Source organism: Mya arenaria, chromosome 10, assembly GCF_026914265.1.
Source record: "Mya arenaria isolate MELC-2E11 chromosome 10, ASM2691426v1".
Taxonomy (NCBI): domain Eukaryota; kingdom Metazoa; phylum Mollusca; class Bivalvia; order Myida; family Myidae; genus Mya; species Mya arenaria.
In genome coordinates this window covers 5,664,897-5,736,985 of record NC_069131.1, presented here as the reverse complement: position 1 = coordinate 5,736,985, position 72,089 = coordinate 5,664,897, and the positions used below count along the sequence as shown (strand labels likewise).

Here is a 72,089-nt window from a genome sequence, read left to right as displayed (position 1 = left end):
TAGGAATTCCACGGGCAGTGTTTAAGAGCAGCTAAGCTTCACAGGCTTACAAAATGGCCTAATTTCTTAGGTTCTTTACAATATTAACAAGCAAAGCCAACTATCTGTTTTCTTTTGGAACAATTTTTAAAGAGTCATGTTATCGTCAAATTCAATGACTTAGTTTACATTTGGACCTTATACAAACATAGTAATAAAAATACACCTGTAAGTATGTCTGTATGTATTTATCAACTGTAAGTACCAAGTACTATTAATTAACTACTGCGTACTTGACGGCAGTGTTTTAACAGTTGACAATACATGCAAACCTCATACGAGTTTCTGCCGTTTTAATTGGCTACTTAACTCGCCAAATACGGGATTAGAGGAATGGACCATTTTCAACTCGCCGTAATATTTTGAGGTGATTGAGATAAATGTTGTAGCAAAATGGTTATTACCAAGTTTTTAGGTCATATAATGTAACTTATTACCGTTGGTATATTCTTATATTCAACAGCGTATTTATTACTTTAATTGTTAACCTGTAATCTTAAACCAATACGGTGTAACGTATAAATATACATTTTTATCTTCACCCCATAACGAATCCTACAGTAAAACAATTTAGAATAACAACAGGAAACGTCGTCCATAAGACTTGCAAACATCAGTAGTCAAGTACAATGTAAACGAAACAACCGCCGTATAAGTGTTAAACTTTTGAAATATATAGTTTTTCATCTGATAAATAATATATTAAAAAGGTATGTTGAGATATAAATCATAATGGAGTTGCCATATGTAACCATTTCTTTACAAATTTAATACAAATACAAATTTAAATTGCCGAAACCTTTGTTTAAGCGAGACGTTTATATCGAAGAATTTTAAAACCTACAATTCAACAAACTATCACAACAATACGACCCTTTAACAAACTCATTTACTTAAGTAAATATACATAACAATCAGTTCAATTGGATTAATATTAAAGGGACTAGACACCATATGAAACCATTGCAAGGAAAAAATAGAATTGTCAAACACTTACATAAAATTGAAATCGTTGTATATTTGAGCCACGCAACAGCGTTCTGTCGGGATCTAGATGGTGGTAGGCTACATTGGGGCGTTGTTAATATGTTCATAATATTCGTCCGCATCTTATACAATACCGCGGTGGAAGCATGGGCAGGGGGACGATCAACTGTTATTTAAATGTTTTATTGGCGGTATTTCGACTGACAGCGACGAGACGGGTAGTCAGTACTAGTTGACGAGAGCGGTAATAGCGACGATTACAAGGGTAACAATACTGTAAAACAACGGCGATGGGGCATACATCAAAACTGACGAATTGAACAAATGACGCCGACTGGTGATATTGACGTCGACGACAGAAATGGCGTAGGGAGCAGAAATTTCGGCCACCAAACTGTACACAGAAGTTTGCATATATCAGGTAAAATTACATGTAATGACAACAGTGAATGTAGAAATAAAATCTGCTTTAATAACCACATTCGAAAATAAAGTACATACATTCAACTTTTGCTCTTAATATATGAAAACCTTATATCCTTTTGACAAATGAAATGTTTAGGCTTATATGATGCCATATGAGGCTATTGTCTTAATTGTTTCCTTATGCAAATAAGTTAATATAATTGTCAATTTTCCACCCAATGCAGTTGTGATGCAATAATTCAACCATACATTGAAAGTTGCAAGGGAGATAATGATACAAGTAAAATATCATCTACAAATGAGTTAACACCCATGGTTAAAAAGACCGAGCATCATAGGTTGCTATGGTCCAGTTGATAGACGGATATATACAGTTGACAAAATTCCACCTTGTATGACGAATTTAAAGATTGCGATGGCTTCTAATAAATCAATGCTGCCTAGTCTCATGCCTGTTCAATGCAGCATTGGCACACCTTTATTTTATCTGAAAGCCCTGTTATTGGTTTAAATTAAATAATGCTAATGAAAGGTTATATAAACCCTTTTTATTATTGAACTAAAATATGGCATCAAGGAGACAGGTCTATCGACACGCAGTTTGGTTTTAAATTTCGACTTGCTAAACATACCAATTATTTTTATATATATATAGTATTTATGCACTGTGCTGTATGTAGAGTTTTGTGCTGTTCTATGTTACTTGTTTGTAATTTTGTGTTCTATGTCTTTGGCATTTGCCCATTGCCACTAAACCGGGTTCATGTTTAAACTGTTTGCCACTGAGCATGTTTCTGTAGCTTTTTGCATAAATATTGCCTTTAAAGAGGAATTTGTAAACTGCCTTTCCAATTAGCAGTATACTTCTACTGTGCCAAAATGAAATTAAGTAGAGCAGATAACATACCCTCGCCGCCATTTATTTCATTTTAATTTGAAATTTGTTCTATTCTATGGTCATTTACCCACCTAAATGACTTGAACGAGCACTGTACCTGCTCAACATAGTAGTCCAGTCATAAAAATTCTTTATTTTGATCACAGTTATTAAAATATATGTCGAGATTTCCTCTGTAATTGAATTATGATTCGGCACAAACGCTTTCATAAAATAGCGTTGACAAATTTTGATTAGATTTTCATCTGATTATGATATCATTTTCACTGTCTCATTGCTAATAAGTTTCCTCCTTCTGCTTCTCAGAAGCTTCCAGAGCAAATTTTAATCAAGCTCAGCCGCAGAATGTAAGCCCTCACATACTTTTGATTTTATAATATCCTCGCTTTTTACTTGTGTTCGTCAACAGTCACGCTTGGCGTCTTTGTATGATGTATGCTGCTTAGTTCATGGGCGCCCTTCATCAGTCCACAGTCTTTGCCAGAATCGAGCCTTGCTGTGGGTGTCGCTTACATAACGGGGGCAGTTGGGTTGAGCATAATTATTGATTTGATATGTGGTAAGGAACATGCTGAATTTTGAGTTTTTTAGTTATTGCGGTACTGAGAACGTTAGGGGATCCATTGTTTTTATAGGGGTTGCTGAGGCCCCCGTTTATTGCTTCCGTAACTGTGACTATTTTTGACACGCTACATTGCTGTATTTAGATTGAGCTGGCCGACATACTACTTTTCCGCAATATAAAACCGGGAGTATTTAAATGTTTAACCCTCCAATGCGGTACATGAAAGTAAACCACTGCAGACCTTTGAAAATAAAAACCTTAAAGAATATCATATATATCATATATTAATTTTCAACGCATTATGTTGAACATTAGGACTTGTCGGTGTAATTTTGTAATATTAGATCAAATAGTAGATGCAAAAAACTCAATTTGTATTGTAAATGTCACTGAAGCGTACCGTTAACAAACCAGTATTTACGATCAATGAATTGCCACCCTCATCATAAATGATATTCTACGCTGTAGCGAGCTCCCTGGTTTGAATATAACATTGTGGACATGTGAATTATACAAAATGGGTTAAGTTCAAAGCTGAATAATGGAGATAAATGCTAAAAACGTTCTTTTGAAAATAGCATTATTCGTTTCCTTCGGATTTTATCTGTGCGGTGGTAAGCTGAATATTATATTGTACATCATTTGAAAATTGATTCAATTTGTCCATCGGTTTTGTACTTTAGAGATATGTTTATACTTTAATAGTACATTTTGTATGTTGAAATTTCACTTTAGGTAATCTTTAAATCAACTTATATATCACAGACAGTCATCTCTTCGACTTAGTTTGATACAGTGTAAACAGTAACTTACTTATCAATCGCTCTGCAGCCAATATAAAGATGCCCATGCTGTATAACTAAGTGTAATGATATATTGTCGCATTAGCTTATGCGGCGGTGACTCCTTATTTGTTTCGTTTATTTCATAATAAGAAGTATTTCGACGATATGTTTGCATGTTCCTATGATTCGTTTGAAGCTATTAGTTTTAGTCATAGTTCATGATAGCTCTTCTACAAATTCCCGTGTGTAAAGCGGTGTACATATATTGTGGTCATTGCGAAAATATGAGTTACTATTCTTTTAACCCTTTCTTGAAAAATCACTCCCATAAAAAAAACCGGCCCTTATTCTTCCTCGTTTCTTTCTACATATTCTTCTCTTTTTCTGCTAATAGCTTGGAAATAATGTAGAGTTTCACAGGAGGGATAAATAATTCACCCCGTCATTACTACTGATACTGTATGTATTAAGTTTCAGGAAGAAGATCTTGAACAAATTATTAAACATGATTTGATCAATTGGACACTTACTAATTGTTAAGGAAACTCAAGCAGTAAAGGTTGCCAAATACTAATTAAAAATAAGTAACAAACTAATATTTTAGACAAAAAATTTGACCTACATGGCAGATACATACAACTGACACATCAATGAATACAAAAGTAAATACAATTTTTTTAATATCATGTAAAAACATACCTCTTAATGATATTACGAATATTGAAAGACATTTACCAAATCTACATATTAAAAATACAATTATGAAAATCCCTATATGTACACCTATTTGAATTAGCGCACATGTGAGAATATTAATTGGAATTCTTGGTATTGTATAACACATAAATCAGTCGTTGACAACAAAGTAAATCAAATTAAAATAAAATAACTTAATTGTTTCGTTCCGACCGACTTAAATTTATTTTCTTGGATTATGAAAGAATTCCCTCTGTGTATCAGTTGTACTGGAGTAGAAGATTACGAAATAAACTTCATACCTTTCCCTACCTATCTGTTTTTTTAGAACTCTATTAATGTTGTGGTTTAAACAGAACTTTAAAACAAATTAAATATATTGTCAAGGGATATGAAATAGACCAAAAAAGCATACTGTATCAATAAGACATGATTTGTTTGTGAACTAATATCAGTTTATGTTAATATTTTATTTGTACTACGATCTAATTGTTCTTCAAAACATTATTTAAACAAAAATGTGTCCTATCGTCTTTTGATTGATTTTGTGTAATGTACTAAAGATACTTTTCATATTTAATATCTTGATTCGACATGTAAACTATGTGCATTCTTACTTTTTGTCTATGTGATTATTTTGAATGAATAAAAGGATTATCATGCTTGGCAATTCCAAACAGAAAAAATAAAAGCAATAAATGAAATAAAATAGTAGGTTAACCTTATTGGATTTTTATTTATTTTCCCCGAAGTATATCAGGTTGATATCGTTGAAACAATTAAACTGTTTAAATTGTTTGTTTCGACTTTTCTAAGTCATACATATATTTTATATTATCTTAAGGTACCCAATGCGATTTCAACTGCACTGACTGTGACACCAGTGAGTCCTCTGGACCATCCCTTAACTGCCAAGACGGCTTCTTTCTAATCAAGTATAATTGTCAACAGTGTGTTTATCCAAATTGCAAAACATGTTCTAATGCGTCAAACTGTGACTCCTGCAACGACGGTTTTTGGGGTGAAAAATGTGAGGCAAAATGTGCAGAAGGGTGTGTTGATAGAAAATGCAATACTTCTAACGGTTTGTGTTCTTGTCTAACGAATTATTACGGAAATAAATGCGATGGACAATGTTCAGACAATTGCGTTCCTTCCACTTGCTTCGGTGAAACTGGCAATTGTGTATGTAAACTAGGTTATTTTGGGGCATCGTGTCGGTCACAATGTGGCAATCATTGCGCCGACTGTATAAATATCACGTCATGCTCATTGTGTGAAACAGGAAAGTTCGGTAATACGTGTCAATCCTTTTACCAATGCGAAGGCAATGCAGAATGTGATATTGTAACAGGGGTGTGTCTCCCTTGTGTAACAGACTGTTTGTCTTGCAATAATAACGTGTGCACTTCATGTGCTACTGGCAAATATGGAAGTTATTGTGAATATACGTGCTCGTCTACTTGCTATAATGGGTGTGACATTCAAGGGAATTGTCAGTCGTGTATGTCAGGGTATTTTGGACATCGATGTGAATTTCAATGCAATTGTGAGTTCGGGTGCGATCAACTTCATGGCAAATGTTTGAATAAAGGTTGCCCAAGAAACTGTAATGGTACCTGTGATGATTCTTCAGAGACATGTAATGCATGTAATGATGGGTATCACGGCTCATATTGCAACTTAACGTGCCCTGGTAAATGTGCTGATTCACGGTGTTATACAAATGGCAGCTGTTTGTCCTGTGAATCGGGATACTACGGAAACAGTTGCAACATGGAATGTCAACAGATGTGTGAAGGTTATACATGTCGTCAGATTGATGGATTATGTGAGGTCTGCCATGCAAACTGTGTATCATGTGAGACCAAATCCACTTGTACCCTTTGCAAAGAATCAAAGTATGGACAAATCTGCCATTTATCTTGCAACGACGAGTGTACTGATAAAATGTGCAATATTAAAGGTGTATGTTTCAATTGTTCTTCGGTATCTGCTTTTGGTAGTTACTGTAATTTAACATGGAATCATGATTGTAATTTATCTACATGTGATAAAAATACAGGTGCTTGTAGTAGCTGTAAAAATAACTCAGTGTTTGGAATGTTTTGTAATGAAACATGTAGTCCGTTTTGTCTTGGTAACGAATGTAAATGAGAGAGTAGGGTGTGCTTAAACGGATGCAGTGATGGTTACTTTGGAACTATATGTGACCAGGAATGTTCTCAAGGATGCCGAAATAATTCAGGAACAATTTGTTATCTAGAAGGTACATGTCTTGGAGGATGCACAGAAGGATACCTTGGCAAAAGATGCACATCAGGTACAACGCTTAAAGTGTTTTATTTAATAATACGCTTGCAAAATATCGAAAATGAAGATATCAACAGTAAAATGTCCACTGAACTGAAAATAACACAGTGATAAAACATGGTATTTGATGTAAAAGCATAAAGGAAAATGTATTATATTGAATATTACATAAATTATGTTCGTATTCAAAGTGAACGTATTCGGAATGTTGCATGAGATCTTTAGAACACACTGTTTTGTATTTCACACGGATGTACCCAGTCTCCTGATTGTTTTAAAACGTATACGGGATCGATTCAAATCCCGTGTACGACTATGGTGAGGTATAAATAGGTCTTTAACGAAATATAAAACTAGAATAATAAGGATGTACTGTATTGGTGAACATATCAACATAGACACTATCTTTGGTAACATTATCACATATATTCGTTGCATGGAAGCTATCCGTCAATATAATTTTAGGCATAAGGTAATAACAAAAAAAATCAAAATACAAATTTTATTCACATGGCAATATATTGCGAATATAATTACGAATTGCACTTAAACGACGGTATAGGCGGTTTAAATTTGTAATTATAACCATAAAATGGTTGCAAATAACAACCCCGTAATTATTTATAGCTCAACAAAAGTATAAAGTGTAAATGCTATACAAATATCGACATTTTACTGGTCGAAAATCAGCGTTGTGCAGTAGACTGTGTCGAAGGAAGTGTTTCACTGTTACAGCCTGACTTCCTAGTTTATGTCTTTTTAAAGATTTTCAAGTTGCATTGAACAATTTAATTTTTCACACCTCATGTTTCTGTAATAATGTTCTAGTTTCTTTTTTTAAAAAGGTGAATTTCATTTATTAAAAGCGTTTGTTTCGTTTACATTGTACTTGACTACTGATTTGCAGGTCTTCTAGTAGACGTTGCTTTTCGAAACTGTAGTCCTGTATAATTCGTTGTTGAGTGAATATATCAATAGTATGTAAAAATATAGATCAAATCGGTTTAAGATGTCACAAATAACACAATCACTATTTTTCTGTTATAACACATATGATATTTATAAGCGTCAGACTTCTCTGTTTGCTACTTTACAATGACAACATAAGATAATCATCATATGTGAATCAAACAACAATCTCCTTCAAATACATCTTATTCACTTCCAAATACAAGAACAAGGCTTATCTTTTTCAAATCGTTACTCTACAACCCTAGAAATGGCGCGATGTTTACTTTGATATGTATAGTATAGATTTCTTGCTCTCGATGTGAATAAATTGCAATATTTAAAAACACTTTAAAAGCAAATCATTCAGGAGAATTTATCAAACACATGACATAAGTGTTCAAAGCTTAACCGATTTACAATGATCACGGTAATAAAAGCAATAGTAACCATTTTCTAACCGGGGCAATCAGAGCCCCTAGTCAACCATATATTGTTCCGTTCAGTAGATTTGTGTCTCACATATTACGTTTTAAAACTATATGTATAAGATAAAACGAAGAAAAAAAAGAAAAAAACACACCTTTTTAAAGAAATATATATTAAAGAGCAATTTGTTTAAGTTATTTTGAACCTTAGTCTAAATCATGTTCCTAGAGTTATATTTTGTCTTTTGATAACACTAAATTTAATTAACAATTACAAACATTTATATAGTTGATGTCGGGACTAGAAACAATTGAACCAGAGTCTATACTTGTATTACCTTAGTCATTACCAATAAAAAAGATGTTTAAGTAACATTCCTTCACGATAATCACTTCGTTTGTTTACATTAATCGTCAACGCACGTAAACTTCCGGTATTGATAAGTAGGCGTTAATGATGATCCTGGTAGCCCTTAAATTATGATCGGACACCCCAGAAACAGCGTGCGAGATTGTTTATTCGATTCTACTTTCTATATCCATCAATTTGTTAGGGAGCTGCTCCATGGTACTTTTTTAAACATCTTTTTTTGGCGTAACACTGCACGAGCACTTCTACGAATGCAAATAATCTAATGAAAGGGCGCATTTTAAAGGTTTCTCTCTACGTTTTGTTTTCTTTTTGCTAAAAGTAGTAACATATGTATTATTACTTTCTAATGGACCTTTTATACGTATAACATTTACTGAAATCTAAACATGCCATACTGATATAATATAAGAAAATTCCTTATTCCTTAATCAAAATGAATTATTTGTAAGCATGAAATGTAATAATGTGTATGTGTTTAAACAAGCATTTCCGCAACTTGTGGAATACCAAAATGTTCAAACATAGCAATTACAATAGAATAAGAAATAAAAAAACACAACAACTTATTTCTATCAGTTATTCATGTTTCAGATAAGAATATAAAGACATTAAAACTATATAAGGAATAATTTACAATAAACGTAAATCCTCTCTTATTTTTTAACACACAGATAGGCCATTTACTCAAAAGAATGAAAAAAGCAAAAGCCCAAAAAAAGGAATATGGAACGACTACTTTTTTTATTCAAACGCGAATATTGGACATAAACGATGAACATTGATGTTTTCAATGTCTTATTTCTTTAAGAGAGAATTACGCAAACTTGGGGTACACAAAAAGTTTGTTCAAAGGCATTGTCTATTCAAGCGTTGCTTAGTGCTTAAAGTGGTTAAAGACGCAGCAAACTCCGAATACGGAATAAGGATATGGTTATTCATTCCATATTCAATTCGCGAATTATGAATATAAACGGTGAACTTTCCTCTTTTTTTTTGACAATAATTATGCAGCATTAATCTTTACAGAACTGTTGCAAGAATGCAGTATCTATTTAAGCAATGCTTAGTGTTTAGAGTGCTTTAAAAATGCTTCGATATTTGGCGAAATGACAATGCAACATTAATCTACACCGACTGTCTGCACAAATATTAGTCCTTTAAAGCGTTTCTTGGGTCTTACCGTGCTATGAAACACATGAAACTTCAACCAAAGGAATACGGAACTCAATTCGATTTTCTTATTCAAATGCTAATAAAGAAAACATGCGATGATTTATTTCCGTGTTGACGAACTAATTATGTGACAATGGTCTTTACATGAAGTTAGCCAAGATGTATTATTTATTTAAGCGGTCAATTTCACGCAGCAGACTGCAATTGTCGTGCAATGTGGTATTCCAAAAGTCGCCTGTACGCGTGTTAAAATCCGAAAACCAATACTAAAATATGGTTTCATGGTCTATTGTTATAGAAACTTTCTATTCGTAATACAGAAATACTTCAAAAACGGAAACCTCTTATCACGTATTAGTCTTTGAGACTGGTGGGTGTAGAATACTTGTTAAGAACAAATATTCTTCTTCCCTTGCAGCAGCCGTCGATCACATTGTCGATTGCATTGTGCAGGAAACGTTAATACAACGTCTCATTATTCTAGATTATTAATGATTTCATCATGGGTTTTAGGCGGCCGTAACCAGCAAACTGAAGAAACTAACTCTGGTTCTGTGATCGGTGGAGCGGTTGGTGGTGTGCTTGGCGTGTGTGCTGTCGTAGCGCTAGTGGTGGTTGTCCTGGTATTGAAGAGAAATGGGATTATTTGGTAAATGTTTTCTCATAAAAAACATAACGTTAAAGCCATAAAGAATTACAATCTTTCATTTTTCTCATAATACTTAAAACTTCAGCGCTGTGTTTTTGATCTTTTTTATGTTACGATTATTATTATTAAGATCTTGTTTCTCTTAATTTTAAAAATATGTACGGCAGTAAAGAATCAATATATTTTATTATTTAAATCTACCGATGTGAAAAAATGAAATAGAAAAGAAAGGAAATCGTTAAACTCAGAACCTCTGGTTCTGGCGTCAATAACTGTATCAACTACACTTTTTGGGACTTATACGAGGTGGATATTAGATTACAAACACATGCCTTTACGGCTGCGGAAATTGTCAATTTACATTGTGTTGTTCAGGCAAATTTAATCTTCAGTACTTTAGAACAATGTTATCATGTTGTCGACGGTTTCTGTCATAAGCTGTTTGGTAATTTGAAGTGTTAAACAAGTCCATTTTACCCTTTTCTGAATTACATCGTTTTTAAATATCAAATGAGAGCGAAAACGCCGGAATACCCTTTCAATTGATAGTTTTACGTCTTCCTGCGCATTTTCAGGAAGGGGAGCAAAAAGACCTATGAGGATATATCTCAAGGAAAAAGCAAAGATGAACCGTACACATCATTGGTGGTTGCGAGCACGAGTATACACATTTTGTTACTTGTATTTTTGTTATACTGTCAGTGGACAGTTAATACATCATAGTAAGAATTTAGTGACAACATGTTATTCCTTATTATTTGAACTTTTATCAAAAGCAATGCTAACTTTGACTTCAGTTGAGTTTCCTGGTACATTTCAAAGCCTTGCCTTCGAATACCACAGGTATCAGAATATCATTTTATATAAAGTTTTCAGATACATTGGTTTTTTGAAGGTGCTTAGTTGGCGCCTGCATCTTTCAGTTTAAAATGGTACAGAGAGTATTCAAAATTGTTTTGGACAAGGAAATAGAGATTATATGCAAAACTAATAATTCCTTTATAAAACAATATTATCAAAATACGCGGAAGTACAAACTAATAATAAAATAAATATTAAACAAACTCAGAGAACTTTGCAAAAATGAATGAGATCGCAAGTTTTGTTGATACTTGCATTCTTCCACACTAAATTGTATTAGATTTTCGTTAATAAACAGAATCATTTCCGTTACAGCCGAGTACGAAATACACGATTCGGAGCCAAGGTCCGAGCTGGCCATCGAAGGTGAAGACAACAGGGTGTATTACAATGATGAGAGGGCCTACTACAAGAATGTCGGGGGAAATGTTCATAAAACATGAGAATGTACACAGTCAGATTGAGCATATTAAGTGTTTGTAGTATGTTTCCAGGAGTGTTACCTTTTACATCAGCGCTACCGTTGGTTAATTTTTAAGTACATTATGAAAGGTTCTCATGTAAACTGCATAGTCAAATTATAATTGTTTCGAGTCATCAAAATAATTGTGTAAGTCTATAAGAACGTCTCGTTTCGACATTTGTATAAAATACCTGATGTTATGTTTATAAAGTTTTTTGATACGAAAATAGTCTCATTCTTCTGTATGGAGCCTAGTTGTTGTAATGATGCAGTGTTAGCTGACCGGGGGAGATACGCTATGAATATCTTGTTTTCTATGTGTTGCGGAATGTTAGTCAGAATTCTAAGAATGAAAAATGATAGATTTGTTAAAAAATTTAAGATACACATTTGTACTATAATAATATTTATTTAAATCGTGGTGGTCAAACATAAAAAATAATTTGTATACGAATGGGTTTAAATATGGAGACGACAAGTGTTGGTAATCAAAAACTGTTTGCATATCAGTATGATTAACGGCTTATAGACAGGTTTATACAAACCCGGTTTAAAATGGTTCATAAATAGCAAACTGCTTCATTATGAAAATTTAAGAAATAATTATGAAGTCGAAAAATGCATATATATGTATTAAAGATATTTTTCCATGAATCCATTTGTTTACTTGTTTGTCAATTGTATTCAAGTTTACGGATTAAATATGTACCAAGCTTGAATTATAAATATCCAACTTTTCGATCATTTTACAATATGTTGTCATGTCAGAATTAATAAATTTGAAAACACAGCTTTTTATTTGTATATTATGCATTTAACTTGCGAATTTCTTATGTATCTGACAAAATTTATATTATATTAGAATTGCATTAGATATGTACTAGAGGAAATATATCAAAGTAACAATATTATATTATTTCCTTATGTATATTTATACTATGCTGTCGTACATAATTATGAGATTGTCGGACCTGCTTTACCTTTTATACCTTGTATACCTGTTTCAATGCTATATACTCTATATAAATGATTTAGCGGGTGGCCATATACATTTGTAAAATAATAATCATATAGTTGTTTACATAATTGAATAACAATGCATACCAACATTTAGCAAATGAATAAACCAAACAGACCAAACACATATAGATACAAAAATCAGCAGACAATAAACAAACGAAACACACACTGAACAAAACAAACACACACTGAACAAAACAAACACACACTGAACAGAACAGACACTGAACAAATTACGCACTCACTGGACATTCCCAATAATAACTGAAAAAACAAACATACACTGAAAGACAGACATTGAACAAACCACGCACTCCCTGGACATTCCCAATAATAACTGAATTAACAAACATACACGGAAAGACAGACACTGAACAAATCACGCACTCACTGGACATTCCCAATAATAACTGAATAAACAAACATACACTGAAAGACAGACACTGAACAAACCACGCACTCACTGGACATTCCCAATAATAACTGAATAAACAAACATACACTGAACAGAATAGATACTAAACAAACCACGCACTCACTGGACATTCCCAATAATAACTGAATAAACAAACATACACTGAAAGACAGACCCTAAACAAATCAAACGTACAATACACAAAAAAACAGAGACTGAACAATTCAAACATACACTGAATCAACCAAACATATACTAAACATACAAACAAACAATGAATTAACCATTCAAACACTGAACAAACAAAGCTGGTACTGAACAAACTCTACAGAAACTTATCAAATCATTATAAAACATTTCAAAACACGAGCGCACACCGAATAAACCAAACAAATACTGAACCAACCAAACAGACACTAAACAAAAACCAGACAGTTTATTAACAAATCAAACACTGCACAAAAAAACTGGTACTAAACGAATACTACCGTAACTGAACAAACCATACATACATGGAACATAACAAACAGACACTGAACAAAACAAAAACACACTGCATCAAACAAATAGTCGCTGATCAAACTAAGCATACACTAAATAAACCCAATAGACAGTTAATGAACCAAACAGACAATGAATCAACCAAAAAGACAATTAACAAATAATAGACGGTGTTATAACTAATCGGACATTGCACAAACAAACATGTACTGTAGGAACACTACAGTAACAACTGAACAACCCATACATACATTTTACAAAACAAACAGGCAATGAACAAACCTAACAGCACTTAACAAACCAAATAGACGGTTACGCTCACGTCTGTGCTATTTATAAGAAGTCTGACCCTCAAGATGTTGGGAATTATCGTCCTATTTCCCTATTAAGTGTTGTCAGTAAGGTACTTGAAAGAATTTTGCATAAGTATGTGTTCAATTTATTTACGTCAAAACGACTACCTAACACCATTTCAATCATTGTTCCTAAGGACTCCACTGTCAACTAGCTGGTATCGATTTATCTTTCTCTTTGTCTCGCTCAAGATGAAGGTAAAGAAGTAAGAGCAGTATTTTGTGATATTTCGAAAGCCTTTGATCGAGTATGGAATGACGGTCTAATCCATAAACTTCGTGAAAGTGGCATTACCGGTTCTTTTTGTTATGGCTATGTGATTTTCTCAGCGAACGTAAACAACGTGTTGTTCTTTCTGGTTATATGTCTGATACGGTTACAATATTAGCTGGAGTCCCTCAAGGCTCAATTCTTGGGCCTCTGCTCTTTCTTATCTTCATTAATGACATTGTTTGCGATATACAATCACATATACGACAAATCGCATATAATACAACCTTGTATTTAAATGTCGAAGACCCCGTGTTTGCCGCGAAGCAGCTTACTGATGACCTAGACAAAAATCGTATGTAAGATGACAGATGGCTTGTTACATTTAATCGAATGCGAAAACTAAATTGCTACTATTCACTATAAAGTCTAACATGCAAGTGCACCCCTACTCATGAATAATACCCAACTATCCGAAGTTACAACTCATAAACACTTGGGCGTCACTTTTTCTAGCACCTGCTCCTGGCATGATCATATTCAATCCGTCAAACAGAAGGCTTGGCAGCGAATTCACTTCATGCGATCATTCAAATACGTTCTTGATCGTAAATCGCTTGAGGTTCTGTATTTCACATTTATTAGGCCTTTGTTGGAATATGCCGATGTTGTCTGGAATAACCTGACGTTAGCTGATGAGGATGACTCAGAAAAAGTACAGCATGAGGCGGCCAGAGTTATATCGGGTGCAACTCGACTAGTATCTTTAACCAATCTTTATGTTGAAACTGGAATCGAACCACTCAAAGAAAGGCGACGTAAACATACATTTATCCTATCTTACAAGATGTTTCACTCTCTTGCACCAGCATATCTAACTTCACTGGTTCCAACAAGAGTTGGCGAAACTACTTCGTATAACTTTCGAACTGCAGATAACCTTCGGAACATTTTATCCAAATCACAGTTGTTGACGAGTTCATTTCTGCCATCAAATATATCCGCATGGAATGCACTGTCCATTATATAGCGTCCAAAGAAATAATCAGATTGGTCAGTTATCCTCCGTTGGTCAATTTTCTCCAACTATTACTCTTTGGATCGGGGGAAGCCTCATATCAAACGAACAGACTTATCTTTGACAGCGCTCAGAACTATATACGTCAATCTAAACGTTTTTGAGTACACATTCTAACAAACCTTATCCCGATCCCGGTATGACCAGTGCCTGTACCACCCCTGTCATTTCACCTTCCTTTTATTCTATCTTTATCCTTTCTTCCCTCTAACTGATAACAGACTAAAACAATTTGTTTTACATACCATAGTTTACACAATACGACTATAATATTATATTCATTCGAAGCACCGCAACTTGCGCACCAGCCCAAGCAGCGTGAATGACCTAAAGAAGCGAGACATAGTATAAGCCTTAAGGCTTTCTTCTCAAGCTTTCTTCTCAATTCTATTTGCACTATTGTTTTGTGCATAATTTACATGTTCTTTTTTTAAATGCATTACATATTTGGTCTTTGTCAACGTTGATTATGATCAAATTTGTTAAACTAAACTTATTGTAAATATGATATCGAAATAAATATTGTTTAAACCAAATGGACGGTGATCGAAACAATCTTACACTGAACAAACCGAATACACAGTTAACGAACCCAACTAACACTGCAACAAATCTAAAAAACACTGAATAAACAAAACAGACGCTGAACAGACGAGGATAGATACTGACCAAACAAACAGCATGCATACAGTAAACAAACAGAACAGAAGCTCATAAAATATACATCAAAACCAAACAAAAGAACAGGAGCTGAAATAGCCAAACCAACACAAAACACATCAAATATACATTAATTAAACCACACATATACTAAACAATCCATGCATACATTAATCAAAAGTACAGACACCACTGTCATTACAAACTGACATTAAACAAATCAAACATACACTGCAACAAACCAAACGGACAATTATCAATCCAAACAGACAATGAACAAACCAAACGGTTACAAAATACACCACATACAATACAAACAATAAACAAAGCAAACAGAAGCTAACAATCAAAAGACAATGACCCAAACATACAGTATATGTTAAAACTGACACCGAACACGTCAAAGAAAACACTGAACGAGTTGGATCAAGATACGTCAAACCTAACTATAGTTATTCAGTTTCTTAGGTGAGTTTGACGCCATCCGGCCGCTCGCCCGCCCGAACAACGACGTTCGTCATTCTAATAAACAGGTTTCACTATGTGAAAATCTGGTTAACAAATCAAACACATACGGAACACACTATATGCTGGACAAATAAAACATGCACTTAACACACCAAACCGACATTAAACCATAAAGAAACTCAACAATCATACACTGAACAAACCAATATTCACTTAACATACAAAGCTGGCTTTAAACAACAATCAAACAGATACTGACGAAACCAAATATCTACTCAGCAAACCGGATAGATACTCAACAAATCATACAACTATTGAACTTAAAATACAAAATAGACACTTAACAAAACATACGGACACTGAACGGAACACGAACGAAACAACAAACTCTAAACAAAACAAAACAAACTGTACAAAACAAGTAGTCAATGAATACATAGGAGTTCAACACCGATTAAAGCAGTGTTTAAGAGCAGCTAAGCATAACAGGCTTTAAAAAGCCCCAATTTCTTAGGTTCTTTACAGTATGTACAAGCAAAGCCATCGATCTGTGTGATTTTGGAACAATTTGTTCAGAGAGTTATGTGATCCTCAATTTCAAGTTCTATGTTTTACATTTGGACGTTATACAACCATATCAACTAAATGATACACCTGTAAGTACGTGTAAATATATCCACTGATGAGATCTAGTCATAAGCATGGTTATCTGACTATTGCTATCTATACTACTTAACACACAAGCATTTGGAATATTGCCTTATTCGAAGTAAATGTGTCTTCCTATGATCCCGTGTACCACTTATAGCCGTTGTTTTAATGCAACATTAGTTCAACTACGTTTTCCGCGTTTCTCGAGTAGTGTCAAATTGCACCTGATCGAAACGAAACAAAGTTCGGCATGGGGAAAAAGAGCACAAACATCATCAGCCAACTATTCAAGTTGTCAAAGGTCAGGAATATCGCAGAGCGGGGACAGTCCAATTACTTGTGAAGGAACACAAAAAAACACAATAATGTTTCTAAAAAATGAAATTATTGTTAGAATATTATATCATACAATAATGTATATATGTAATACAAATACAAAAGAAATGAAATGCAAGTCATTCAAAACAATAATTATGCTTTTTTCTTCAGTGTTGAGATGTGATTTCAGTCAGTTTTTTAGTATTTGATATGTTAATCCTGGTGTAGATATCAAGCAGCATACTATAGATTACTTACACTCCGACGTCAACAAACAAACCAACAACGATCACACAGCGTCCCATCCTCCGATGCTCACGGAAGCCCGACCGACCACAGAGACGATCACACAGCGTCACGAGCTCCGCAGTACACGTCCTCCGACGCCACTGATTCTACCGTGACAAAAAAACCTCCAACCTAAACGTTATGTCCTACGCTGACGTCCTGCTCACACAGACCGGAAGCACGAACTCCCACGAGAGTTTGTTTCACTAATTTACTAATAAAATGAAGTATTGAATTACTTTTGAAAATGATCTTTTTAAACATATTTACCTCACTCTGCAAATGATAACTAAACAAAGATAAATGTAATACAACATGGTTCTTACTCTGGTGTCTGGTGTTTTATAACATTTTAAATCATTACTTCCCAGCCCATTCCACAAAGACATGCGCTTTACAAGCCGCCCAACAACCTGTCCGTTCAACTGAAAGTGAAAATCAATCTGCAAAGCCATACGAGCCATACGAGCAGTTACTGAAGGAATTCCATGGAAACAGGCGATGCAATCCTATCTGAGGAATTACCGAGTAAAACCGCATGCAAGTTCAAAGCAGAACTTTTCTTTGGAAGACCAATGAAAACTAAACTATAGTCTTATAGCTTGTTGATTCTTCATTAATTAAAACCCTAAGATGTAACACTGTTGTTGTTTTTTCATTTGCTTGTTGTAAATCACCCCAAATCCCGAAAATCTTTAAAATTAACCTATCAATGTTTTAAATTATTTTCATTATTGCTGCACTCACACAGATTGAACGTTTTGACAAGTCTTTTTATTTATTTGCTTCGGAAATAGCCATTTTTTGCGAACATCGATGGAAACCAGTTATATAAGGCTGCTGACAAAAAAATAAATATACAAGTTTAAAAAATGATGTTTTATGCATATTTATTAAACCGTTCCAAGGCGGTACCTAACAATCCTTGATAAACATACCTAGTGTTTATATATAGTACTGTGCTGCTTATGGAGTTTTGTGCTGTTCTTCCATGTTTTTTGTTTGTGATTTTATTTTCTACGTCTATGGCGTTTACCCAGTGCCTTAAAACCGGGTTTATGTTTAAACGTTTTGCTACTGAGCTTGTTTTTGTAGCTTTTCGCATAAATATTAAGCCATAAAACATTACTTTTCTAACGGAAATATGAAAATCTACGATCTGAGTTTTTGTCAGCAATCTTATGTTATTGATTTGCAGATATTTACGCAAAAAAAATGCTCTTTCCAAGACAAAAAATAAAAAAGTTGTAAAAATGGTATATCTGTGAGAGTGCAGCTTTAATATCCCTCTTCTTACCTAAACGTGCAATAAAACATGTTTCTTTTAATGCTCTGACACGATGGTATCATTGCGTTTTTTATACATTTTTAAGAAATGTTTGTGAATGGCAACTCCAGTAATATTATAATTGCAACATAAGTTAAAATATACGTTTTATCAGATTCAATACTTTCTAACGTAATATATGGTCTCGCTCATGTTTTGGCCATTCAAAAAACACACACAATACACTAATAGTATACAAAAATCTGGTTTTATTAGGGTGCGGATCCACACCGACAGTGTGAATAAAAAATTAGACAACTGACAACAAAATCACACGCCAACAAGGACTCAAACGCAAACATAAGGATGATTTTACCTCTCAGCCGTTTGTTGAATGGTGTTACTAACGATATTAAAATTTACCAAAGACAATATTTGAGCATATTACAACAATTGTGGAAGGGTTTCAGCCGTCAGTATATTGGTTTTAACACTGCTTGTGATTTGCAACACTTTAAAAGTGAATTTTACAAAAAGAGCATGAGCCAGTCTCTCTAAACATGGATATCCTTCAAGGATTTCCTTATATAAGTGTAACGATTATAAACTCGCTTAAATTTATTTATGATTTGCAGTTGAACAGTGTAAAATAAACACTGCTTTAAAAGATCATACATTTTTATAGTCGAACCACTTTTAACTTGTTAAAGACTTTTGATAAGGAACATAATCGGACTTCATGTATGATTAACGATATTATTTTGTTTCAGTTATAAGATGTATCTCATTCGGATGGTTTATATTTTTATATTGTACCTAACTTTGGATGTTTGCAAGTCTAATGGTAAGAGTTTACGTTTCTTCTAAATCTAAATATTGTATAAACTGGTAACGAAATGAATAAACAATTATTATCATCTAAGCGTCAATTACATTGATTCAATAAAATCGACGATAACTGTTTTGCTATTAAGCATTTCACTAAATCTGTACTATGGTAATAGAAATTAAATACTATTTGCAAAGTGTCCATCAATATTTGCAACCTCTTATTTCGTCAATATATTAATCAAGTATTGAATATTGCTTACTTACATTCAACAGTATTGTCAATATCCTATGTCAATTTCATTGTTCGTGGATGAGCTGCTCGATGCTTTAAAGATTGGACTTAATACGACGGATATAAAACACTTGACAATTTACATAATCAATTCAGCGGAGAAAAACGATGAAATTGTTCACTCATAATTGATTCATTCCAATAATATCCAGTTACATTATATAGAAGAAGGCCGGTATAACACACGTGCATTCGCGATACTATATAATTGTATTTTAGGAAATCGCAAAAAAACCGTGCCCGATAGTAATCATCTTGTCTGTCCTCTGTCTGTACCATCCTTATTTATATGTGTTTTTACCTTCATTCATTTATTTCAATATATCCTCCGCATAGGAGATTAGAACACAATGTAATATATATAAGCATGTTTAAATATGTCAGTAGAAAAAGTTATTTCATGCATGAAGTAGCATGAGAGTAATACATACATGTATACAATGGGTTCAAGTCAAACACAATATTTATGACAGACTAACAGCAATTGTATGATCATACAATATAGACATAATCATCTTACGCAATATATGCACGAATGCCACTGTTTCAGTATTATTTAAACACTATCGAAAGTATTGTATACATTGAACGCATCTTGTACAAAACGAAAACTGAGCTTGCTTAACAGCAATTGATTATAGTCTTCAGTTTGTATGTACTTGCTCCCTAAAACAAAATCTCTGAAAATTGTCGAATCTTTTTTTAGCTAAGTCGGATCCGCCCTTTTGGCACCGTTCTTCAATACGTGTTGTAGACCGCATCCCATACTTAGAGTTAACTAGTATCCCTAAATGAGTGGATGATTCGACGTAACTAAGCGATTGTCCGGCAAATGTTACTATTAGTGGAACTGACAAGGGTTTAGTGGAAAACGACATGCAACAAGATTTTGTAGTATTGATTTCAAATTTGTGAAGAACTGCATAGTCTTGTACGATATCAAGCATATGCTGAAGACCGGAGGGCGTTAAAGCAACGAGTGTAATGTCATTTGCGAGAGTAGGATCCCTGCAGCAATAGTACCAACTTTGGCGCCATATCCGGATGTTTCTAATCGATTCAGCAGGTCGTTAATGTGCACTAAATAATAAAAACCTGATAATACGCCACCTTGGCGGACAGATCTACGTACATTTATATAGTCAGACGTTGAACCAGACCACCTCACGTATGTTGTAAGGTTTTGGTAACCATTAAGTAGAGTTTTCCATAGCTTCCCTTGAATGTCAATACCGTTCAATTTCAAAAATAGCGAGTCGTGCCAGACAACATCAAAGGCGCCTTTCATATCTAACTGAGCTACATATACATTACTTCCACTATCGATATTATGCGTAATTACTTCCTGTAGATTAAAGGCTGCAGTTATACAAGTCAGTCCTTTTTGGAATCCTTGTTGTTGTTTATTCGGAAATTTGGAAAATGACATTTTATCAAATCTATTTACGATGACACGCTCGAAAATTTTGCAAAACGTAGAAATAAGTGAAATCGGTCTGTAGCTACTAGGGCTTGACCGTGGCTTGCCATTTCCTTTGTAAATAGGGATGATGGAACTACGTTTCCTTGACGCTGGATACTCTTCGTAGCGTACTATATCATTAAACAGAACCTTAAGGGCCATAATAACTGGTTGCCCTCCGTATAAAACGTGTTCATTTAAAACCGAGTCTGGACCGTGCGCTTTATTACGTTATAATCTTTTAATCGCGATCCCAATTTCATGTTCTGAGATTTCTTTAAATGCAGTGTTATCTGGTTAAGATTCGCGAAACTTTTCATTAATTCTGTCTTTAACTTCACGCTCAAATTCTGAAAGCGGCACATTATAGCTAACATCAAATACGGATCGGTAAAAACTAGCAAAACCATCCTTTATCATCTCACCCACTTTACGCCATCAACCTCAAGTTTTGAAACACTGTTAGGGTTTTTATTTTTTAACTTTCTAAGAAGGCGCCAGAATAACTTGTCATCTGTTCCTGTCGCGTTATCGATTTTATCGAAAACATTATGCACATATCTTTCGGCAAGCCTCCGCTGTGTAGCTCTAAAAAGGGATTTTGCTCGCTTAAATCTTTAAGATGAATCATCGCTTGGATTGCGCGGACGCCCATTTTGCATCCATTGTAATCGTTCTTGTTTAGCAGTTAGATATTATTGTTTTATTTCATAATTCCAGTAAGTCTTTGGTTTGTGTATCGGGTTGTGTGTTGGTAGATATTTGTCACACGTTGATACTAGTACTGATACAATGGTCTCCTTTAATGTATTAACGTCTGGGAGTATGGATAACTCCTCGTTTATAAACGCTGTATCTAACATTGTTTGATACATGCAAATGTCGTCGGGTGTAAGTCTATCCCAAGCGACATGAGTTCGCCTTAAATTTGTATCGTTAACGGCATTTCGACTTTAAGTATCTGCCGTAAGGGTCATGACAAATGGCAAGTGATCAGACGTAAGTATTTTACTTTCGTTAATGACTTCAAACGATGTGACACGTATGTATAAATCGGAGGATACCAACATATGATCTATCATTGTTCGGTTAGTTACGTAGCTATAGTCGTGTGAGTTGCTATATGGGCGATGGTTAACAGGTATAAGGTTATAACTTTTTACGATTCTTGTTAATGCCACAGATTTTGGGCTATAGTCGTATAATTTAGCATTAAAATCACCAGCAACTATTACATGGCCCTGGGTACAGTGAAAGGAAATAAGCGCTTCTAATTCGCCAATAACTTCACAATAAAATGTTCTGTCGTTTTCAGCCGGTAAATATACACCGATAATGTACGTTGGTATATCTAGAACATTGCATACCTCGATACCAATTACTCTGTTATTGAGGCACGCATGCACTTGCGAGATATTAACAAGCAGTCTCTTACAAAACATGAAAGCGATGCCAGCTCTTCCGCAAGATACTGCATTAGTTTCGCAAGATGTATCATTATGTTCCATAGACAGATAACTAAAATCCGCATGAATACTGTCTAAGAACAGCTTGTTACCAGGCTTTAGCTTGTGCTCAGATATTATAGCGATGTCAACATTGTGCTCGTCAAGCATGCATGAGAGCGAGAAAGCTGACGACATTATACCGCGGACGTTCCATGAGAAAATATTAAGCTGTGAGCCATAAACAAAGCTGAGTAAAGACATAGAATACTAAGAAGTGAAGGTTTTTTGTTATAATCCATATTTGATTAGTAACGATCGTCATGCCTGTCGTGTTCGTGGCGATATATATCGGCATCATTTTGTCTATCGTAACGATTGTAGCAATCGTCGGAGTATTCATTCTCACCATATTCATCGTACCTCTCGTCACGACTGTCGTGAGTGTAATTGTATCGAGTCATGCCTTTTGACTGGGATGCTTCAAAATTGTATGAGCGTTGCTTAACACGCCTATTAGTTCTACGTTTTACATTATTCTTAATCCTAGATTGTCTTTCTTACTCCCAATCTGACCTGGTCCTCCAACGTCTAAACACCATGTCTGGTGGCCAAAAATCATCGTTTTCTACTCTTCAGAACTATCCGAAGGCAAATTAAACCTTATAGATACTGATTCGCTGCCATAAAACATTTTAATGTTTGTCGCTTGAAGCTTTTTTGATTTCATAAAATCAACAACATCCCCGTATGTAACTGAGGAGTCGAAATTGCCCAAATAGTAGGCTATTTTACGGCGCTTACGCTGCGCTATGAATCCTGAACTGTCTTTTTCGACGTTGTTTATCACAGAAAATGATCGCTGCGCTTTGTGTACATTAGTATCGGCGGTGTCGTGATCAATGTTCGAAGTCGCATTACACCTAGATTTAGTTTTATCGGCATACGTTGCAATATTGGAAGTATCATGCCTCGATTGGTTTATACCAGAGAGGCTTTTCGTTGGCGGTTTTATTAACTGCGTTTCGTCTCGATCTACGCTAGAGATTGATTTCTCATGTGAAACGTGAACCGTGCTAGCACCATTTGCCGTTAACGGGATGTATTGTTCATGCACGTATGAGCTTACAACAGACTGGTCGTTATGACTTCCGTCATAAGACATACTTGTATGAACATCATTGGCAAAGTCAATAGTGTTTTGCTTTTCAGCAACATATGTGTTATCCAAACGTACGATTGGGCTGTTACTTAGCGTATCTAATACATTGGCATTTTGGCTAATCAATTGTGATTTAACATCAATAACATTTGCATAAATAACTCGGCATGATTCCTGAATACCGACAGAAGTTTTCTGTAATTCAACTATTTTGTTGGCTTACATCCTGCGTAGGAAGAGCGCGTATTCTATTAATTGAGCTTATTAGAATGTCCTGAAAGGAAAACACTTTCGTAATTCTCTGTTTCACATCGGAGAATAAGTCTGTAGACTTCTTTTGCTGAAACTTCAAGTCATTAACGTCAGCCTGGAGCTTGAGCAGTTTGGCTAGGACATCCGGTTCTTTAAGGCAGCCGGAAGCGGTGTGACCGTCATCGGTGTCGACATCTCGTGTGACTGACAATGAGTCATTTAGTAACACGTTTGACGATACAATGTCGTGAATCTCTGAAGTGGGTTCGCCGTCGATAAAGTGTTGTAACACGTAACAGTCAGATGCACCTTTGCGACATTCGAGCTCTTATTTGTCGATTTTTTGGACTTCAGGCGACCGGACTGGCACCCAGAAGATCCCCTAACGCGGTCCCATAGGTATTGGCGGTATTGGCTGAGCTGCTGAGGGTCCCTTTTGCAGCGCGCCTCTAGCGTTTTTACATAGTCCTCTCGCGGTAAAGCATAGCGTTCGTCATTAGTTTCTTGAAAGAACTGCTGCCCAGGCGGTATCTGTGACAGCTGAAGTTCATCATCGTCGTCGTTGTCAGACAGTTGACTCTCGGACTTGAGTTTAAGCAGTTTTTCGTTAATAATCTGTCTTTCCATCACTGCTTTATGGACGTTTTGGCTAGGCATAGCTCAATCACATAAGTGATGCCCAACGCACCATACTATGTACCGTTATTACCGTTAATTGGATTGAGCGTGAACAGTTTTTAACCGAGCGCCGGATTCAACGGGTCGGTGATTTCATTAATCACCAAAGAATAATGCAATTATCAAATGTAACCTCACAACTATCCAAATCACAAGTATATCCATACGAAAAACACACAATTCAATTCTGCACTTCAAATGCAACACGTCCATATAAACATTGTAATATTCCGTTCACAAAATATCAAGATAATTTAGCTTATAAGTGCGAGCAGAAACGCTTGCTTCTGTCCGCCGCCATATTTCATCACAGTATCAACAGGCTCTGTTATGACAAGTTACCTAGCTGTTAAATGATAATTGTCCTATTTATGACCCTTTGTTAAGCTAATAATAGACATTATATAAATTCATATTTTTTAATCAGCTAGATAACAAGTTCATTATTTTCCACATATACAATATCATTACCTAATCATCATATGTGTTTTTGCTTCGCTGCTATCTTGTAGGACGATTGGCTTATATACTACTATGTAGTAAAGTGACACCATGGCATTACCAATATCGTTTATTTTGTAATGCAAAATCAACCAGCCTTATATTTTTGTACAGTTCGAAAAAAAAATCTAAAACATATATTACTGTTTGGGGAAGGCATTTCATGGGCACATGATGCATGTTGTCATTCTAAAATGCCATCCAGCATTTCTAATGGTGTTTATCTTGGACCAGCTGAAAACCAAATAATAGGGGTTGAAAAGTCTTTGGTTAAGGAGTTAAAAAGTCTTTAATATGGTTATTAAAATAATTCAACAAGAGGTTGAAAGGTCTTTGATATAGGAGTTAAAATGTCCAAACAGGTAGGGGTTGAAACGTCTTTGAAATACCGGGGTAGGGGTTTTAACGTCTAAGGGTTGAAAACTGAAAAGTGTTCTTTTTTTAGAAGGGTTGAAAAGCCTCTTGGGGTTGAAACGTCCTGCTCCCCTGCAGAACAGTGTGTATGAAATAAACTATTATCTTAGGTAAAACATTTCATATGGCTTTCCATCTATTAATTACATTTTCATTATAAATCAAGACAATGGTACCTTTTTTGTGCGTAAAACTGAGTATAGCTTTGGTCCCAAAATGAATAAATTCTTAGTCGTTTGTAACCACATATTAATCGATTAAAAATGGCGTCCGAGGAGAAGAAACTTGTGTAAAGATATTTAAAAAATGGAATTTGTGTCACTGGTTGAGTTAAATACTTCAGGTAATTTTTGATATGATTTATTGCATTCAAATTCATTAAAAGATGCTTAAATCGTATCGCTAAGATATCGGCACAGAAGTGTTAGCTTGGAATTGCATGGATAAAATGTCAGGACACAGGTAAACAATAAATAAATAAATAAATAAATAAATAAATAAATAAATAAATAAATAAATAAATAAATAAATAAAAAAATAAAAAAATAAATAAATAAATAAATAAATAAATAAATAAATAAATAAATAAATAAATAAATAAATAAATAATAAATAAATAAATAATAAACAAACAAACAAACAAACAAACAAACAAACAAACAAACAAATAAATAAAGGTATTCTTTTAAGAGATTTAGGAAAGTTGAAATGTTTTCCCATTAAAATTTATTGCCAGAACCTCCAATTGGATTAAGCCCATTGCCAATGTAACCAATTGGAAGATTTCAATGGGACAATGTTCCAATTGGAGTTTTCCAATTTCCTGATTTTCCCCATATTGAATCGTGGGAAATATCCAATTGGAAAAATTGGTCGACGGGATTTTTCTTTACAAAAAATGATTAAAAGTACTATAAACGCACTTTTTCTAGATAACATTTTAACCAATAATGATAATGATTGTTATTTATCACTAATTTCTTTTTTGAAAATGTGGGAGAATTTTCCAACAGAAAAATGTTGGGCTGATTTTCCAATTGGAAAAACCATTTTCCAATGGGAAGGCCATTTTCCAATGGGAATCCCATTTGAAAACTTTCCTTTAAATGCAGAAAAAAACATATTTCTAAATTAAATTTCAGGAAACAAAAAATATCTCTTATAAGTATTACCTAACACATTTTAAAAATACAAAAATAAAAAACATTGGGTGAAAAACAAAGAAAATAAGTTTGCACAAATTCCGGATTTGCAAACTTAATCCGGATGCTGTTTTTAATCACAACTTAAGCACCATTGAAAGGAAGTGATCGAAACTTGTTGCATCAAGTACGTGTTATATAAGAACCATAATCCTGTGACAAAATTTTACATAAAAGCCTACATTGAAATGAAAAACATAATGTTCATGCTTTATTACTAAATAAAGGAATGAAAATTCCAAGGTAGATCAATAGCTTTAATAATAGGTTGCAATGATATGTTGCAATAAGGCACATTTCTAGAACCATAATTCTGTGGCCCATTTTCCCTAAATTTCATCTCTTGTCATAAAGTGTTTTAATAAACCAGTTTACTTTCAACGAAATAAATGTAAGTGTATTCAACATGATGAAGTAACTGATGGCGAATGCCTTCCTATAAATGTTTAGAATTATAAGTGTAAAGTGTGATCCGCTGTCCAACATGCCTCCCGTAACAAATAAACATGTTTGAAAGGTTTATTAGGCACAATTTATAACTGACTTATGATAATATAAACAGTTACCCAGAGGAGGATCTATTTGTTTGATTTCCACGAGTTGTTCTGTCACAAGGGAATTTACTTTTTATCTTCAACCAAAATAAAAACAAAAAATCTGTATTAATCTTTACCTACCATAAAAACATGACGTCGTAGTATGGGCACTTTATTATAAAAGCATAAAAGAACAGTTAACGCTCCATTACTTTTGAAACGTAGTACAGGAATAAACATCTTTAAGATCAGTGAAGACACATTATTTTTCACTGAAAAGCATATGTTTTTATTATATTGACTTTAAATAATAACTATCGTATGCAGATTTCGCCCATTTTGATTTTTATATATTGGCGTTGAAAACAAACACAACTATGATAAAAATGACTATTTTATATCTCATATAAAGGTACGCACTGTCCTGACTCTTGCGAAGCATGTAGTGAGACCGGTTCCAATTTCGTGTGTAACTGCAGTAAAGGAGCGTATTATATTAACGGCGGCTGTGCTCCATGTCGTACTTTTGGGGTTAACTGCGAACGCTGTAGCAATGTGTCACAATGTGAAGAATGCTTCCCTGGAAAATGGGGACCACAGTGTATCAACGAATGTGGGACGGGTTGTAAAGATGGTAAATGTAATTTCAAGGACGGGTCATGTGCATGCATTCAAGAATATTATGGATCTGACTGCAAAAATCAATGTTCTCAAAACTGCCTTAGCAGCACATGCTTAGACAATGGTCACTGCAATTGCACACAAGGGCATTATTTACAAACGTGCAGTGCACCATGTTTATCAGCATGTGAAGAATGTACTAACAGTTCATCGTGCACTGTATGCCCGTTTGGGAAATTTGGAAACTCTTGTCAAAATGAATGTCAATGCAGTAACAAGACTAGCTGCAACATAATAACGGGTGACTGTATTGCTCGGACGTGTCCCCAAACGTGCACATCATGTGTTGACAGTGAACACTGCACTGGGTGCACTGTTGGTTGGTTTGGACGTACATGTAGCTACGCGTGTTCTAGTAATTGTTTCGGGGGATGTGTTCAGTCGTCTGGTTTTTGTAATTCATGTTCACATCGATACTTCGGTTCAAGCTGTGACCGAGAATGTAGTTATTGTGGTGACAGTAATTGTACACAAACTGGTGAATGTTACAAGTGCTACCAAGGTTTCTATGGTACATTTTGTAACTCAACATGTCCATCTACTTGTTCTGCAAAATGCAATCAGAAAGACGGATCCTGTGCCTTTACTTGTCCTGCAAACTGCCTTAACTGTTCAGACAGTTTAACATGCACTAAATGCAAAGACTTTTTCTACGGATATATATGTAATGAAAAATGTAGCTCTATGTGTAAACAAGGAATCTGTGACATGAAGTCAGGACATTGTATTGAATGCAATTCGTCTTTGTACTACGGTGACTTCTGCAACACCACCTGTAGCTCCGCATGTTCAGCAAATGGATGCGTAAGGCAAACTGGTCGTTGTAATGGGTGCATGGGTAAGACGGGTTATGGACCGTCTTGTAACATCACATGTAATACTAATTGCAAGTATCAAATGTGTTCTCAAGAAAAAGGTCACTGCACCGATGGATGTTTACCAAACTATTATGGGTCAACGTGTGACAATGTATGCTCTGAGAATTGTGTTAGTTCCATAACAGAATCAAACTGCGACACAAAGGGAAAGTGCCTTAGTGGATGTATTGACGGATTCATCGGCGATATGTGTACAACGGGTACCGTTTTAATTTTTTATGCATGATAAGTAAATGCTATTTTAATTATAACCATAGTTTAGAATTATTTTTTTTTGATCTGGATTATGCATTTGCTTCTGGGATTGTCCCTCTAGAGTCCATCATGATATGAATATTATAAGAGGTCCAAAGAAAAGAACGAATGTGTGCTTTATTACTTTTTCAGGAAGTGATACGGAGAACGGGCAAAGGGAGGCATATGCTATAGGAGGAGGTGTGGGAGGGGTTGGGTTATTAACTTTGGTCGTCGTTCTTGTTGTTGTTGTTCTAAAAAGGAGGTGAGATATTCTTGTGATATATCTTATGTTTATCTTCTAAAACCTGTTAACCTCAATGAAATTAATAGCATTTGAGAGCTCATGAGGAATTTAATCTATAATCAATCGATATTTTGTTCCAATAAAATATTAATAACTATCTTATTTATATTGACTCTGTGTCAATTATTGATCAATGATTTGAATTTAGAAGAGAAAGCAAGCCCTATAAGGATCGGAGTGAAGAAACTGATCATGAATACCACACAATTGAGCGATTGCATGGAGGTAAAATGTATATTGTTTACAATTTGCCAAGGTCATTTAAATGATTATCCTTGATTATTCCATCCACGTTTTGAGATTTTTAAATCAAGGTGCAAAACTGATGTCTTTAGATCAAATTTCAATGTCACATTTCATGGCCATTGGTCAAAATTTCTTGTAGCATTGCTTACCCAGGGTGTAACTTCGATATATAGCATTGAAATTTGAAACGACTTGGTACACATGTTCACAATGACAATATGCTATGATGCGTTCAAGACCCATGTCACTAGCTCACTAGGTTATTTAATTAAAAAACAATCTTGTGATTTGGCTTGTCCTGATTCGTACTTTGCCATGCATACAGGATTGAAATAACTTTATTCGAATGAGAGCTCCCCATGAATTTAGGGTGTCAATGCATTCGGGAAATATAACTTAACTCATCACAAATATTAATCATGAGACGTGTCACATTCCAGAACAAGTGCAATATGCTAAAATTGCATTTTGAATATGGTTTGGAATTTTAATTTCCGTATTCATAAAACAAACACTTTGATATTATTTAATAATAAAACAACGTCTCATAGAACTGATTAATTATTTCTATTCAGCAACGGTCTTGACAGTGATAGCTTTTGCTGACAAAGCTCAATGAATGGCACATAAAAAAATAACTGTTTCCATCTGCATGCTTGTCTATCACTCGTTAAGTTTGCACACTTTCTGATTGAGAAATTGAAACCCTGATTTCTGTTGTGTATCGGCTTGTCTACTTACACTTTGATACTATCGGTACAAGCCACGACTATTAGAAACAATACGTTTCAATCGCTTAACTAGTAATATATAGCGTCGGAAGTATGATTTATTTATTATTTTAGCACTCCATAGGACCTGATTTCTATGTTTTGGTATACCGATTTTCTAGTCAAGCAAGGTTCCATAAAAGCACCAACAGCACGTTCGTTATCAACAATAAACCCTAGTTACAACCAAGCAGCTTCCGACATAATGATGCTCGACGGTGGCTTAGAAACACCAACGGACGATGATGATCTTGAAATTGGTCAGTAAAAAACTGTTTTAAAAAATTATTAGAATTACTGAAAAATGTCATAATGGGTCAAAAAATGTTTATAAGGCTGAAAATTCGAAATAAATATATGTATACACCGTTTCGAAATAATAACGCTTTGTGTTCGACGACGCCTATGTATGTCAATGGTCGTTGTACTTATTTAAACTGTCACAGGTTCATCTTTCTTAAGCTTTATTATCTGCGGTAGACTATCAGTACATTCCTTTTTTAGGTAATTGAAAGTGATTATACTTCTATACTATACGACTAGTGCATACCGTGTCTAACTACTCCGCATAATTCAGTGATTCAGCTGAATTTATAACGGATAAAACGGATCAAAGTTGGACTTTCTTCAAAAATATATTAAACTTTTTTTACATTTCACTTCTTATTGTCCCCTTGATTAACATTCTAATTGCATTGTAATGAATCGTACTGATATTCACATTTCGAGAACAATACGGCAGTATCGAGGATGGATCAATGATAAATGAAGCTAGAAATACCCGTGTAAAATTACATTTGTGACAGTTTAAATGAATTAGATACCACATTGCAATATCAAACCATACGTCAACAGATTTAGACGAAGAGAGAAGGTCTCAGAAAAGGAAACTGGCCAAGAAGGTTGAGGAGAACGTTTACTACATCGGTATTCAGGATATAGAGAAACGGAAAGTGAAAGTGGATGAACTGGCGGCTTTTGTGGCTGGAAAGACTCTGGATTACTATGAGGAGGAATTTGATGTACTTATCATTTACATAAGCATCACGAATGTTTTTACTTCTTGTTTGTATATATCAAATAAGTACCGCTAGTAAAACAAATTCAAAAAACTAAAAATAACTTTAATGCAAATTCATACCATTTGTACTGTGATACCAATTACTTTTAGTATTTGCCTCTTTTTCATGCAGAAATTCTCTGATGGCCTCGCAAGGAGCTGTGACGCTGCCAAATTACCTCATAACAGGGCGAAGAACAGATACAAGGGATTATATGCATGTAACAATACCATTGAAGTTTATTATTAATATACACCGATCCATGGGCATTAATTACTAATTAACATAGAGTACATAGAAGTTCATTTCTAAAATCGTTTTGAAGTTATTTTTTAAATGGAATCAGGAACACACAGTTGCTGTTTTAAGCTTAACCTTGATATTCTAGTAATTTGATGTTAACTGTGTTTCCAGATGATGCTACAAGGGTGAAAGTGGCTGGTTTTGAAACTGATTACATCAATGCTAACTACATCGATGTATGTACAATGTAATTCGCATATTCGATGACGACAATATTTCATTTTGATTTTGAAGTCGAAGTGAAAACTTTAAATGAAATAAATCACAAACGTACCAAGTACATTAATAACAATAATTATACTTATAGTGCTATTCTATTTGCAGGGTTTCAAAGAGAGAAATGCGTATATTGCTTCGCTTGGTAAGAACATGAGTCATATATACATATTTTAGATGTGAACATGTTCATGTAACCTTCATTGTGTCGTTCTATCTTTGATCCTCCAGTTATTTGGTTTAACAAGAGTGAGACAGACTAAGTTAGTACACTTAACACGATGCATTGCATATTAGACACTTATGTAATATTTCTTAGAGTAAGACAGACTAATAACTTATAACACTTATTCGTCGAAGAGACAGAAACAAAAACAACACAAATGATATACATGTATGAACAAAGAGACACAGCATGTGGAAGACGATTGCTACGGTTTGTATGGTTATCTATTCCTAGGTCCAATGTCGAAACAGATGGGCGACTTTGCTATGTTCTGGAATATGATTTGGCAACAGAAGGTGGAGAAGATTGTCATGGTTACGAACTTGATGGAGGAAGGGGTCTGAAGACATCTTTATTGCTATGATAAATATGTATTGATTGACCAAACTTAACCGCGCGTTAAACTCTTATTTATAACATTCAAGTACATCAATACTTATAAAAAGTATCAACCTATTTAAATGGTTTCATTCACTAAATAATTGCCTATTGAATGTTTGCTACTTTAACCTATAACATATATGCATTTTTAACATTTGAATATGACATACAAGAATGTGATCAGTCAAATTTAATTACTGCACTCTCTGGTGCGATGGATGACAATAACCCACGGCAACATAACAAGATAACTAAATTGAAATCAAATTATATAATTGGCCTTTTCTTTTCATTCAGAAGGAAAAATGCGAGCAGTACTGGCCCAATGTTGGGATCACTATAAACTACAGCGGGGTGATGGTCACCTGTCAGAACGAGAATGAGTATGCAGATTTCACGAGGAGGTTGCTGCTCTTAAATGACGTAAACATATTTCAATGTTGTTTTAACATATTGGGACATAGACAATCTTTATTTATTGCAATCATAATTTTCATCCGTATCTAAATATCACATTGTTTTGAACACGTGAATGAAGGGAAATTTAAGAAATTATTTAATATGAGTTAAAGTTGTTTTCAATGTATACATCTCTCATTTCAATTTAAATGTCAACAACAATTATTATTATATACATGACCACAAATCAGTGAGACGGATGTGTGTACTTAATAATTTAAACACTTGAACGTTACAAATAGTTTCCATAACTTAGCGAAAATTAAATTAAATACACGGAAGATTAAATAGTACTCAAATTTAATGCAAAGCTTCCGTAAATACTGATGATTCACTTCACACTTAACGAACACAAAAGGATTGCCATTGTATGGAAGATTGCTTATTTGACATATTTCCGTTTAAAGTCCTTTGCTAAATTACATGAATTACTCGATGTCAACATAAACTTACAAGGAAATATAATACAAATTTAAGTGTTTGAAGCTTTCTTTTGAGTCTTGGTCGGTGCCCAAATTATAAATATTAGTGCAAACTGACATATGAACTCGATCTTATTAGATTTTGGTATTGTTTTCTTCAGCACGCAACCTTAAATGTAGGTGACACTCCAAATGTATCAGAGTTTAAAAGCAATAACTCAATATCTTTTCTTAATACACTATATAGGTTAATAATGAAACAAAACACACATTAACAATAATTGAAATATTAAGATCAACTACAGCGGGGTCTAGATCACCTGTTAGAGCGAGGAAGTGTAATTTAAAAGTGACGTTGTTGAATAGAATATTGTTTAGTGTTTGCACTTATTTGTGGACACACGTAAAGGCACATTCGGGTTGCGCCCTAACTTCGAGATTCCATTTTCTGTAGCGGGTTAAAATATACTTTATGTATTTTCCATATTAACCAGTGTGCGTAGAAGACCAAATTAAAATTTAAGAAACATGTTCGTAGTCATCAAATTAATGTATTATTCGGATACTTCCACTTTAAAATTTGAACACTTGAACGTCTAAACCATTCACTTGGTAGTTTGACAAGGTTTAAAGAAAATATAGACAAAATACACGGAAGTTTAAATAGTACGCAAAACAAAATTTAAAGGCCCCGTAAAAGCTGATGATTGTTTTGATTGCACGCTTCCGAAATAAATACGACAGATTTACGGAGCGATAGACACGTTAATGAAGATTGTTTTTAAAACTTCCGTGTTCAATGAGATTGAAGTAATACGTATTTCTTTACTATTTATGTATTATATTACGTTTTAAAATATATGCGTCCTAGTGATTCTGCTGAAAGTGCTTTGTTGAATTAGATAAAGCACTTGACATTTATATCAATATATTACCAGGAAAGATAACCAGGTTTTACTCGTTATAAGCTTCATGATGAGTTACTGTTTAAAATATCACACAATAAATACAAACCAATTAAATAATGATACTGTTATGGAAAGATCAAAAGCAGTGAGTTAGTTTAAGCATTAAATACATAATGCATAACAAAACACCATTCCACAAAAACGTTTTATTTGTAAAAGGATCAATGCTGTTAAAAACGAAGTTGCGTTATATATTATACCTAGAGTACACTGACATTTAAATATTGTAAAAATGCACTTCTTTTATGGCGTTTTATAAAATAGAGTAAGGTAATTAGGTCGGCCAGGATACATGTGTTCAATAATTATAAACACATTTAAGAACTACATCAAATGAAACTTGGCAGCAGTATGCTTTCCCCTGGACTACGGCATCATGGCTGTATGGAATCAACAAAAGGACCACACTAACAACGATCAATTGTTTCAATTACAGTCGAACCCCGTTACCTCGAACTGATGTTAACGGGCCGATTTCATTATACTGAAGGAAAACATTACCGCTTGGCTCGAATATTTCGAGGCTCGAGATATTTTCGCCGGTCCCTTGGAGTTCGAGCCAACGGGATTCGACTATATATACAATGAATAACTATGTACCACCTATGACAAACTGTACACAGTCTTGTCAGTGTACAGGCAACTGCACAAAGTCCTGTCGGTGCGCAGGAACCTGTCTCAATAATGTCAGTGTGCAGGCAACAGTATCAAGTCCTGTCAGTGACTATTCAAGCAATATGTATTATCATTTTGCATGCAAGAAGTTTTGTAATCGTTCTGACAACGCAAGAATGCAAGCAAGAAGTCCTGTCAGTAGATAGGCAAGAAGTTCTGTCAGGGTGCCGGCAAAATGTAATTTCTGAATACAGTCAAGAAGTCCTGTCAGAGTGTATGCGGGAAGTCCTGTCAGGGTACAAGCAAAACGTATGCAGTCGAATACAAAGAGACATTACAAGACTGTGATTGTAATATTGATTTGCAGTATAATGCAAGAACATGCATCATTGTTAGATAACACGACTTGTGCTGTTTTGACCATAGATGATAACAGTCAATAGTTATGATCATTGTGCAATTTATTTTTCAAATTATACTGTACAGACTTTATAAATAATAGATGAAGATCATATGCATGCAAACCCTTTTTAGATTTATTAATAAATATATATTCGTCGTAAAACATTTACACTAAGACACACCTTATCGGATTTAAAAATATTTCTGAATGTTCCAATCTTCCACACTTGCTCAACCCGTGTCAATTGGTAAAGTCAACACGTAAAACAGCACAAATACTACAACATTTGACAATACTTATTCATTATCCATAGTTTAAGTTTAAAGTTGCATTGCCATTAATCAGCAGGCCCAGAAAAGGTTGGGGTGAAATAAAGAGGGAGAAATAGTGAGAGAGAAAAAGGTGTATGGGGGAGGGGGTCTGTAAAGTTTTAAAACTATGCCAATATGGAGTCAGCAAACAAAAGGCAATTCAACAAATAGGTAGGTATAACTTGATAAAAAGTACAACACTTAAGTATGTTTTTATAGTTATATTCGGGACATAGACCATCAGCTAAAAAACATAATACAAATTATTTCAGGGCAAATCTGAGAGGCAGCTGCACCACCTCCACTTCACGGCCTGGCCTGATAGGGGAATCCCAGAGGACGTAACAGCGCTGATTGAGTTCCGACATAGAGTGCTCCATTCTCCTGCCCATCTCGGCGGTCCAACGCTGGTCCATTGCAGGTGAAGATTGTTTATTGTTCATTTATTTAGACCTCTGCTTAGTTTTAAAAGAACCATTCGAGAGCGTCGCTGAGCGGTCCAAGTATATAGGTATGTTGTAACATTGTACAGTTAATGATGGTAAAAGAGCGGAACGTTAATGCACTGACTAAATTGAAACAGATAGTACTTTTTCCTCCTGCTTATCTTGGAGGCCAGTTACAGTCGAGCCCCGTTGGCTCGAACTCCCAGGGTCCGGCGAAATACCTCGAGCCTCGGACAATTCGAGCTAAGCGAGACTGCATACATTCAGTATAAATACTGTCTTTATATCAAGTTCGTGCCAACGAGGAATTCTACCAAGCGTGTCACGGTGCTGATTAAGTTAAGAAAGATCGTTCTTATTGCTGATTGCCCTTGTACATGTTGATGTCCCAAAGCTGGTCTATCATAGGCATATATGTCTTCTCTTATAATGAGTTTATAATGAGTTTGTCCTGAACGGAATGTCTTACAACACGGGTAACGTTATTACGGACCATTTAAAAGAAACACATTATTAAGGGGCCTGAAATCTCTCTCAAGTTCATGAGCATTAAGTCAAACAAAGATTAATATATCACAAATGCCCTGAGTGTATTCTTTGTACGCGTTGAAACAGAACCAGCGATAAACACGTCTTAAGCTATATAATTGTGTGTCCCTTTAAAAAAGCTCATGCAAAAGGTTTTAAGTGTTCTAGTGGTATTGGTGTCCACCTCTCACTCAAAAGGTCGTGTGTTCGTTTGCCATCAGTGGAACCATTTCTTGGCCTCTAAAATATGACATAGTATGGGTACCGAACGGACTCAAATGATTTGTATTAACTGTCAGCACTCTTTACAATGGTGCTGAAAATATTTTGTATAAATAAATGAAGTACCTCATTTTACCATATGTTACAATTGATATCTTCATATCTGGCTCTACCTTTTAGTGCGGGAATCGGTCGAACAGGGACATATATTGCGTTAGATATTCTAACAAAGGAAGGTAATTCGAACAAGGCCATTGAGATTCCAGGATGCATCATCAATATGAGACAGAACAGGCCAAACATGGTCCAGACTGCGGTAGGTTGACGTTTGAAATCCATGAACCATATAGAACATAATATTAATGACAAGGTAATAGAGAAATGCATATATAACTGTAGGAATGTACAGGAAATATCGATACAAACTGAATTCTTGCTTTATATCGTGCCTTAGATATTGAGTGCTATATTTTAGTTACTCAGTCATGAACGTCTTGAAGATATGCCTATTGTATAAGTACTGTACTCATTATGTTCTTTGCAGCCTCAATGGCTTATTAGTTGTATATTTTCTCGAAAGAGTTTGTTTGTCTACGTTTACATGTCATATTTGAAGTACACACTGTTTATGCTTGATTTCTGATATGCGTTTCTATAGAACCAATGAACACAGTAACGGACCATGAGTATAGTATCTATTCGTTTCCTGATTTCAGGAACAGTACGAGTTTCTACACCTTGCCCTGGTTCACACTCTGACCTTAAACAGTGAGCAGATACCACGAAAACAGTTCCAGAACTACATGATCGAGACCAACAAGGGCGATCTTAACACGCAGTTTAAGGTAACGGAACTAAATTTTTCCTTAATGTAAGTAAAAGTATGAAATAATCTTCAGTCTATAAGTAGTGTTATACTTAAAATTATATGTCGCTGTTAACTTGGTATTTAAAGTGTATTTGTCCAGATACAAACACTCAAATGAAAGTGATGTGCACAAAACTCTAATCAGGCAGTTAAATTCTGAATGTATTTACTTCCTGTTTCTGGGAAACATATGCATATGTATATATGCTTAGAACGCATATGTCTATGCTTAGAACGCAAACGCAATGGTACAAAATACTGCTCCTTTGCAGAAAATAACGGACACTCCCCACGTTCACACTGACGATGAAATCGTTGCTATAGAACGAAACAAGTCTGAGAAAGGAAGGAACAGAAGTGGAGCAGATATTCCAGGTACATTTATGTAAAGTATATCGCGCACATTCTTTGCTAAGTTTCCCATTGTTTTCTTTAGTATCATTTTGTTTTCATTTATTACACCTCAATTTTGGGTTGAGCATTACATCATGGACAATGCATTGTTTAATATACACTAGCGAGTATTAAAAATGACTGAATTGACACATCGCATGTTGAACAAATGCAATTAATACAATGGACAATAAATGAAAGATGCACCACAGATCATCATGTAATAAAAAGCTGCAATTAATGCAATTATTGCATTTCGGGAAGTCCGGATCTGCAACAAATTACTCGAGACGAATATTAAATCCACGATCAGAATGGAGTAACAATAACCTACTTTATGATATACCAATCATATATATACAAGCCATACGTATCGGAAAATACGCTCCATCTCTAGTGACCTCATGCCATAACAAGTATTATTGCGCGATGTAAAACTGACGTCAGGCAATGAAATCGTGTCCTATCAAAATTTAAAATAATGTTAAACAACGCGACTTAAAAAAGATTTAATTTAAAATGTATATAATAAAAGGTTTATTATCTTCAGGCGATGAAAACCGCCCTCGACTTTACCTGGGCATAAGACATGGAGCTTCAGACTATGTCAACGCTGTCTTTGTTCATGTAAGGGTAGATAATATTTTATATAATATATTATACTCTCAAAGAATATAATAATTTTCAAACAGGCTTTGCTCATATAAATCGCAGTTTTTCCAAACTTATAAAGCCAGTTAAAGCTGATGACTATTAACGTAATGAGAACATTTGTTTGAAAATCACGTTCTGTTTACTTGTATAAAAATGTCATACCGGCACCTTTATCTCCAGTAATATATTCGTGTATCTATCGCCGTACATTCAATTTGATTTGCAGGCGTTTCAGGCGAATCGGAAATACATTCTCGCCCAGTCTCCGATGCCAAATACTGTACAGGACTTCCTTACTTTGGCATACCAAGAAAATTGCTCCTGCATTGTCAGCTTTGAACAAAGTGACGGCACAAAGGTACGATAAAGAAAATTAATCGTCATTGCCTCATCGTCAAAAGTCTGTAATAAGTCGAATCGATGAAATAACATGATATGAACTGTTCTCTCTTGCTGCCATTTTATACCCAGACAGAAGAGCATGATAATTTTCATTAATCTCCCACTGTAGAAGATATCCTCAAAGTCTTAATAAAATACCTCTTATGTTCTCCTTACTTATGGAATTTCATTGAAAAAAAACATTAACATTAATTTCAACAGGATATGGGTGAATATTATCCAGCGGACAATCAAGTGCTCAAGAAAGGTCAACTGTCTGTTGCATGTGGTAGGGATAAGGTCGCGAATGAGTATAGTATCCAGAAAGGACTAACTATTGAGTTCACGGGAAGCACACAGGTTAGTTTCATATCGTTTAAATATAGCTAAATTGACATAATTTGAAAGAAGATGACCTTTTTGAAAACAAGAAGGTAATTTCGACGTAAAAATGTATAGGGATGCAATCAAGAACAGATAGTAATTTTAATACTTGCTTTGCTTTGATAAAAAAATAAAATGGTATACGAATAGAAGAGCATATGCCCAATTAGGGACTGTTTTTACATTTTCAATACTCGGAACAGTTTTGAAACTACGACTCTTCAAAATAAACCACTGACATCAATTTTGAGACGTATGTCATATTTTTGCGTTCCAGATACATTTTCATCAATTCTTCGTTTACCGCTATGAAATTTCAACCTCAAGTGCGTCTTGTGAAAACGTTTTCGCACATATATCTTTCTCTTGTTTTACGTTTATTATTTTAAATTCGTCTATAACGTCATTTTTCGCGGGAAAAACCGCGTCGTGTTTCGCTGAAAAAAGTGCGTCTTTCTGAAATTTTGAAAAAAACTGCTCGTTTAATTTTTGTTTTTTTTAAATACATGTATTCAATGTTTTGTTACAAATCGCCTGATATCAAGAAAAGGGTACCTTACCGACTTCGTTTTTGCGCAGTACCAAATAAAAACAAACCAAAAACAATAATCGACAAAAATCTGCATTGTAATAAGCACATAAGCACAAAGGGATCCAGGCAGTAGAGGGGTGCAAACGCCCCCCCCCCCTCCTCTTAAAATCAAGTTTACTTCTGTATGTCACTATCGGAGAAAAATATAATAATATACAGATCTATAAAATACGCGACTATAGAGTTCAGTGTTTTGAATCAAAGTTTGATGTAGCCATTCGGTTATTATTGACTAAGTTTGGTAGTGAATATAACTTTTGAACAACTTTAAATGAGAGCCATTTGTTACGCAACGGTTGGGGGAGGGGTGGGGGGTGGTCAGTTCTTGGCGTTAAAAAATGATCGGTCATTCTTTGAACAGAAAGAAAATGACTCATGTTGTCAATATCGAGGGGTAAATGCGAAAAGGTTCTTAGTGACATTAAATAAAGAATCAGATAGAATTTTTTCGCTTTCACCCGTCGATACATATATAACGGGGTCAGAATTGAATGTAACATCGGCGTTAATTTAAAACACACTAAAATTATAAAGTGAAACTCTTATACAAAATCAATATTTCACATGTATAACAAACATCAATTTTGACTGATAAACCCTTACTTCTTACTAAATAATAAATTCATGCAAAATATTATTCACTGATTACAAGATTGTATCTGTTTATTCAATATTAGAAAGCGCAAAAATGATTCAATTTTTGGTGAATGCTAAAGGATTTACTATGGTCTCATAAGGTAAAAATATCGTGTTTTATGCACATTTCTTTCAAATTAAACTCGGTATACTTCATAAGAACCATTGTTTTCGATATTGTTTCATCCTTAAAGGCATATTAAAACAATAGTATTAGTTGTGGTAAATCGTATTTGTGTTTAATACTTGCGTTTGCACTGATTATAAATGATCACATAGAATTGTTTCTATTATCTCATTTTATTAAGGGTTGTTATAGTTCACACAAATGCACTCACATGCACGCACGTATACGCCCACATCCTCGTACATGCACACACGCCCATACACACTCACACGCACGCGCGCGCTCACACACACACACAAAACCACACGCACGCACACACACGCACACACACACACACACACACACACATATATATATATATATATACTACGATAAAATATATGTTCCAAATGGCTTAAATGATGATCTTAAAGTGAATGTTTTTAGTGCAGTCAATGTTTAATTTTGTTTATCAACGCATTGTTTGTTTTAATCCATAACGAGTTATTCTGTTTTCTTCACTTTATCACGCAATCAAAGCTTCTTTTGCTTACAAGCAACTTCATGAAACAACTTTCGGCGATGCATTCAATGCCCATGATACAGAAGCCAACATAGCTACCTTATCCCGCAGTCAAGGTATCTGCCGTGCGTACAATGGCTGTGCATGTGTGTGTGCGTGCGTGTGTGTGTGTGCTCGTGCGCGCGAGCGCGTGCGCATACATACATGCGTGTGCACGCGTACTTGAGTGTGAGATGGTGTGTGGGGTGCGTTTTTACGCGTGCTTGCATGCGTGACTTTATTGTACGTTTTGTGTGTGTGTTTGTATGTAAGCTATAACCACCCTTAACAAAATGAGATTATAATAACTATTTAAAGATGCACTCTTACTCCCCCAACTCAACTCAACTCAATAACCTTTTCCAATTGGCTGTAGATATTCATAATATATACAAACATTGATAGACATAGAACATAAATAATATTATATATATACGTATATGCAAGAATAGTACAGTTTAAAATTATAGCATATTGGTGTCAAAATATTTATACAAATATTGTACGATATAGCTTCATATCTAAGTATAAATAAAAAACTTATATTCTACATGCAAATAAAATTAGTCTATTTGACTTCCATGATGGTAAGGTCGTATGAGATCCGCCGCTTGGATGCAGAAAACAATGGTTCTTATGGAGAATACCGAGTTGATTTGAAAGAAATGAGCATAAAACATGGTCTTTTTACGTTATCAGATTAGAGTAGACCACAGTAAATATTTTAGCATTCACCAATCATTTAATATTTTTGCGCTTTATGTTATAAAACACGCGGTTAAAATCTTGTAATCAGTAATTAATAGTTTCCATCAATGCATAATTGAGTAAGAAGTTAAAGTTTTATAAGACGAGATTGATCTTGTTTATGTATTGATTTTGAATAAGCGTGTCACTTTTACTATATAGTTCATTTATCAGTGCTATAATGATTTAATAATGTTTACTATTAACGTAAATAATAGTTCGATTAACATCATGCTAAACGTTTTAATACAATACGTATTGAAAAAGAAAAGGTATAGGGGTTAGAGTATTTGATACTGCACAAAAAAGAAGTCGGTAAGGTACCCTTTTCTTGATATCAGGCGATTGGTAATAAAACATTGAATACATGTATTTAAAAAATCAAAAATTAAACGAGCAGTTTTTTCAAGAATTAAAGAAAGACGCACTTTTTTCAGCGAAACATGACGCGTTTTTTCCCGCGTAAAATGACGTTATAGACGAATTTAGAATAAAAAACTTAAAACAAGCAAAATAAAAATATATGCGTGAACGTTTTCACAAGACGCACTTGAGGTTGAAATTTCATAGCGGTAAACGAAGAATTGATGAAAATATCGGTTATTGTATCTGGAACGCAAAAATATGACAGATGTCTCAAAATTGACATCAGTGGTATATTTTGAAGAGTCGTAGTTTCAAAACTGTTCCGAGTATATGCTCTTCTATTTGTATACCAATTTTCAGACAGTAACTAGAAAATTCGTTCATAGTCGCGTTCCACCTTAAGTTTTACTATGACATTAATGAAAGTGTACGTTTAAATATAATTGTAGCATTGGTTTTCGTTACAGAATGAAGGTGGCAAGAGTACATTGCGACACTTTGAGTTTACAGACTGGAACCAGACTGGAAATGTTCCATGCAGCCCTGCTAAATATGTTGCATTTCTGAAAGATGTCAAAATTGCATCGTCCAATGGGCCTGTTCTTGTCCACTGCAGGTAGTACAAAAACGAGCTATGGAATCCATGCGTTATCATTGGATGTTATTCCCGAACTCATTTTACATCTCTGGATTACGATAATAATGAACTTTATAAATACTCTTATTTTTAAATTTTAATTATTTGTCTTGTTTTAGTTTATCTGGTATAAGGGGATTTGGGACCAAGTATGTTTTTGTTAACTTACATTCATTTTAACCAATCTCATATACTATATCTTATAGGGATGGGGGTAGTAAGAGCGGGATGTTCTGTGTTATGGCATTCCTCGTGGAGAAGATGGTAGTAGAGCACGAGGTCAGTGTGGTAAATGCCGTCAGGAAGGTCAAGGCCAGGAGACCCAACGCCGTTCCCAATCAGGTACGCTAACCATTCTAATTGGTTTCGATTCTGAAATCCCAAATATATGTACTTAATTCAATTGGGCATTTAGCCTATAAACGAAATATTCAAAATACATAAATCCAATATATGTTTAATTTATAACGGTAATGGCTTATACGCAAACTATGTATGCGTAATACGGGATAAATAATGTTTGGTTTTTCTTTGAAACCGTTTTTTTTCTCTTTTGTAAATAATAAGCGTAATTTAAGCTAAGTATTTGCAGGGAATAAGGATGACAACCCCAATCTTTCCAAGTAGTGTGCGATATAATATCTTCAACTTAATATCCTTTAGAAATAATGGAAATAACTGTGAATCATAACTTAAAGTAATGCGTGTAACCTAAGTGTCTTGATATTCTCTATTTGTAGGCACAGTTCGACTTCTGCCATGATTGTGTTCTGGAGTTCGTCCGTTCGTTCAAAACATACTCCAATATCGGTGGAAATATATAATGTGCATTTGAAATAACTACCTTGACTCCTATGATTTCAAATAGTTTACATAGGTAATCAATAAGAAGATTAGCTAATATATGTCGCTTTTAATTTTAACAATGTTTTCTTCATTTTTTCCCAGTTTTAGAACAATGATGCTTTTTATTATAAAACTCTATGATCACACAGTTTTAAACCTTTTAATTTCTAAAGCAGACTGTGTGTGATGATCATAGTTTCAAACAATGTCTGCATCGTAGTTTGAAAAACACTGCATTAGGTACTCTGAATTGTATTCCTCGGTTTCAGAAAGAGTTGGGATCTCTAAACTTTGAAGTACTTGGGGTTTACCGATTAGTTTATTATTATTTGTTTAATTATTAAATTTCCTCAAGTTAATGCATATTTTGATAAGATTTACCTTTTCCGTTCTTTTTCCTTATTCAGAATTGTTGGGATATGAGTGGGGTATGTGCACGTAAACTGGTTTAAGCTCCCAGTAAATTTACATTTCACTGACCTTTCTAATGCGGTACATAACAATCCTTGATATACACCCCTAGTGTTTTTAAATATATATATATATATATATATATATATATATATATATATATATATATATATATATATATATATATATATATATATATATATATATATGCACTGTGGTGTTTGTGGAGTTTTGTGCTGTTGATCCATGTTTCTTATTTGTGCTTTTTCTGTTTTTGTGTTCTATGTCTTTGGCGTTTATCATGTGCCATTAAACGGGGGTTAGGTTTAATCTTTTGGCTACTGAGCTTGTTTCTGTGGTTAGTCCTAATCATGTCGTCACTTTGATATATATTTTTGTTTATCTGATATTGCATACTATTATGTTCAGTAGTTGGCACTTGAAGTTAAGCGGTTCCCACGACAACATATTACCTAAAGTTCAATCAGTCAACACACTTATTAGGGCGTTCTTTAGAATATACAATTACAACAGTTATTTGGGGCTACCGATCTCAGCCGCCACTTATTCCCGAACTCAAATAATTTTAATCAACTCTGTACAAACGGGGACAGCTGAAATAGTATCTACACAAAATACTCATGTGAACAGACGTTTTGCATATCTAGTTATATCTACACGTATATAACTATGATGTATTTATGTAAAATCAAACAAATTGCTTCGTTTGTATATTATATTACTGTTTCGTGTTTGGAATTTGTTAAGTTGTAGTTATGCTTCTACCAGTACAACTTTATATGTTACTTCTTCCACAGATGAGATATATTCATAAAAACTTTCCTGCATTCATCAGCCTTATGCTAATTCTATAAAACTGATCGTGTTTTCTTTCTGCGTAAACTTAATAGAATGTTTAAGGACTACTGCAACGTGTTTATAGGTTTATTCGTATATTGGAATAACATGTTCATATCTACCCATGACGTACACAGTTTCGACTACGTCAAAGACTGGTTCCGCACATGGGAATAATAATAAGTAATGTAAAATCTGAATGTCCATAAACTGCTGCTTTTTTCTCTTTTTCCTAAATATAACATGTGCGTTTGTGGTAAAAATTCTTTGAATGAGTGTTGTATTAAATGGAAAGCTGAATATGTTTCGTTATATTTTTAAATACATCATCATGCGGACACTTGTGATGGAGTGTATAAAACCTAAAAGGAGTTATAAAATGAGTCGGTCAAACCGACCAACATAATATTCCCTTTATATTGGAAGTTTATAACAGGCAAAATATATAGGAAATAACTCGGCACCAAACGTAAACAATTTAAACACTTTCATCAGATGAATAATAAGATGATATAAGCAACTATGATTAATAACAAATACATTTTATTGCTTGTTAAAACAGTGTTTGCGATAAGGAATGTTATAAGTAATACCCTTTGTAATGTTAAAGGAATAACATTTCGATCGTATTAGTGCGCCATTCTAACATGCAAATGAGTCGTGTCCCTTTCACGATATAGGGCTTTAAGACATACACATGCTTTTCTTGTTTTAAAAATTATTTATCGTAATATTTTGGAAAGACCTCTAAAATTATGATGATACCGAACAAGAATTCACAAGATATTTAAACAACCAAAGAACATCACTTTGACATTGTATTTATGATTAACTAAATAAACGTATTCAGTTTTGTTTACCTATGTCCAAAAATAATACTCTAAAGGAATAGTTTAAGTAAATATTGTTTATGCAACGATATCAATTATGAAGACCGCTTTAAATTATCTGATTTTCACCATATACCAGTAGCAATACCATTAAAAGCACCGCAGTATTTTAAAATTTGCATGTGTTTAATATAGTGGTCAATACACATATCTATGTACACATGCACTAGAACAATGGCTCTTATGTCAACTATTTAAATAAGAATATTTGAATTATTAAACAGTTTTAAATGTATATAAACGTTTTTAGCTTACCTTTACACTGTAAACACTAATGCTACTTTTGAACAGAAACCATTGACCAATTAATACAATTACAAATGTATATCCAAAAAAGTACAATTCGTTGCTAATTGAGCATTGCAATAATCGTTATATGATAAATTGATCATTGCAATAATCGTTATATGATAAATTGAGCATTGCAATAACCCTTATATGATAAATTGATCATTGCAATAATCGTTATATGATAAATTGAGCATTGCAATAATTGTTATATGATACATTGAGCATTGCAATAACCCTTATATGATAAATTCATTATTGCAATAATCGTTATATGATAAATTGATCATGGCAATAATCGTTATATGATACATTGAGCATTGCAATAATCGTTATATGATAAATTGATCATGGCAATAATCGTTATATAATACATTGACCATTGCAATAATCGTTCTATGATACATTGAGCATTGCAATACTCGTTATAATGATAAATTGAGCATTGCAATAATCGTTATATGATACATTGAGCATTGTAATAATCGTTATATGATAAATTGAGCATTGCAATAATCGTTATATGATACATTGAGCATTGCAATAATCGTTATATGATAAATTGAGCATTGCAATAATCGTTATATGATACATTGAGCATTGCAATAATCGTTGTATGATAAATTGAGCATTGCAATAATCGTTATAGTGATAAATTGAGCATTGAAATAATCGTTATATGATACATTAAGCATTGCAATAATCGTTATATGATAAATTGAGCATTGCAATAATCGTTATATGATACATTGAGCATTGCAATAATCGTTATATGATACATTGAGCATTGCAATAATCGTTATATGATAAATGAGCATTGCAATAATCGTTATATGATACATTGAGCATTGCAATAATCGTTATATGATAAATTGATCATTGCAATAATCGTTATATGATAAATTGACCATTGCAATAACCGATATATGATAAATTGAGCATTGCAATAATCGTTATATGATACATTGAGCATTGCATTAATCCTTATATGATAAATTGATCATTGCAATAATCGTTATATGATACATTGAGCATTGCAATAATCGTTATATGATACATTGAGCAATGCAATAATCGTTATATGATAAATTGAGCATTGCAATAATCGTAATAGTGATAAATTGAGTATTTAAATAATCGTTTTATGATAAATTAAGCATTGCAATACTCGTTATATGATAAATTAAACATTGAAATAATCGTTATATGATACATTGAGCATGGCAATAATCGTTATATGATACATTGACCATTGCAATAACCGTTATATGATACATTGAGCATTGCAATAATCTTTATAATGATACATTGAGCATTGCAATAACCGTTATATGATACATTGAGCATTGCAATAATCTTTATAATGATACATTGAGCATTGCAAAAATCGTTAAATGATACATTGAGCATTGCAATAATCGTTATATGATACATTGAGCATTGCAATACTCGTTATATGATACATTGAGCATTGCAATAATCTTTATATGATAAATTGAGCATTGCAATAATCTTTATATGATAAATTGATCATTGCAATAATCGTTATATGATAAATTGACCATTGCAATACTCGTTATAATGATAAATTTTGCATTGCAATAATCGTTATATGATAAATTGACCATTGCAATACTCGTTATAATGATAAATTTTGCATTGCAATAATCGTTTCATGATATATTGAGCATTGCAATAATCTTTATATGATAAATTGATCATTGCAATAATCGTTATATGATAAATTGACCATTGCAATACTCGTTATAATGATAAATTGAGCATTGCAATAATCGTTATATGATATATTGAGCATATGCAATAATCGTTATATGATAAATTGAGAATTGCAATAATCGTTATATGATAAATTGAGCATATGCAATAATCGTTATATGATAAATTGAGCATTGCAATAATCGTTATATGATAAATTGAGAATTGCAATAATCGTTATATGATATATTGAGCATATGCAATAATCGTTATATGATAAATTGAGCATTGAAATAGACGTTATATATTACATTGAGCATTTATTTCTTCAAGCGCAAAACATACTCGATTACGGAGTCGACAGCGCCACCACTACTCGACAGCGCCACCACTAGGGCAACAGCGCCAACACTTTTATAAATATGTGCATTTTGACCTTTTAAGAAGTGCTTATCAGTTTTGTTGTGTTCCGGCATAGGTACTATACATAACAGTTATGTTGCGTTAGAATGTTCTTACGGGGTGTGAAAGCACCGAAATGCACTTGCTATGCAGTCAGATCTCAACATATGCACAAGTCCGATTCGGGAGAAAAGCTCCTGGCACCACACTTTGCGCACTATTGAAACGAAATAGTAACCAGCCTGCAGTAGAAGTGTTCTTACACGGTACCACATTCTCCGATTTTCGAAATATGTCCGTAAAATGAAATTATCAAATAAAATATAAATCATATTCACGTTTGTTCATGTTAACATAGGGCACAGCTCCACCACGGAAGTGTCGACAGCTCTTTTTCTTTGCACCACCGTAAAGTGGTGGAGCTGGCGTTTAGAGGCCGTGTATAAGCGTATTGAAAAAGTTGAATGATTTTGAGAACTATTTTTGAGGCGATTTAAACATGGTCACCTAGTATGCTGACGTCACCAGGGAAAAACAAATGTCCCCTTTATTTTCAAAGATACATAATAATTTTAAGGTATTTAATAGTGTTTGAATAACACAGTAACAGGATAAATAGAATACTAGGTTAGTGCCGTGGATGGAGGAAGTTTATCTGACAAGGCGAAGGAATTTATCGGGTGAGCCGAGTATTCTCTATATAAAGTGAACAGAAAATGCAAATGGACAACACAAAAAACATTGAAGTAAATGCAATACAACATTGGACATAGTTCTGTCTACAGATAATGTTCCAAACAGGTAAATAGATCATTGAATATAGTTTCGAAAATATTACCAGACTTGTGTTTAAAGAGACACTCCTATTCAAAATCAATACATACACATGTTTAACAATTATTAATTTTGAATGATAAACCTTTAACTACTTACTAAATAATGCATTTATGGAAAATATTAATTACTGATAAGATTGTAACCTTGTATTTAATTGCAGAAAGCGCAAAAAATAAATAATAATTGGTGAATGTTAAAAGATTTACTGTGGTCTACTATAGTCTCCTAAGGTGGAAATAGCGTGTTTTATACTCATTTCTTTCAAATTAAACTTGGCATCCTCAATAAAAACCATTGTTTTCGACATTTATTCATCCTTTTTTGAACATTTAAACAAAATTATTAATTTGGTAAATCTTATCTGGGAGTAAGAGTGTATCTTTAAGTAATTAAGTACGTGATTTAGTTTTCAATATACTTGTATTTTGTATGCATCTTATGAATTGAACTTTTGAGTTATATAATCTTATATTATGAATACAATCCATGTCTGAACAAAGGGAAATGTGTAGTGGTCTCTGATATGCTCTGCATGATCTGATAAGCTCCGCCTACCAGCTAATGGTCAGCGAATAGCATTCACTGCATAATATTCATGTATTTCAAGAATCATAGTAAGTTGTTGTTAAACCGTTGTACAGAATAAACCTATTATACAAATCCCGTTTCGGGTCTGACTTACTTCTTTACATACACAAGAATCAGTAACTTAATTACTTAATATTCTGATTATACATAACACAGAACATTAATGTGAATGCATATCCAAATGACTTCTCTTAACCTTTTTGACATATATTTTAAATTTAGCAAGGAAAAAGTAAAGACCAAATTTGTATATCGTATGACTTTCTTAAAATCCCAGTGTGTTTTAGTTGTGCCGATTTATCAACGAGTATTTATACAGAAACGACTACTCTGTATCCTCTCAATATAATTTCACCCACAGGATCATTAAAGAAATGCATTTATCTCAATTACAATTAATGTTTAACAAGCCGAAAGCATTTTAGACATTAAGTGCCTAAACAGTATATAGCGAATGAGAAGTCGAGTCAGTGGTACTGTTGGAAACTTTAATATATTCCTGTTTAATAAAGCATTGTATGGACAACAGGGTTTTCATCAGACTTTCATAGTTTATACACACTCAATTTATAAAGCCTAAAACATTTTGGGTCTTAAAGTAAGAACCTGATTTCCTATGAAATAAGAATAAGGACAAATATCACAACTTGCAGCTGAGCTTAGTATGCACTATTTTATACTTGTACATGCATTTTAGGTTTAAAATCTGTAAGTTGCTATTCTATTGTTGACTGTACATGCAAACAGAGCAAGCGCTATTTCATTTAGCAAACCTATTCATTCAATTTTTTTTCATATGTTTTACAGTAATAAGATTACATTCAATACACAAATGCCTTAATTCTCTTTTGAGGCTAATTATGTTCATATGATAATAAGACAAAAAGTAAGGCCACAGTTATTTTTAATATATGCTTTAAATAGATTAATCTGGGTGAATGTTTGCAAAAAGTGTCACATTATTTTAAGCAAAAACAACACCTGTCTCATCACTCATTTTTATTTTTTCATATTCAGTGTTCTCAAAAAGAACCAGCTGCTGTTCAAAATAGACGGATCGAATGGCAATTTGGTAAAATAAGTGAATTCCTGGTAGCTGGTCGACAAATTTACTACTTCAACCGAAAGTTATTGAGATATATATTCAAAAACACAGTATCGTTTTTGACAAAACCGAGTTTTAAACATGCCTCATTTCATTTTAATGCTAAATGCAACAAAACTCAAAGTTTGACAATAGTCTATTCAATACTTTAAATAATGAGACAGTAAAAAACCATAACAGTCCTTTCTAGTGTTGTTGACTATGTCATAGTAAATTACAATTTATTTACTTGCTTAGATAGTTTTAAAGTTCCAGAGTTTCCGACCATTGCCCGATTGATTTTTCTTTGAATTGTAATACTCTTTATAATGATACAAACTTGAATTCTACTTATGATAAGATTATTTGGGATACCAATGCGTTACAACATGCGTTAGATGGTAAAAACGATTATTTGATGAAATTACCAAAAATTTATTACATGACAATGTTGACTGATGTATGTATAAATAAACTGTGTGATCTTATTTATGATATATCTTTTCAGCTGAATGGAAAGTCTTTTAATGTAAACCCTCCACGTAAATGCAATAATAAAAACTCAAAGTGGTTTTATGCATGTTATGCGCAGTAAGGTTACACCATAATTCACAACCATAAAGAGCTATAGGCTTGATTATTTTCTTGTAAAGATCGGCGCTTACCAAAGGGTTCACTCCGAAAGGGTGGACACCCTGTGCAGCCATAGAAAAAAATGCATTTTTAGCCTTTTGCAGTCTTTCCTGAATTCTTAACGAAAACTTTAAATTGGAATCCTGTCTGATTCCTAAGTGGTTTACATTGTCTGCTTGATCTATACATATATCTCCATAAAGGATTCCTACAATTGGTATCGTCCTTTTACTTGTAAAGGCCACAACGCTTGATTTGGCTACGCTTATATCCATTTTCCAGTCTTTGCAATAAAAGTACACAATGTCTATTAACTTCTGGAGGTAAAGGGGGGTAACTGCAATCAGTGCTATATCGTCTGCGAATGATGGGTTACCTGCCTTGACTGACATGACACTGCTTCCGTAGTTACTGTTCTCGAGTGTGACGAGTAGTTTATTGATGTGTACTAAATAGAAAAAAGTTAACAAAACTCCTCCCTGCCGAACTGAGCGTTTAACGTTAATGGCCTTTGATGTACTCCCGTTTGTGCGAACTACGCATTTAAGACTGCTGTATGATTGTATTATTAAGCGCAAGAGTTTTCCACATATTCCCAACTGTCCAAGTTTGTAAAATAGACCACCGTGCCACACCGAACGCAGCTTTCTGGTCGAGACAAGCGGTGTATGCATTACTGCCACTCTCAATCTGTGTATAAACTGTTTCCTGGAGGTTGAATGCAGTTGTAATGCAGCTAAGTCCTTTCTGGAAGCCTTATTGCTGTGCCGACGGGAATGGAAAATTAGAGGTGGTCACATGGTTGTTAATTCTTGTCAGCAGTATCCGTTCAAATATTATACAGGTACACGGAAGTAACGAGACAGGTCTATAGCTGTTAGGGTCGCTTTTAGTTTTACCCTTTCCTTTGTATATGGGAATAATTATGCTAGATTTCCATATATCTGGGACTTTCTCGTTACGTAACACAGAGTTAAAAAGCTTGATAAGCGCATCTCGAATAATCACGCCACCATGTATAATGTGTTCGTTGAGAACATTGTCTATTCCTGGCGATTTCTGTTTCTTAAGAGTATGTATAACGTGGTCTATTTCCTTGATTTCAATGTTTGCTAACAAGTTTGGGTTGTTTAAATTATCATTTGCGGTAAAAATATTTACGCAGTTTAGTGTTTCAATATCGTTTGATGAAAGCGGGTATTCCTGATCAAATACACTTTTGAAGTAATCCTGGAAGCCGTCTACCACTTTATCGTCACTGTACTTGGTGCCATCAATAATTAAATCACTGCAAATATCAGGACGCTTCCCACTTTTACGCTTAAGTGTTTTTCCAAAATAACTTGTAGTCAAATTCAGCGGTTTTGTTAAGCTCATCAAAGTAATTATTTTCGCTCTCATCTTGCTTTTTCCTTTGTATGTTTCGACAGTTTGCTTTGGCCTGTTTGTACTGTCGGTATGACACATGGTCATCCCCCTTGGGCGCCCTGCCGCCATCCACATTCTACGCAGGCGCCTCGCGATGGTATGTGCGACCTTAACCTCCTTGCACCAGTAGGGTTTAGCCCTCTTGTTAAACTTACTGACCGGCAAACGACGCGCAGCACTGTGAAGCGCTTCTGTGATCAGAGTGTTCAAAAAGTTCGGGTCGCATTTTTCACTTGCTGTTTCTAAAACACATTTAAGGTCACATTGTATAGAGTTTTGATAATTTCCAAACTGCTCGCTAGTACACTTGTGCCATGCAATGCATTGCCCCCTAATGTTTAATGTCTGCGTTTTAGGTTTAACATGAAATGTCATGATAAGCGGAAGATGGTCTGACGTAAATATCTCTTCACTTTCCATTATCTTGAATGATTCTATATGATCTCTGAATGTTGGCTCGATAAATATATAATCCAATATAGATCTAGTTGGTACAAAAGTATGAGAATTTTTCGGATTACAGGACAGTAAATTGTTTTTCCGGATGAAATGTGTGAGCTTTCGTGATTTCTGACTCCCTTTACCACCATCCTGAAGAAACTGGCCGTTGAAGTCCCCTGCGGCTATAACGCTCCCCATTTTGCCGTAGTGGCATATGAATGATTCTAAATCACTTAATACTGATTGGTAAAAATCTAAGTCGTTACATCTATAGAGGCGATGTGTTTAAACACTTAACTTCTATACCTATGATCCTATCACTAGAAATATTCTCAATCAACTCTATACAGTTAGCTAATGATTTTTTGTACATAATTGCTACGCCCGATTTGCCACACGTAATCGATCCATATTGGTCTGAACTGTTATCGATAGTAACAAATGAGCTATAGTCTTGATGTATGGACTCGAAAAAGGTCGCAGACCGTTGTAACAACTTATGCTCATTAATCAAGCAAATATTAATGTTATGTTTGGTCAACATTTCAGACAAAGGATATGCTGACGACATGATACCACGACAATTCCAGCTTAACAAACTAAACATCAAAAATAGTAGTATAAAAATATAGAGTACAGTAATCATTGGTAACATAGTTAGTTCACAATTGTGTTAAATGTTGCAATATTTATAAACACACTAATGTTGCTCAGTATATGTTTCTCCGATCCCTCCACGATGCCCGTGTATTCTTCGTGTAATCGTAGTTGGGGTCATAGTCGCGAAAAGGTCCACCCTCGTCTTCCTGTTCATTGTTTTCACTGCGTCGATCCCAATAACTTAATCCTTTATGTCACAATGGTAGCGATCATCGTATCCGGAATCGCCCCTATAGCCCGTTTCATGTCCATATGCCCGGAACCCTCTATCCTTGTGGTTGGGGCGGTTATGTCGTCTGTCACGGTGACGTGGCGGATTGCGCTGCTCGTCCCACTCTTCCCTCGTCACCCACTTCCGGTACTTGATCCCATTTGGCCAAACCATGTCGTCGTTGATGATAGGCTCCAGTTCTTCTGGCACGTTTATTTTAGCTGATGAGCCATTTTTTCCGTAAAACATACGGACGTGAGAAATGTATACGTTGTTAAGTTGAAAGTAGTCGTAAATGTCTTTTTCCATAGTGTGACTATCAATATTTGAGATATAGTACGAAACGTTTCGGCGTCTTCGGACTGCCTTAAAATTAGTGTCCGCTGCATCTTGTCTACTAGTATTTGCATTGTCATTTCCTGGATCTTTTACTGGAGTGACACTTATTTCCATGGAAAGACTTTCCGGACGCGCGTGAGCAATTCCGGTCGGCGAGCCGTCGTGCGCCATTGGGACGCTCGTCTGCACTTGTCTTTCATCTGCTGCACGTTTTGAAAGCATAGTCTCGCGACGTTTTTCAGTTGACAACATGTTCTTGTTTGGAACCAGCCTTGTCATAGCCGTGTTTCCGGAGACATTTTCTTCCCGAGCTTCCGAGTGGTTGATGTTCTCGGTCATTATAACTTCTGCGTATGACTTCGACTGTGGGCTGTTAATCACTTTGTCCCCATTAGCATCTGGTTTATCAATTGGGGTGGTTGCGGTAACGCCGCTGTTGTCTAGGAGCCGTTGGTTAACTGTTGCTATTGAGGACCCAAGCCGTTTTACGTCGGTCTGTATTTTGCTCAGTTCAGAGCCTGCGGTAGATTCCGGCATCCTGGATAGAATACTTCTAACCGTTCCGTTCAGTACTCTGTGGTTGACTGCTAGCTGCGCCATATCCGACTGAATTGAAGCTATAAGCACCGAATCCTTTGCCTGCTGTGCAGATATTTTCAATATTTCTGAGTTCATGTTAGAAAGGATGGCGAATAGATCGGGCTGAGTTAGTATATCTTTTGACGATAAACAGTCGTTGCTTAAAAGTATTGTGTCGTTTGAATTGGCTACGTTTACAAATATGTCCATTATTTCCCTAGTCTGTTCTCCACAAATGAAGGCATTGAGCACATAACAGTCTTATGCGCATTTCTTTTCCTTTGTAGCATGAGAAGAGTTCCTACGGTTCACGAGACGAGTGGTCGGGCAATCCGGAAGTACTCGCACCCGTTCCGCTAGTCTTTTTCTATATTCGTCAAGCCTAGAGTAGTCGTTTCTGCAGAGCCGTAGAATCTCCCGTACATAGTTTTCACGCACCATTCCCGCAAGCTTTTCATCCGTCTCTTGGAAAAACTGTTGCGGGAGAGGGGCCTGTGAAAGCTCCGCATCCGGGTCCTCAAATGATGCGTCCTCGTCGTATATGGTCGAGCACTGGCTCGCAGATCGTTCGTGCTTAATCCTTAAAATGCTTTCATTCACTAACATTTTCGGATCCGTTTCGTCGGGGTCCGACATCTTGAATGTGCACTAATCCCGTTACGTGAAACTAACTGTATCTTCAATCATTACATACAGTTAGAGGGTAATCCTGCCCTGCGGCTATTCAGATAACCAAGCGACGTGACCGCTGGGAAGTCAGCCTATTTTCAGCAATTAACTTTACACCTAGGCAACTGTTCATTCTCCAATGTGTGTTTACATATTTCAAACAAAGAACTTTTTTCTATTTTCGTAACAGCTTGCAAGTTAAGTTATAGTTTACAAAAATGTATTTTCGACAAGGTGGAAGACACTTATCTCTACAGTTTTATCCCAAATTTAATCACTTATATCCAATATATCCATGAATAAACACTTTTTTTCTATCCCACAGAATTTGCTCAACTTTAACAACCGGAAGCGGAAGTTATTATGAAAATGATAGAAATGACAATAATTAATCATGATATAGTTTGTATAACTCGTTAATTTAGTATATTTATTATATCAATTGTCAATATATATATGCATTTTCATATGCATTTTATATCATATTTGTAATATTTGTTCATGTACGTTTGTGTCTTGGCCACATCGATATTTATGCAATGTGTAAATGGCCAAGGGCAAGATGCCGATTTGCCAATAAAAACTTGTAAACTTGTTGGTCAAATGAAAATGTGCAAACTTTTGCAACAACTGTTATGTTAGTATGAATTAAATTGATTTAAGCTTTCTGAAATGCATAAATTTATCAACTTTTCTAGTTTTTCATATATACATTTATAACATTTGCTGTTTTCTTGAAATATGGAATTCAGGGCTGCATCTTCCGACTTCCGATTGCTTGATTTATGGCAGCTTTTTGGCACATCAAAATCTGCAAATAACATCACAGCAATGTTTAACACATACTTAAAATACACACCCCTACTTTGAAAGTATGCAAAATGCCTGTAAACAATCATTTGAGGCATACACAACTCTATAGCTATGTAGTAATACATTTGATGAATAGTGCAGAATAAAATGTTTTGAAGATCCAAGTTTATGAAATAAATTATCATTTTGATATTTTGCGATGAGGTTTAACAACAAAAATTAAATTATTAAGTTAAATTATTAGTTTGGTGCATCCAAACCACACATGCTTAGAATCTCCTCTAACTTAAAGATGATGTTCCTTTACCTCGAGGTATGAAATTCCGGACAGGACTATTCTTTGACCAGCACAGCTTCTTGTTCTTAAAAGGTTCTCTTGAACACAGGCAACCAGACTGGCTATAGAAAAATAAACAAATCATTTCCATATTTTACAGGAATTTGAGTGAATTTAGGTGTATGGAGGGAAAAAGCAATACACTTGATGTTACCGGAAACCTATCCCCCATTTTCCTTAAGAAACCCTTTGTAATTCAATGGAATACACTGAATGTATGAATGATTGAAATGAAAGGTATTTTCTCTTCAAAAAAGACTATTAAAGTGGGTGTTTTGCTGTGATTGTGGAAGTTGATGTGTTTGTTTTTCTATAAGCTGAAAATCAAATATATACTACATTAATCATTATTCTACATTATGTCTAAAGTTTGGTTTGTTCAACTTATAATAGAATTTGCATTTAAAAAAATGCTCGCATAAAACTTTAAAACAGCATTCTTTTAGATAAAACGGATTCACAATACTGACCAATGACAGAGATCAAATAAAAATGATATCATGTCAAAGCCGCCCCCGCAAACGGCATTGAACACAATCATTTATGAATAGAACCAGCATGATAAATTTACTTAAAGATCCAAACTCACATATAAAACTACAGTTTTGATAAAATTTCAAAACGTGAATGTGATATAATGCAATATTACCACATGATGTTGTACACCAATTAAAATTGGGTTGGCTGGTCCGTCATCATTAACCCCGGCCCGTTCAAAACATAAACAAAGTTATATTTAGGAATTGGATAATAAATATCCTCAATAATAACTACCACAAAATACAATCATTAGAATCCTGATATACAATACGTGAGTCGCTTGCACGAGTTAGTATGTCGGTTTAACAAGAAACGTAAGTCGTTTATTATTATTTGTTTTATTGATAACTTTCCTCAAAGTAATGCATACTTCGATAAGATTAACCTTTTGCGTTTTATCTTTATTAAGGATTGTTGGGATGAGAGTGAGGTTTGTGCACATTAACTGGTTTAAACCCCCAGTAAATTTACATTTTACTGACCGTTCCAAGGCGGTACCTAACAATTCTTTATTAAAAATACCTATATTTTTATATATATTGTATGTATGCACTGTGCTGTTTGTGGAGTTTTGTGCTGTTTTTCTATGTTTCCTATTTGTGATTTTATGTTCTATGTCTTTGGCGTTTACCCAGTGCCATTAAACCGGGTCTATGTTTAAACTTTTTGCTACTGGGCTTGTTTCTGTAGCTTTTTGCATAAATAATAACAAGAAACGTAAGTCGTTTTCAAAGCCATAAAAATATAAGACATACTTGGCGTCAACAAATGGCATGAAACAAATCATAAATGAATAAAACAAACATGATGAATATACTTAAAGAACACAAAATTTCACACATTACTATAGTTTTGATTCATTTCCAAAATGTGAATGTTAAATACTTAAATATTACCACATGATGTTGTACACCAACAATAATTAACACAACATACAGTCATTACAATACAAACTACATTTTCAGACAATGAAAATCCAGGAATGCAATCATGTAGTACTAGGCGTAATTATTAAGAATTTTTAAGGGTGTTTATAAAGTCCGCCTACTACCACTCAACCGATACACTATCCCAGTGTTACAGTCTGCATTGACAATGTGTCAGCCAATGAGGTAGAATTCCAAGACTGTTATGTCATATGTAAAACAGAGCAAAACGTGATGGTTTTATTTAACCTGAAACTGCCTGTAGAATAATGAATTAATTGGTCATGTGTTGTTAACTTTTGTAGGAAACTTGTTCTTGCAAACAGATATTTAATATTTAGTTTTCTAGACTAGTGGTTATTACAATAACGTTAATTCAATAAAATATGTGTATAATTTTCAGATCTAATCGATCAATTCGTGCCAGGAAATGTTACTTAAACGTCTCATAAGTATTGGGCAATTATTAATTTATCGTGCGGCTTTAGAAGCTTATAACCAACCAACTTAATGGGCAAAAGAAGAAACGGGAACTGGTTCTTGGATCGTTGAAGTGGCTGGTGGTGTGCTTATTGTCTGTAGTGATTTATAAACGTACCAAAATATGATGTCAATGCAATACGGAATCGATAAATATTATATTTTAGCAACACTGAGTTTTTTTTCGAGCTTATAAAAGCTTGTACTCATTAACTTCCTGTTTAAAGCCTATACTCAACATTTTTAAACTAAAAATTCAAATGATAAGGTAAGACTGTTACGAATTAAACAACGTATATGATAAAAAATAAAAGAAAACACAAGGCGAATAAGATATAATAAAATCGTCGATTTTTTACATTGGGTCTGAAATCAATAACTCTATCGTCTACACTACTGGCGGTATTTTCCTCGGGAAAATTACAAGTATTCGTTTATGTACTGATTTGGTAAATCATTTGATAAGCCAGTGGGGTACAATGAAGATAGCGTCATTTTAAACTTATAGAAGACATTGTCTTGCGGAAGGAGTCGTTAGCAGGGCCCAGCGACATACCGGAAGGGGGAGCTGGCCACGTGGCCATGGAGAGCAAGGTAGGCCCTCGGCGCACAAAGAAGATGTCTTAAAGGCATTTTGCCTTTTCCGAGAATACTTTGATGCACACAGACACGCTTTACAACTAACTTTGTAGTAATAAAAGAACGTAGGCCAAACTGGCCATTCCAAGTGTTGAGAACATTTGAACACGTGTAACATTCAATTCAGGAAAAGAAGGAAATTTCTTCTCTTTGCCAAACTGTTATTGATGGCGAGAACTTGGACACGGCCAAAGCAAAAGGTAATGAATCATTAAAGAAAATAAATCATAGAAACAGACTTGTGCGTCTAGCAGATTCTTCTACCGGGGGCTCGGTCATCGCCAGGGACTACGAAACTCCAAACATGGGCTCAGGCTCAGACAGCGATTAAAAGAAAATTCTCAAGGCCGTGTCCTAGGGAATCAAAAACTAAAATCTGATTATTCAAACACCCCCAACGGCCACCGTTACGTCAGAGACTTTGACCAAGGGCTACTTTTCCAGTCCCACGTTCTCCAATCGAGTGACATCCATGGTCATGGGTGGGGAAAGACAGCAGCTTTTTCGCCCCTACCACACTAACCAAGCCAGTTCCAACGCCAACGCAAACGCCATCCGCTTCGGTTGCGGACGCAAATGACACTTCCAGTGTGTTTGCGAGTTGGTCGGCGGTTCGTCAGTCAAATGAAAGAGCTGCATCGCAGGGCCTAAACAATGTGAAATATGTTCATGACTTTAGTGACTGTTGGGGCGAAAATGACATTGATATGCATCGTTTAGACACTTACAGTCCAGTTTCAGGCATACGTGTAAATGTGAATTTAAAAGCACATGTTTCGTTTTGGCGCAACTCCATATGTTATAGACACTATAGAAAATGGGTATAAAAGTCCCTTTTTGAAAAGTCCTGATGAATCATTTCCAAACAATAACAAAATCGGCACTGTCTAATATGGATTTTGTTGAGGAAACTGTTTGTGATATGCTCAAAATTCCACACGTGGTGAGTCCTTTAAAAGTGTCAATTAATTGTGTATAAAATATATACTTTAGATCTTAGAATTGTAAAGAAATGTATTTGAAAAAGTGACATTTGAAGATTGGAAAAACAGTAATAGAATATTTTGACAACGAAAAATGTTTTTTGTTTTAAGTTTGATTTGCCTAAAAGATACTGACAATTTCCGAGAGCATCATATGTGTTTAGGCTTAAGTTTAAAGGAAAAATACTATTGTTATTCAGTCGTACCTTTTGAATTGAGCTGTGCCCCTTTTTGTTTTGTTTAAACATTACGTGAAATTGTCAAATATTGGAGATACAATTAAGGTTGCATTGTTTCTCGACGATGGATGGGCTACTAACAAGAATTTTGAAAGTACAATGAAGGATTCCCTATTTGTCAGAAAACGTTTATCTGATGCAGGTCTTGTGGTAAATGAAGAAAAGTCAGTTTGGACAGAGTACAAAGACTTGAATGGATAGGTTTAGTCTCGGATAGTGCACATTTTCCTATTTGGATTCCTGAAAGGAGAATTGCATATTTAAAAACGGCTTTGTTCAGTTTAACAGGTCACTTGCAAAATGTACAGGGTAAATGGTTTCCATGGTGCCCATTATTGGTTATATCGCTAGACTCATAAGTATATTTCTGTATTTAGAAATTATCTCAACCATTTCTTGGGATCAAAGAATTGCTTTATCGTCTGAAAATTGGTGTGTTTCAAAATTTGAGTTCTGGATGGATCGTATAGACAACATAAATATTTTTTAGTAAAGATACATCAATTGATGTGTTGAAAGTCTTTTGCGATGCTAGTGGTTTTGCATTGGGTGCGTACATTGCAAATTGTCCAGGTTTCATTTCTCATGATTATGTGGTATGACGAAGATTGTCAAAAAAGTTCAAATTGAAGGTAGCTTAAGGCGGTTTTTTTTTCTTGCATTTAGATCTCATGGCGATGTGCATGCTCATGAGTCTGTTAAATAGTTTTCCGACTCACAGTCGTGTGTGCAAGTAGTTAAGGAAGCAGTCCCAAGTTAGAGTTGCACGAATTAGCTTTAGGTATTTCCGGCATATGTTTCACAAATAATACCGACCTCGAGATTTAGTGGGTGCCGAGAAATTAAAATAGTATCGCTGATGGCATTAGTAAGCACAGAAATACAGCTCGCCGTTTAAAAAATTCCGTATCATGATACTGTCGTTTTCTAATTCCGTATCATGCGAGTATCATGTGTAATCTCGGAACTACTTTCACGTAAAAATAGCATGACCAAAAACAAATGGTAAAACCTGTCGACTTTTAAATACATTAAACTATCTAACTAGCATGTAATTATACAGGAACATGGTTCTCAAGTTCTTCAAAGAACCATCAGGATAAGCACGAAGCAGAGATTAAAATTTACACTTCTAATTTAGACTGCTACTTCAGTGAACTAGTTGTTTGCTATTTCGAAGTTTATAAATTGATGCATTATCCATTTTTATTATCATAAATATAAGAAACTCGCCAATACAAAGAAGAAGGCTTCTTTTGTGCTGTGACATATAATAATTGTTCTCGTACATGCAATTTGTTAATTTTGCTAAAACACAAACTTTTTTGTTCTTAACTTGCTCAATAAAGTGATTTCTGTAATTTCTGGTTTCGTTTCGCTGTAGTAGCCTTCCTTGGCTTCATTACACAAAACTACATAACGCATTCGAATTCATACGCGCAATTGACAGATGGCGGTAAATCAAATTGAAACAGAAAAAAGGGAACAATTAAATAGGCAAGTATATAATAAATGGAATAATTACGATAAAACGCTTTTCTGGTGACCTGTATCACGTCTGCGGTCTCGACAGATACGTGTTTACACACCAAACTCGACGTGATACAGGTCACAAGAAAAGCGTCCTATCATAATATCCTTTATATATCATTAATTGTGCATCGTAATAAGTACTTTACATTATCATTTAGAATATTTAAATCACGTTTTACCCTAATGTTTAGAATTTAATTCTATTTTCGTCATGTATTCAATCATATACTGAAAATGATTGTTCCAACATGTATACATATACGAAAGTCAAATTATCTTCTTGTACTACTTTGATAATTGCAATAGAACTTTTTTTCTGTTCATCCTTGATATGTCAATAATATTAGTTGCTCACCGCATAGTTTAGTTGAAATATTAATACATTTATATGTAAAGCTAACACAAATAAAATGTAAAGTTTACGTGTAATAAAATATGTTCTGTTCTGTTCTGGTAGAATATTTTTCGGAGTTCTTTTTTGTACAAGAGTTTACTCACTACAGTTTTTTTAAAACGTTTGGATACGAAAGTATCAGTGGTTTTCTTTTATTTTAAGAAATGGCAACTCCCGTAATAGTACAATTCAAATTATGCTTAAATATAGTATTTATCAGATAGGATCCTTTCTGACGAATAAAACATGGTTTTCTTTAATAAGCGTATCGAGCCTGTACTCGCTTAAATTCATTGACAACGTGCAGTTGACTGTAACATAGACCCTGCCTTACAATACCGTACTTTATGTTACATTCTAACTTCCTACTTCACCTTGTTTAAAGTTTAAAAGACTTTCGAGTTACCTTAAACAAGGAACATATTTGGACTTCATGTTTCATCAATATTATGCTTTAACAAGATGAATCGATTCGCGGTGTTTTTTTTTATTTTTACATTATACCTGACATTGGATATATTCAAGTCTACTGGTAAGAGTTTACGTTACTTTTACATAAAAATGCGATATTAATTGGCTATGAAGTGAATTAGAATAATGTATTCTCTGAAGTAGCCAATCCTCGTTCAATAAAATTGTCACTAATTGACTCAAAAAATAACAGTAATTCGTTTGCCTCCAAATTCTCAACCATTTTACTACATGTGTGTATTCATTTATACTCAGTAAACCATTCTATTTTATGAAAATTTAAAGAATAGTTATGAAGTCGAAAAATGCATATGTATTTAAGATATTTTTCCATATTGTGAATTGATTGTGGAAGACGAATCCATTCGTTTACTTGTTTGTCAATTGTTTCCAAGTCTAGGGATAAAATATGTACCAAGCCTGAATTATAAATATCCAATTTTTCGAGCATTTTACAATATGTTGTCATGTCAGAATTAATAAATTTGAAAACACAGATTTTTATTTTTATATTATGCATTTAACTCGCGAAATTCTTATGTATCTGACAAAATTTACATTACATTAGAATTGCATTAGATATGTACTAGAAGAACTATATCAAAGTAACAATATTATACTATTTCCTTATGTCTTTTTATTCTATGCTGTCGTACATAATTATGAGATTGTCGGACCTGCTTTACCTTTTATACCTTGGATACCCGTTTCAATGATATATACTCTATATAAATGATTTAGCGGGTGGCCATATACATTTGTTAAATAATAATCATATAGTTGTTTACATAATTGAATTACAATGCATACCGACATTTAGCAAATGAATAGACCAAACAGACCAAACACATATAGATACCAAACAAACAGCAGACAATAAACAAAATAAACACACACTGAACAAAACAAACACACCGAACAAAACAGACACTGAACAAACCACGCACTCACTGGACATTCCCAATAATAACTGAATAAACAAACATACACTGAAAGACAGACACTAAACAAATCAAACATACAATACATAAAAAATAGAGACTGAACAATCCAAACATACACTGAATCAACGAAACATATACTAAACATACAAACAAACAATGAAATAACCAGTCAAACACTTAACAAACAAAGCTGGTACTGAGCAAACTCTACAGAAACTTATCGAATCATAATAAAACATTTCAAAACACGAGCGCACAGCGAACAAACCAAACAAACACGGAACCAACAAAACAGACACTAAACAAAAAACAGATAGTGTATTAACAAATCAAACACTACACACAAAACTGGTACTAAACGAATACTACAATAACTGAACAAACCATGCATACATTGAACATAACAAACAGACACAGAACAAAACAAACACACACTGCACCAAACAAATAGTTGCTGATTAAACTGATAAACCAGAAAGACACTTAATAAAAAATAGAAAGTGTTATAACCAATCGGACATTGCACAAACAAACTTGTACTGTACGACCACTAGAGTAACAACTGAACAACCCATACATACATTTAACAAAACAGACAGACACTGACAAAACCGCACAGACACTGAACAAACCAAATAGACGGTGATCAAAACAAGCTTATAATAAACAAACCGAATAGACAGTTAACGAGCCAAACAGACACACACTGAACAGACGAAGATAGATGCTGAACAAACAAACAGCATAAAGACACTAAACAAAATGAACAGAGGTTGATAAAATATACATAAAAATAAACAAAAGAACAGAAGCTGAAATACCCGAACCAACACTGAACACATCAAATATACATTGATTAGACCACACATATACTTAACAATTCATGCTGACATTAAACAAACGAACAGTCTCTGCAAATTTGAATAAACCAAATATACACTAAAACAAATCAAGCACACACTGAACAAACCAAACGGACCTGGAATAGTCCACATAAAAAACAGACAATAAACAAAGCATACAGACGCCAAACATCAAAATGACAATGAACCATACATACAGTTAATGTACAAGCTGACACCGAACAAGCCAAAAAAGACACTGAACAAATCAAACATATACGGAACAAATTAAACATGCACTTAACACACCAATTGTACACTGAACCATATAGTAACTCAACAAACATACACTGAACAAACCAATACTTACTTAACATACAAAGCTTATACTGAATAAACCACACTAACGAATGAAAAGTGCAGCTGGGTGGGCTCAATCTCTCTCCAATAATAGTATTCAAGCAAACTACAAATGTGAAATGAATTTCAGGTTAGCTAAGCTGACTTTTGAGTAAATAGCAAATTCATTCTTTGTATACTTTAGTAACAGCTTTGTAAACCTAGACATCAAAAACACTTTTATCTAATCTTAGCCTAGGTACATTTCACATGGACATAAAGAGTTGCCATTTTACTCGCATATCAAACCGATAAAGATGAATTGTCTGGATATAATGAACATGAATACGTATTAATCCGTTTGGTTAAATACAGCTTAACCCAAACACGACAAACGCAATCTATTATAATGTAAATAGAGATAAGATTATATAAAAATAGTGTTCCGTTACTCAGGCACTGCTGCATCTGCTTCATCCTATCCGATATAGTTTTTCTTTCATGTAAATGTGTGTCTAAAGTATTTCGTACAGTTTGTTTAAACAAAACACGTTACTTTTTTATATATTTGATTAGACCAAAAATAATTTAATCCAACCTCTATTAGATTAATTTCGATAAAGCTGCCTTAAAAACAAATTCCCGTTCATTTGTTTGTGTAGATGTAATTATGTTTTATGAATATGTAATACTTGGATGAATCCTAATCCAAAGCTACGACCATCGATGGTAATTAATATTATTGAGCTGACACCATATTTCCATTTTAGTAACAATGACCTAGACGAACATCAAAAGCAATTCCGAGTTACGACTTCACATATGCTACATACACACTATGTTTTATCATCACTATCCATAGATCCACACAGTTGTAATTCTTTTGGTAACAATGATTTTGCCCTTAACCCCAGAAATCCAAAATCAATCCAAATCTATGCCTTAACATAAGCTACATACAAACAACTAAGTTTCATTACCATTCAACACTGCTTACTAAAGTGAAAGAGCGATAACAATTGCTCTATTTAGTCAGAATGAATATTGACCACACTAACACCACAAGCACAAAAACAATATATTAGACATTAAGCAAACCATACAGACATTGAACAAAACAAAAATATGCTAAGCAAACCAAATAAAACGCTGAAGTATTAAACAAACCAGACACTGAATAAACTGTAAAATGCGTTGACCAAACGAAACAGACACTGAATAAACCAGACAGATACAAAACAAATACAATAGAAACTGAGGAACACAATACACTGAACAAACCAAATAGACACTGTACCAATTGACACCACGCCGATTACGATAATGCCACGCCTACAGTGTCTCGTGACCCCTAAGTAAGGGCCCTCCGACATGAACACAGAAGCAGACGACTGACAGAATTTATACATGTAAATCAGATAAAAATGCATGGAACATGGTAAAACATAGCAATAAAAGCAAGTATAACAGTAAATAAGTTAATTATTATTATTGATTGAATTCAAAGTTTGATTCAGGTAGATATAATTTAATGTCTAAACTTTAAATGAATTACAATAGTTATTTATAAATAACATCTGAGATTTGTAACAATAGAAAGGCAGTCTCTATTGTAGAACTCAAGTTTAGGGAAACAAAACATGTACTATATTAATTTGCTTTACGAAAGTCAACAATAAACGTCGATTGGTCTAGATCAAATGGATGTTGCTGTTTACTTCCTTTCTCCATTAAAAATTACATTTTATACAAATTTAGTGAACTATCATTATTGATATAACTACCATAATAAATGCGATACAATACTGTTCTAACAAGCATATACATGTAGGAGTCAAAAGTGATCATAGGCATTATAAATGCACACGTTAATATATTAATTTGCGTCTTTTTACGAAGACAATATTGTTTTATCTATACAGTACGTTTATTCTTTTTGTGACCTTTAGCTATATCATATTAGATTTTTTGAGTAAATTAAATAACAAAATGCAACTGAAATCAATTGCCATTTTTGAAACTACTTACTAAAGTTTAAGAGCGAGAACAATTTTTCTTTTTGAATGACACTGAGCAGACCAAACCAAAAGATGCTGAACAAACCAAACAGGGACTTACAAAACCCACACACACTGACATAACAAAACATACACCGAATACCACAAACATACATTACACAAAACCAATAAACACCGAGCAGTTCAAATTAGCATTACGCCAATTAAACAGACACCGAACAAATAACACACTGAACGAACCAAAGATGAAACGAACGAACCCAAGATGCGCTCAACAAATCAAATAAACATTGAACAAACGAAGCATTCACTGTATAAATGCAGGTTACACTTAATAAACTAATAGTTACTGAACATTCCCAACAGAAACTAAACAAATAAACAGACCTTTAACAAACTTTACAAGAACTAAAAAAACAGATGCCAAGCAAACCATATAGACACAAATAAACGAGACAGATACTGAACAAACCACACAGTCACTGAACAAACCATGCAGACAATAAACAAACCACATATATACTGAAAATAGACACTAACCAAACACGTTATACACTGAAGAAACCAAATACACACTGAACAAATCAAATATACACTGAACAAATCAAACAGACACTGAACAAACCAATTAAACACTTAACTCTGAATAAACGGAACAGACACTGACACACATACAAGAAAGACACTAAAGAAACAGACACTAAAATACCATTTTGCTTTAGAACCACATTGTAACGGCGCAGACAGATACAAAAAAACAACGAAGAGACGAATTTAAATCATTAAAGAACTTGCAACAACAACAACATGAGGGTATACAAGGCGATGGGAGGGTAAAAACGCAAGTTAACATACAAACGAAGAAATAAAACCGATAAAGATCCTTGTTTATTCAACGGTAATTCTAGAAATATATATCTTAGATTTTCTGTATGCATGTATGTGACTAATTAAAGAAATGGATATGTAAATCTGTAAGATAATTTTTCAAACAAATTGCATTTAATATTTGGTTCTGGTAAATGTTTCACAAAAATGTCACAATAATGTCAGAACATATTTCAATAGTAAGACGAATTAGAAACAAAATGGCTATAAACTATTTCGGTTTATCAATTATCTGTATCTTATCGGAAATGCTATGAGGATTATTTTTGCTATTAAGTTGACTTGCATGCAATTTATGCAATATTTATTTTGACACGATGAATATATTGTATAACCAAAATGCTGCCACGCAATTAATTTTATACTGACATTTGTCACTCAGTAATGGCGTTTTCAATTCCTCATAAAGAGGATAGATAATTCATATCGCTGATTGTAATTTCTTTTGCTCGAAGGAACCAACACCGCGACTGTTACTAACAACTTCAACCTAAGCCGTTTAGTCTTACTGTGAGGTGCACATATATACAAACTGTGATAAATAGACGATGTACAAATTATCACCAAACACACACACACACATACACGCACGCACGCACGCACGCAAGCACGCACTCGCTCACGCGCGCGCACGCACGCACACGCGCGCAGCCGAAAATATGCGCGTAGCTGTCTACAATAAAGAGCCAATGACACTTCCAAGCTAGAGCAAAAGAACTGATATCATCGTAAAACGTAAGTATGACTCGTTGTTTTATCTAATATCACAATCATAAGGGGTTTTTTAGAAAAGAGCTGGAGGAACTGTTTCACAGACGTGAAACAGCCCAATAGTATTGTGTCTACTTGTATCACACTCGTTATTTGACAGTTGGTGCTATTGAAGGATGCACCATTCGAAAGCTCTTATGCTTTCTTCTTATATCACAGTTCTGTCTTGTAAGAAAGATGTTACAGAAATGATTTCTACTATTTGGTCGCTACCATAAACTTAGTTGTTAATTTTGTTTTGCGTTAATTATCTGCTCGGCAATATAACTTACCAACTGGCGGTATGTTTCGCATTATTAAAACGGTAAATTTCCTTAACCGTAGTTGTCAATTTTCTCAGTGCAGTTGTGATACACTTATTCAACCATGCATTGCAAGTTGTAAGGGAGATAATGATACATGTAAAATATCATCTGCAAATGAGGAATTAACTCCCATGGTTAAAAGGACCGAGCAGCATAAGTTGCTATGGTCCAGTTAATACACGGATATATACAGTTTAAAACACATCTCCTTGTTTGACGAATTTAAAGATTGCGATTGCTTATAAGAAATCAATGATGCATAGTCAACTACAGGTTTAATGCAGCAGTGGCTCAACTTGATTTTTTCTGAAAGCCATGTTGTTGGTTTTAATTAACTACTGCTATGAAGGGTTATAAAGACCCTTTCCATTATTTAAGTATACTGTATATGTCCGTGTATTAACTGGACCATAGCAACTTAATCGACAATGTAATCGACGGCTGCTGCAATGGAAAAATAATATTTGTTCTTAACCAGTATTCTACACCCACCAGTCTTAAAGACTAATAAGTGATAAGATATACATTAAACTGTACATTGTGCCAGGAAACGTTAATACAACGTCTCATAATTCTAGATAAAAAATGATTTCATCATGGGATTTAGACGCTCGTAACCAGCAAACTGAAGAAACTAACTCTGGTTCTGTGATCGGTGGAGCGGTTGGTGGTGTGCTTGGCATGTGTGCTGTTGTAGCGCTAGTGGTGGTTGTTCTGGTATTGAAGAAAAAAGGGATTCTTTGGTAAATGTTCCCTCATGAAATCATAACGTTAAAGCGATAAAGAATTACACTATGTTATGTTTCTCGTAATACTGAACTTCAAAGCTTTGTTTTTATCATTTTTTTTTTTCGATTGTTATTATAAAGTTCTTTGTTCTAATGTTTTTAAAAATATGTTAATGTACGACGGTTAAGAATCAATATTTGGTAATGATATAAAGATAAGGGTATGCAAAAGTCAAATAGAAAGAAGGCAAATCGTTTAACTCGTTACCTCTGGTTCTGGAGTCAATAACTGTATCGACTGCACTACCTGGGACTCATACGAAGTGGATATTCGATTATAAACACATGCCTTAATGGCGGCGGAATTTGTCAAGTTGCATTGTGTTGTATAGGCAAATTGAATATTCAGTACTTTGTAACAAACTTATAATGTCGCATACGGTTTGCGTAAAAGCTGTTTGGTATTTAGAACTGTTAAACGGTCAAGTTAATCCTTTTCTGTATTACATCGTTGTCAGATATTAAATAAGAGCGAATACGCCGGAATGCCCATCCAATTGATAGTTCAACGTCTTCCTGCTGATTTTCCATACAGGAAGGAGAGCAAGAAGACGTATGAGGATAAATCACCAGGAAGAAGCCAAGATGAACCCTACACAACATTGGCGGTTGCGAGCACGAGTATACACATTTTGTTCCTTGTAGTTTTGTTATACTGTCAGTGTATAGATAATACATCATTGTAAGAATTTCAGTGACAATATGTTATTCCTTATTATTTGAACTTTTATCAAAAGCAATGCTAAATGTGACTACAGCTGAGTTTCATGGTACATTTCAAAGCATTGCCTTCGAATGCCACAGGTATCAGGATATCATTTTATATACCCTTTTCAGATACATAGATGATTTGAAGGTGCTCATTTTGGCGCCTGAATTTTTCAAGTTAAAATGGTATAGAGAGTATTCAAAAATGTTTTGGACAACAAAATAATGATCATTAGCAAATATAATAATTCCTATATAAAACAATCTTAAATCAAATTAAGCGGTAGTACAAACTTATAAAAAAAATATTAAACCAATTCAAACTATTTTTGTTGGCCAAAATGTATGAGATCGAGAACATTGTTAATACTTGCATCCTTCCACACTAAATGTTTTAGATGCTTAGTTAAAAATCAGCATCATTTCCGTTATAGCCGAGTACGAAATACCCGATTCGGATCCAAGGTCCGAGCTGACCATCGAAGGTGAAGACAACAGGGTGTATTACAATGATGAGAGGGCCTACTACAGAAATATCGGGGGAAATGTTCATAAAACATGAACATGTACACAAACAGATAGAGCACATGTGTTTATAGCATGTTTCCACCGGTGTATATGTTTACAACCGCTTACTTA

General features: G+C 34.4%; 1 protein-coding gene across 2 annotated transcripts; it reads left to right on the top strand.

Annotated features, from left to right (window-relative positions):
* Positions 1-19,451: 19,451 nt before the first annotated feature.
* LOC128206322 (receptor-type tyrosine-protein phosphatase kappa-like) lies at positions 19,452-46,021 on the top strand. 2 transcript variants are annotated; one of them, XM_052908699.1, is made up of 21 exons: positions 19,452-19,678; positions 28,022-29,368; positions 29,556-29,667; positions 29,858-29,934; positions 30,848-30,985; positions 31,581-31,747; positions 31,919-32,006; positions 32,201-32,265; positions 32,414-32,450; positions 32,766-32,869; positions 33,210-33,335; positions 36,363-36,511; positions 37,467-37,602; positions 38,003-38,131; positions 38,427-38,529; positions 39,098-39,174; positions 39,428-39,559; positions 39,805-39,942; positions 43,443-43,591; positions 43,819-43,954; positions 44,353-46,021. In XM_052908699.1, exons 1-21 carry the CDS (start codon positions 19,612-19,614, stop codon positions 44,434-44,436), a joined length of 3,561 nt encoding a protein of 1,186 aa, XP_052764659.1. In that variant the 5' UTR covers positions 19,452-19,611; the 3' UTR covers positions 44,437-46,021. The 2 variants fall into 2 exon arrangements, with proteins under 2 accessions (XP_052764659.1, XP_052764660.1); XM_052908700.1 differs by lacking the exons at positions 28,022-29,368; positions 29,556-29,667; positions 29,858-29,934 and having other exon boundaries at positions 19,453-19,678.
* The last annotated feature ends 26,068 nt before the right edge of the window (positions 46,022-72,089 follow it).

Bases quoted from the DNA above. Each gene is read 5' to 3' on its own strand.
- LOC128206322 (XM_052908699.1), top strand. From the start codon at position 19,612: ATGTATCTCATTCGGATGGTTTATATTTTTATATTGTACCTAACTTTG. The intron at 39,175-39,427 runs GTAAGGGTAGAT...TTTGATTTGCAG, and splicing joins TCAACGCTGTCTTTGTTCAT to GCGTTTCAGGCGAATCGGAA. The intron at 39,943-43,442 runs GTTAGTTTCATA...TTTTCGTTACAG, and splicing joins AGTTCACGGGAAGCACACAG to AATGAAGGTGGCAAGAGTAC.